This window comes from Arachis stenosperma, chromosome 5, assembly GCF_014773155.1.
Source record: "Arachis stenosperma cultivar V10309 chromosome 5, arast.V10309.gnm1.PFL2, whole genome shotgun sequence".
Classification (NCBI taxonomy): Eukaryota; Viridiplantae; Streptophyta; class Magnoliopsida; order Fabales; family Fabaceae; genus Arachis; species Arachis stenosperma.
The window spans coordinates 137,595,693-137,667,781 of record NC_080381.1 but is presented as its reverse complement, the minus strand read 5'-3'; the positions used below and the strand labels follow the sequence as shown (position 1 = coordinate 137,667,781).

Sequence of the window (72,089 nt, the reverse complement as noted above, 5' to 3'; positions counted from 1 at the left end):
AGAGGGTTAGGATACAATATTCTACTATCCGCAAGCATAGGTGGGGGTGGGTAATTGAGAAGTTTAAAGATGGCAGGGCAGGGACAGGTAGGCAAAAACCCGCCCCACTGCCAACCCTATATGTGATGGATTAATTTTTCACCTATGCAGTTAGGAAATACCGTAGAAGAAAACAGTAGTTATTTTTAAAGTAGAATACTTTCTCATTGATAGCAATATTTAATTATGGAGATTTGTTTTTGTTGAAATTTACATGTGATGATTTTATTTGTTAGTATTATATTCATTATTGAAGTAAAAATAATATGATCAATATTGTTACCTGTTAAAATTTCACATTTTATGACATGATTTTCAAGTTTACAAACTTATAGACTTATATCATTACAAAAGTTATTAAGTTGGTTAATATCCTTTGATAACATTAATGAAACACTATCGTTGAGTATTCGTTTGTGGGAAGAGAAACCAATAACACTTTTTATTATTCAATATATATTTTATTCTATTGTAAAATGAATTATTATTTGCTAAATTGGTAAATACATTTTCTTCTAATTTCTTATACTATTTTATTTGGTAATGTTCTCGTACAGTGCATGGGATAATTAATAAAACTATATAAATTTTTTATTAAAAAATTAAATAAAAATATATATAATAATTATTACTATAAATATTTTATAAAGTTATAATTAAAATCATAGGTTAACGATTTTTAATGTTGAAAATATTAAAAATAATTACTCCTGTTTTAAAAAAATATCATTCATCCCCTCTCTATCTTCATCGCAAGTCCCTATTTAATTATCCTCTTAGAAAATGCAGATACCCACAGTTATCTATAGATATTCTTTGAATTTTTTTTAAATTAATAAAAAAATATAATAATATAATAATCATAAAATAATCAATTTAATATAATTTAATATAACTCATAATATATTTATTATAAAAAATAACCTTTCAAGATTAAAAACACAAGAAGTGTTAATAGCAAATGAAAATTCAAAATTATATGTAAACAAATCAAAATAATGTATTTAATGTGATTTGCAAGAAAAAATTTTGTTATTCAAGTATAATATACGTTTTATTATTTTGTACAGAATAATATTAGTTTTAGTTTATATATTATTATTATTGGGTATTAAAAATAAACAGTATTTGTACTATTAGTATTTTTTTAATCTTTTTCAATTCTAACCGAGATTAAGTCTAAAAGCTTACTCACTTCATTAGAAACAAATATAGTCTAATAAATTTCCATCTGATAGTGTTATATATACATTGGAATAATTATAGGAGAATTAACTTTATCAAATTAATGGTACAGTGTTTAGTCACTACAAAAATATTTTTTCACAAAATTATCAATCAATTATGTATGACTTTTGATGAAAATAATATATTCAACATGAATATTATTTATTAGGTAAAACATAACAAACTGATAAAGAAAAAATTATTACAATGGGTATATTTATTTTAACTAATATTCTTCTATTCAATACTATAAAAAATACACTGGTCACCCTAATTACTATAACCTAACTTATATTGGCAATAGTAGAATGCTTAAATTGAGTCATTTCTAGGCTATGGTATTCGTCAAACAAACAATCAATTAAACATTTATATGTACATTCTCATTTTGAGTACATTTATATATAAAAAAATTAAACATAAAGAAAAAAAAAAGAAGAGTTGAAATAGTAAGAGCAACCAAAATAATGATTCTTAGAGCAACTCTAATAGAATTAAATTTAGGTATCAATTTTGACCTGTACAGTAAATAAACTAATTTAAACTTTAAACTTTCATTGGATACAATTTTTAAAATGATTCTGGTATTAATAAAGAGATACCATATTACTTTAAAAAAAAAGAAGAATGAAATATTACCACTTGTTTAAGCACATCCATTAAATAAATACTAATAGTGTTACTCTAACGTTGTTTTATTGTAACGTTGTAATAAAGACTAATTAAAATTTACTTAAATAAATTAAATGTAGTTATTTATGCTCCGTATTTTACTACTTTATTTTTCATCATCTTATCAATTTGGTAGAAAAATAGATCCAAATCAATTTAACTTAATTTTTTTAATTATTTATAAAATTTTAATTTTTCTCTCAATCTAAATATGATATATAATTATTAATTTTGTAATTTTATAATTTTATTTTAGTTAAATCCTTAGAATTTAATTAAATTTATTTAAAATAATAAAAAATAATTTAAAATTTAAATTAAAATAAAACCAAGCATTGGAGTGACAAATTTTACATTAAGTTTTAAATCAAGTCTTATAATATATAATTCACAAATATTTATGTGGCATCTTGGGGATCTAAAATAACATAAAATTAATATCAAACATTAGAGATACTCTTATAAATTTATTTGGCCATTTGTATATAAAAGACCAGAAGATTATGACTATCTAATAAAATTAATTTGTATTATTATATTTAATTTGAATAAATAAAAAATTATCTTATTTTAATTTGGTCCTTAATTCACATGATTCGATTTTGACTTAATACTTCAATAGATATGATTTGATTTAATTTAATATGATTATTAATTAAAAATATCTCAGTTAGCTATTTTGTTCGTATATTTATTATTTTAATGATTAATAAATTACTCAAATTAATTAATATACATAATTAATATAATTATTTTGATTTAATAAATTAAAAGAAATAAATTAAAAAATACTATCAAAATATTAAAAGAAATAAATTAAAAAATACTACCAAAATAAATTAATATAAATTATAATAAATTGTATAATATTTAAAGATCTAATTAAAATAATTAGTTGATATAATTAATTTATCATAGTAAATTATATTTAATGAGTTAAAAAAAGAAATTAAAAAATATTCTAAAAAATATGCCACATCAGTTCCATCATTAAATACAGACATTTGATTTTTATATAATATAATAGATATAATAGATAATAGATTAGTAAAAGCAAATAGAAGTATGACTTTAATTAGTATTCGATAAAATATTCATTTAGAATTAAAAAAAAAGTAAAAGTATGATATTATTAAAATAATAAATTTTTATGTTTAAAAAGTTATATTTAAATAAAAGATTTGTAAAATATAAAACTTAGAGTAACATATCTTCATGAACATTAATCGTGAATCAGTTCTGAACTAACATAAAATTATAATACAATTTAATTACAAAAAAAATTAATAATTAATATTAATATTAATATTAATCAATAATTTTTAAGCAATTTTTTAAAAATTGTTTTGCATAAAATAAAATATTTTTTGTAGTATAATTTAAATAAATTCGTTAAAAAAATTTATTAAAAAATATTCATGAGCTATTAAAAATAGACAAAAGAGTAATGTATAAAATCAGCTTTGATAGCTCATTAATATTTTTCATGTTTTTTAGTTTGGACTTATGTTGAAGTAAAAAAGTGTTTCACGTACATAATTATTATTATTATTATTATTAATTTTTGATAAAAGTCTTCCACATATGTACTACTGATATACATAGTACTACTAATAAATGATGGTCATACAAGCATGCATTGCTTTGAAAAGAGGGAAGAGTGAAAATAGAAATGGTAATTCGAATCAGCTAGATTCGAATTATGTAGTATTTCGTTTTACAAGCTAATTTGAATCAGCTTGTCTCTATTTATTCCAATATGTAATTCGAATCCATCCGATTCGAATTATGCTATGTTCACGTGCTAAGGTAATTCGAACTAGTTTGTTTCGAATTACATGCAAACCTAGTTTGATGTATCCTGATTCGAACTATATGATTTTGTGCAGTGGTGGATTTCTGAATCCATTTTTCATTTGGCTGATTTGCGTAAAAATTTAATTCTCTTTTTTGATGGGAAAAGGGGGCATAAGGCCCAAAAAAAAATATATAAACACTCATCACTCTAACAAATTCAATGCCCTTTCTATCTGCATCCAGCATATGAGTAATGAAAGGGGGTGGAGCAACAAATTGATGAAGACCCACCGGTAGGCTATGGGCATGTTTAGCAAGCTCGTCTGCACTAAAATTGGCCTCTCTCAGAATATGATCAATTTTGAACTCTCCTGGCTTGGCTTGAAGTTCTTTGATGGCACGGATGAGGGTCGTGCTTCAATGGAAGGAGGTTGAGCTATTCTAAATCAACCTAACTGCGCAGGTAGAGTCAGATTCTACCTTAATCTTGTTAAATCCAATATCAATTGTAATCTTAAGGCCCAAATAAATTGCCCACAATTCTGCTTATGTAATAGTAACCTTGCAAATGTTCATCATAAAACCAGGTAACACCAGACCATTAGAATCCGTGATAATTCCACCGCAAGCCCCTGAACTAGAAGTTTGGAGGAATGATCCATCAACATTAATTTTACTCCAACCATTTTCTGGAGGTCTCCACCCAACCAAAACTAACGATGTTGTTCTCAGAGTCATTCTACTTATCTCAGTAACTTCTAGAACTTCATCATAATTCCTAGCTACTCTTTTGATTTCGGGAATGACTTGCTGGTATGGGCTGTTTTCCTATTGAAAAATTAAACTGTTTCTCTTTCTCCAGATGACATTATATGCGGTGAGGAAGAAGGTGGGCCATGAAGTCCCACTGTCATTCCGAGAGACCTTATGCAGATTGTCCGTAAGCCATTCATGAAGAGACTGGCTAAAGAACGGGTCACGTGGATCTCTGTTTGAGCTGCTAAACCAAATACTTCGGGCAAAAGGACAGTCTCTCAGAACATAGAGCAGACTCTCATCTTGATCTGGGCATCTGGGACAACACCCATTATCAGTAAGTCCTCGGTTCCTTCTCTTGGCATTAGTTAATAGAGCGTTGTGGCTTAATAACCAAGAAAAAGTCTTTAGTCTCTGAGGCACTCTGGCTTTCCAACATAATCTATAAATCTCATCAGGATTTATGTCTTCCACATAGTAAGCCTTATAAGCTAAATTAATAGAAAAACTTCTATGTGGTTCCGGTAGCCAACTGATAGAGTCTCGACCTAGGGAGTGGTTTGGAGCTTTCAAAGTACGTATCATGTCAACAACCTCATTTGGGATGGCATGAGATAATTTTTCCAAATCCCAGCAGCCATCATCCGTAGCATAGGCCTCTAGGGTTTCGTTATCCCTATCATTGCTAATTTGACTGAGCAATAACTCACTAAGATTTTCAATACCAGGGATCCAGTGACTTTTCCAGATCTTGATGCTCTTACCATTGCCAATACGCTAAACAAGATTGCGTTGAAAGTCATCCCAAACTTTAACAATCCCTCTCCACGCGTTCGAACAATTTAATCTCTTAGCCACCTTGGGGATAGGGCTATCACCACAGCCATGCTTAGCCTTCATAACCTTTACCCAAAGTGCTTGGTCATTATGGACTAAACCCCATGCCAATTTCATGAGATAAAGGTTGTTTGTTTCTTGAGCCTTCTGCAAACCTAGACCTCCCAACTCTTTAGGCTTGCAAATAGAATCCTAATTGATGAGATGGATCTTTTTATCTCCTGCGTCTGACCCCCAAAAAAATCTCTACAAATCTTGTCAATTTGATTACAAACTTCCTTAGGCATCTTCATAGTCTGCATAGTATAACTTGGTATTATTGAGAGGACGGATTGAACAAGAGTGCTCCTTCCTGCTAACGAAAGAGTCTTCATATTCCAACTGGACAGCTTGGCGTGCATCTTGTCAATGATCGGTTGAAAGTGTTGCTTCCCACATTTTTCATGAATAAGGGGTACTCCGAGATACTTTCCTAGGTTGTTGGTTAGGGGAATGCCAAGGTCTCTGCTAAGCTCTGCTCTAATATTGTGGTTGACATTATTAGAGAAGAACACGCACGACTTGCTGAGACTGACTTTTTGACCGGAAGCTTCACAAAAAATACTCAAAGCCTCCTTGATGATTTGGACTTGATCTTTATTTGCTTGAGCAAAGAGAATGAGATCATCTGCAAAACAGAGATGAGATAATTGAGGTCAATTTCTAGATAGAGTAATAGGTTTCCAACTTTTCTTTTCCACTAAGGAGCTAATTAAATGGGAAAGCCTTTCAATACACAAGACAAAAAGGTAAGGGAATAAGGGATCTCCCTGTCTTATGCCTCTGGTTGGGATGAAAGTTTCTGAATGAGACCCATTCCAAAGCAAATTCATAGTTGGAGAGGAGATGCAATGATAAATAACATTTACAATATTATCCGGGATGCCAATGTCTTTAAGAGTCTCAATGATGAAACCCTAATTGAGTCGATCATACGCCTTCTCCAAGTATATCTTAATTGCCATAAGACCTTTTCCTCCATTTCTGGTCCTCATCATATGTATTACCTCTTGTGCGACTAAGATATTGTCTGCACTAACCCTTCCTGGGATGAAGCTTGCTTGAGTATTAGACACGATAGCCCCTAGGGTCAGCTTAATCCTTTCAGCTATCACCTTGGTAACGATCTTATAGCAAACGTTACATAGGCTAATCGGTCTGAATTGGGCAAAGTTCTCAGGTGAAGGAACTTTAGGAATGATAGAGATAAGAGTTTGGTTCACTCTAGCAATATTTTCTGGGGTCCTAAAAATCATTTGAATCCAACTTACTAGGGAATCTGCCACAGTATCCCAAGAATGCTGAAAGAACTTTGCTGGGAGTCCATCACTTCCGGGAGCCTTCTAGCTACCCATATTGAAAACTGCGTGCTTGACTTCCTCGAAAGTGATGTTCTTATTTAGGTGGACAAGGTTATCTTTTGCCACTCTAGGAAATTTACCTACAATAGAAAAGTTAGGAAACACCAAAGAATAATTATCAGGGGCATATAAAGATTTAAAAAAGGATACACCCAGGTATTTGAGTTCTTCCACATCATCAATCTATTTTCCTTCATTGTTCTTGAGCGAAGTGACATAGTTCCTTCTTCTTCTCCCATTTGCTTTTTGATGAAAGTATTTAGAGTTCTTGTCTCCAAAATTGATGATATTGCACCTAGACATCTGCATCCAATAGCTCTCTTCTTGAACAACAATTCTTTTGTATTCCCTCCAAAGGTCGTTATGGAGTTTCTCTAGAAATGGGTTATTGTTAAAAGAGAGACTTTGATTGATTCCATCAAGTCTGAGGAGGATTCTTTGCTTCTTTCTAAAGATGTAACCGAAAACCTCTTTATTATAAATCTTAGCTTTATTTGTAAAATTATTAATATTAGAGACATGATCTCCCTGCTTGATCCAACTATTTTTTACTAATCTTTGGTAGTCTTCATGAAGGAGCCAATGCGCAAGAAGCCTGAAAGGTTTATCTCTTCTTCTCGTCTCTAAGTTATTGAAGTCTAAAAGGATGGGGATATGGTCAGACTTCAACTTAGGGAGATGTTTAACGCCGGTTAATGGAAAGAGATCATTGAAACCCAAGTTGCAAAGAAACCGGTCCAGCCTTTGTTTGACTCATTTCCTCTGCCAGGTAAAGGGGGGTCCTGAAAAGCCTAGGTCTTTTAGGCCACAATTCTGAATACAATATTGGAATCTTCTTGAGTCTTGAGAAAGATTGAAACTGCCCCCTGTTTCTTCAAGGGAAATGATAGAATTAAAATCTCCGCCAACGCACCAATCCTTGGATAGTCGCCTCCCATAGGCTACTCTAGGTCCCAGTTGTGGGCTGCTGTAGACACAAGTGCAGTACCAGTTTCGATTTTCGTTGTCTTTGATATTCAGATGGATAAATTGCTTATGGATTTCTAGAGGTTCAATATTCCACTCTTTTTTGTTCCAAAGGCACCAAATGCCTCCCGCAAAACCTTTAGCTTAGCTTCTACATCAAGATTCAAAACCTAGCTTGCGGATAATCACCTCAACTTTAGATCTTGAAACATGAGTTTCAAGCAGGATACACAAATTCAAATTATACCGATAAGTTAAATCTTTAATAATAATGGGGAATTCTTTAGCAGATACCCCTCTATAATTCCAAATTAAAATATTCATGAGAAAAATTATGATAGAAACAGTTTCGAAAAAACTCCCTTAAATAAAAGGATTCACTGAGCCTCATTTGGCTTGCTGTTGATGGCTTGAACGTCCATCTCTACATTCTGGTAAGCAACTTCTCTCTTTTGGAGATCAAGTTCTTTCATGTTTTTGTCCTTCTTTGGTTTGGAGTTGGATTCGCTTGGGTCTGGAGGTTTGTTCCCTTCTTCCTTGCTGATCTCATTATTATACCCACCTCCCACGATACTAGTGATGAGCGCTTTAGTTGTATGATTTAAAGAGCCCCCTAGGGGAATTAGTTGCACATACTCAGCTTTAGCAATCTCCTTGTTTAGGTAAGAAAATTGCCTCCAATATTCATCGTGTATTTTTTCCTTGCCTTTCTGATTCTTTTGGGAAGTTTCATGGCTGCTTTGGTGTGCTTCTATAATTTTATTTTTCTCCTGATTTCTGGGGATGCTTTGGATGATCTTGGTCTTTTGACTGAACTGCTTGATTTTCTTAGCGTCGGGTGTTATTTTTTTACTTATTGCTGTATGCTTTCCTCTAATGATAGGAATGGAACTTTTTTGCCTCTGTTGATTTTTTTGTATATGGTGAGTATTTTCGCTTCTGAAATTCTGATCTACTGCTATTTTTTTGCTAGGTCCTGCTGGACATGCGTCCTTGTCATCTCCTGAATTAATAGCTTGGGTCTCATTCGAGGGTAGCTCTTCAATGGAATGATTATCTTCTTGATTTGCCTCTGCAAGGATGTGGAACCTTGAATTTAGGAAACTTTCCTTTCTTTCCTTCTCCGCAGAATTAGCTTTGGTTTTATTCCTTCTTTGATATCTCTTCACGATCATCCATGGCCCAAAGAGGTTACCATTTTGCTCCTCATTAATGCTTTCCTGATTGGTGGCCATATTTTGGGAAACTTGCTTGTTTTGGTGCCTAGCTTCAGGTGTGATTGGTGGGTCATTCGTAATAATTGTTGCAAGATTTTCTTTTCTTTCTAGATTCGATTCCTGATTTTGTGTGTCCTGATTTGTCTCTTGACCATTAGGGGATTTTCGATGGCCAAACCGGGTGCCCTCCGTCATTCCGGCAGCAGCTTCAGTGGCTGTTCTGATCGTCCTCTCATTACAATACTCCATTCTGTGCCCATACTTACCGCAGTTGAAACAGATTTGTTGTAATCCTTCATAGACAATGTTGAACTCTTTGCCAAGGGCTGTGATAGTCAGAACCATCTTCTTTCGCAAATCAATTTTCACGCATATCCTAGCAAAATTCCTTCGAGAGTGTATGGAGGTGAGTTCATCCACTTTGAGCATTGTTCCGAGAGCTTTTCCAACTTTCCAGAGAAAGAATTTATTGTATAATTCCGCAGGTAGGTTGGGGATCCTAACCCATACTGCTACTTTCTGAATATCCGTCTCTTGTGGCAAGAAGAGTTGTCTCCACCTTTGCACCAAGAGATAATGATAAGCTATCATCCAAGGACCTTCAAAGAGTGCATGTGTATAGTCATCTTGATCCGTGAACTTGACCAAGAAAAAGTTACCAGCTAGATCCATGACTCGTATCACTCCTTTTTTCATCCATCTCCTCTGTACCCATCTATCAAGAGCTTGAAGGTTAAATGTTTTTCCAAGTGGCTTAACAATCAGCGATAGTTTCCAAGGTCTACACTACTCGTCATACTCTTCTAGAGAGACATCAATGTTGGGCTTAGGATCGAAGGGAGCTTCATCGTCTATAGAAGAGTCCATGACTAAATCTTCTGAGTTATAGTCTTCTGAAACCATTTCTACAATTTCTTGTGGATTCAGTTTTCCAAAGCCATTCTCCACTACCATGTCACAGTAGGATATCTTAGGCTTCATGAATTTTTCTGAATCACCTTTGTTGTCGGTTTGATTTTTACCTTCAGTCTCCTTTTTCTGTTCTGGGGCGCCTCCTTCTTTTTTCATGTCATCCATTACCTGTTCTTCTATGTTATTTTCATTCATATTTACTTTTTTTGTACTCCTTGAGACTAAATCTTCTTCTTCCGGCGAACGTTTATCGAGATCTGGAAGGAGAGACTCAGAGTTCATTGAGAGAAAATTTAAAAATCCTACTTTTTATTTTTCCTTTTATGCATTGTTTTGTTTTGCCCTTTTATATAATAGAATAGATAGAATAGATTATTCAGACATCTGTTCTTTACTTCGTAATTTTTTTTATAATTTTATCTAGCATCAATAAAATTAACGTTAATTCATATATAGTATATAAATAAATTTAATTAAAATAAATAATAATTTATTTATTTTTTTCTGACTTTATAAATGAAAAGACTAATTCACTAAAATAACAAATTATAATTAATATAATATAATTAATCAAGTAATATAAATTATAATAAATTATATTAATTATATAAATTTTTACTAATCTAATCAAATCAATTAGTTGATATAATTAAGTCAGTGAAATAAATTGTATTGAATGAGTTAAAACAATTAAATCGAAAAATACTCTCTGAAGCATACCACGTCAGCTTCATCATTAAGTACAGACATTCGATTTTTATATAATAGAATTGATTGATGATTCAGAGGTAATTACTATTTTTATACACAATATCATAGATTTTCGGTTCAGTAAAACAAGTTAAAATAAGAAACTATATTAAGGTATATAATTTTTAATTAAGTTATACCATGGATAACAGGTTGATCATTATTAACTTTATCAACTACCTGCTAAAGAGGAGATTAAGTGATTAAGTGTAACCACTTATATGTCACACTAGTGTAAAGATTTACTTCATACATATTTTATACAGATATTTTTGTGATTAAAACTAGTAACATGTGTCATTTTTCCTTTTATTAGAGACAGTTCCAATATAAATGCAAAGACTGTAATTATAATATGGTACAACTATTTACAGATTATTAAATATTAATTACTAACTCCATTTGAAAATGGTTAAAGCAGATAAAAATTGTTAAAATTTATTATAGTCAAATCAATTTCCCGGTTGCATCACAAACTAGCAAGGAGATTTTTGTTAACAAAAAAGAAGGAAAAAAAAAAAAAGAAAAGAAACAAAAGAAAAAGGAAGGAAATCCTTACCAACAGAAGTGGCAAGTGTTGGACAGTTGCACCCAAGGTTGCGAAAACGGAACCGATCAATGAATCGGTAAGATAATTAGTTCACTGATTTAATGGTTCGATTGGGATTCGATCGGGGTTCAACCGGCTTAATTAAATATTAAATAAAATTATTAAAAATTTAATATATAATTTTAAATATTTAAATTTAATAATTTCTAAATCAAAAAATTTTAATATGAAAATAATTTTAGAGTTATACTTCAACATGAGATTAAAAAGTATTATACCTCAAAATTTGATATTAGTAATTTTTTTTAAAAATTTATTAATAAAGTTTGGATGACTAATGTATACTAGTTAAACATGGACAAAAAATTACAACTGTACAATTATAAGAATTCATAACAATGAACCAAAAATTAGAGAGATAAGCACGGTGGATACAATTTGTTCTTAATGCATAAAATAATTTTTTTCTACAATGAAACCAGAAGCATTAATAATTTTTTCCTCCCCTAATTGGTTAGCTGCTAAGCTCTAAACATGTTAAGAAACCAAACTAATGAACCTCTAATACAACAACTTTAGAAATGTAACAATATAATCGGCAACAACAGCAGATCCCAGGTAATAGAATGTGGTGGTATACTGGTGTCTTTATTGACAATTTGGAATACACCAATTTCAACTTTTAAATGGATATTTTTCTTCCCAAGCTTCTGTTCTAACTTTAACCCGTTCACCAATAAAGTGAATATATTTCCACTTGAGCCCATATCGTTTTGTAATCAATTTACTCTTTTCTTTTTGGCCAAGTTTTCTAAAGGCATTTGCCACTTGTCTGACCGTATCTTCATCAGGTTTTACCTGCAACTCCTCCATGTCTGCAATATCTAACTTACAAATATGATAGCTCCATGTCAAAGCATAGAAGAATTAACATTATAATTGCTGAACAGCTTGCATCAAGGTATAGTAAGATTGATAGTACAATAAAAATATACCTCAATCATATTTTCTGGCAAATGATGATGATCATATAATGTGACCATTCTAGAAAACAATCTCTTTGAGACAGAACGTGTGTGAGCATGTACAATCATATTCCACAATGCCATTATTGATTGAATTGGGTGAGAAATTTGCCATGGCTAAAGAAGCTGATCCGAATCCAAAATTCTGAAATACAAATTACAAATTACATACAAAATCCAAAATTCAAAATCCAACCTTTAGAATGATTAATTCATATAATTCAGAATTCAAATTAAGAACACAGACTAATAAATAAATAAATAAATAATTCAGCAACCAAAATCATGAAACAGCAACTTATTTCATCATAAACAAATCCTGAACAGATACCAAATCATGAACAGCAACTCAAACAGAATTTTTTTGATGACCTCATCATGAATCTAGATAACAAATCATGAACAGATACTAAATCATGAATCCATCTAACAAAACATGAACACAGACTTAACAAATCATGAACAGAAAAATTATAAAATCAAGCACAGATAACAAATCATGAACAAATCACAAGCTAATAAATCATAAAATCAATCACAGAAAATTAGAAGGCAGCGAGGTGGAAAGAGAAGGCGATGATTAAACAGGAGGCGAGGTGGAAGCCAGAGTATTACCGGCAGCGAGTAAGGGCGACGATGGAGGAGGCGAGCTCGGCGACGACGATAGAGGAGAGGAGCTCGACGACGACGAAGAGGGGTTGTGGGACGGCGAAGAGGGGCTGTGGGATGTGGGATGCGGTGGCGATGGCGGTGGGATGCAGTGGTGATGGTGGTGGCTATGCAACGACGAAGAGGGCCTGCTCCATCGTGTGTGGCTATGCGATAGTGGGTCTGCTCGTGGTGGCTATGGTGTCTCTTGGGAGAGTGTGAGAGCTGAGAGTTGAGACTGAGATTAGGGTTTGTGGCTTCGTGCGTTTAGCTTTTTTTTTTTCAAAACGACGCCGTTTTGAAGTTTAATATCCAAACAAAAAACTACTAAAAAATCGGACGGTTTTTTCGGTTCACCGGTTAACTGCCGATTTGACCGATTTTCTCACCAATTTTTTGTCAGGCAGTTTCTGACCTTACCCGGACCGACTAGGTGATCGGAAACCGATTTTTCTGATTGAACCGGTCGGTCCGGTTCGGTTTTCAGAACCATGGTTGCACCCATTACGCGTCTGACCTATTGATGATATGTCATTCCATTACTGTTTTATGTAGTTAAAGCAAGTAGAACTCTCAAGTTATTGATAAAAACAAGAAAGCAAAAATGTTAGTATTATACAAATTCATAAAATGGTCAAAATAAGATAGTAATAACCACAAGACTACTAATTCACTAACCTACCTTAAAATCACTGGAAATGATGTCATAGAATGTTTCTAGTGGCACAATGTCTTCAAATTGGAGAATTGGAGCTGAAGCAGCAAGTGCCCCAATAGCAATATGAGGACTTGCGTTTCTATTTGAGATGATCCTCATTAACTCCAGGCCTCTCCGTTTATCAACTTCATTTCTTAACTGGCAAACTCAAAAGAGAAAAGTTAGTTCTGAGAAGCTCTTATATATGTTTTGTAATTATAATGCAACTGAAATACAGAGATTAAAAAAAATACCTCTTCTATAGCCTTGTTCTTGAGAGTTTCAGTTAATTTGAAGGTCTTGATTTGACCCTGACAAGTGGCCAATTCCTTGCTCTTTTCTGCAACATTCTCTACTATTTGAGCTAAATAAAAAGTAAAAATTCAGCACATAGAAAAGCACTACAATAAGCTATACGACGTTGTCCAAACTTTAAGCCTAATTGTCTATTATATATTTCAGTAACCACAAAATAAAAAATTGCAAAATCACCTAGTAGTTTGAATAATAAGTGTCCAACCATAACAAAAACTGCTTATTACATACATAAGAGTATATAAGACATAATACATTAACATCCCCCTTTTTGAAAGCTAATGTACATTTATAAGTGTCAAAAATATTCGAGTGGAATCTTTACGAGTAACCCAAAACATAGAAATGGATTTGCACGTGGTGTGATGAGTTAGGTGAATTTTCCTTTGAGTGCAGAAGTAGCTCTTTGAATGGCTCTTGCAACCCTCCAGATTTCATGTTGAGTTGCTGCTAAGTGCTAACCTTTCTCTTTCACTCGTTGTCTTTGATGACCCTGTTTGAATCAGCAATCTCAGGGAACAAATCTACCGAAATTTCTATAAATTTTTTTATATATTATGGTTATTTGTTTCTGAAGTTTTAATTTATATTACTATATTGGTTTGTTTGTGGATTGTTGATAGGTTTGCGCCGAACAACAACTCATGTACTTAGGAGATGACCAACGTTATCAAGCTGATATACGACCATCTCTGGCCCAGCTACAAGAAGATCTCCTCTAAGATCAGAGAGCGATGATTTCAAAAAATGAGCGGTGATTAAATTTTTTTTTAAGTTTCAAACCTTTTAGCTGATTTATATCTTCTATTTTGATTAACTAATTTTAAAGTTTCTTTGTGCAACTATACTTTATTGTTTCATTTTATTTATTTAATTTACTTGAACATTATCTCAAATTTATCGACAAAATAATCTGACGATAATAGTGCAAAAAACAACATATTGTAACGTGTCAACATTATCGTCGAAAAAATTCACTGCTAACCAAATGATTTTTCGAGTAGGTGATCCGTTACAGAATTCGACGATAATTATCGTCAAACGAATAAAATTTACAGGCAAACATTTACCGGCAAAATTTATATTGCCCAATTTTTTTCGACGATAACTTAATTACCATAAGATTTTGTTCATTTTTTTGACAAAAAATCTGATAGTATTTAACGTTTTTCTTGTAATGTCATCTAGTTTAACATACATTGAATTTTGAAGGGACTTTTATTTAGATACAAGACATGAGAGTTTTTAAAATCGTAAACGTTGAATCTTTCACTCCAGCATCTCTCAAGAAAGTTTGTAATTAATATAGTTTTATACAGGAGTATCTTTAAATCTTGACGCTTTATAGCCTGAAGTGTTTTAGTGGAGAGGAGACATCGTAATCTAGCTTTGTCGTATACACCAGTTTAACCAAGTCCGGCATTTTCATTTCCTTATAAATTGGAGGATTCTCTTTTGTCACCAACTCTTTTATTGGTTCATACATTCTTAGACATTCATCCTGAACATGTTGTCTCAGAGAGCATGAAACCGAAACTCGTGGACCTACTTTTTGAGCCACAACTCTGTGTTTGGCGCTCATAAACTTGTCATTTGTGATTAGCTGTAATCAATAATTAAATAGGTCACTTAAACAATTTAACTATTTGTTTTGTGGAATATTATATAACATAGTAATACATGATTAGATATTTGCTTAAAATAGAAATTAAATTCAATATACAAATATAAAGATTAAAGTACGTTTCTCTAATGTTTAATTTTTTTAATTTTTAATATGAGTTTTTTTATTTATATTAAAATTATTTCTATACATTTTTTATTTTGTCTCTAACATTTTAAATAGAGTTAACGTTTAGAATAATTTTGACATAAATAAAAATATTAAAAATAAATTAAATAAAATAAATTTTTAAAAAAATTTAAAATTTATAAATGGTTAAAGATAAAAAATATACTTTATTTTTAATATAAATCACTAAAAAAAACAATGATAAAATTATAATCACCTGCATCATGTCACCAAGGATAATGATAAAAGCATCAGGAAAGGGAGTGATATCAAACCATTGGTTTTCATGAAAGACTTGAAGTCCACCAACTTGATCTTGTAGAAGAATAGTTACAAAGCCCATATCCGTATGAGCACTTAACCCCCAAGTGAGTTCAGGCTGAGGGCAAGTAGGGTAATAATTTCCAACCATGAAAATCCCTTCACCACAATCTATGTCCTTGAGGTAATTGCCTTCTAGGCCTAATGCCTCCGAAAGCAATTCTAACAACGTCAGTGCCAGTTTCTTGACATGATCTAAGTACTCAATTATTACATCTCTGCAAACAAATTAATCTCGCATATCATTGGAAACAAATAATTTTAACATTTTTTTTTGTGTTTTTATTTTTTAAAATTTATTTTCTCTCTTATTTTTATTTTTTCTTATACAAAATTTTAAATAATAAAAATATAAAAAATGAAATAGAAAGGTAATTAACTTCTTCTAAACAAAAATCAAATCCATCACCTTATTTAAAGAAAAGAAATAGCTATTACCTAAATTAATTAAATTAATAGGTGAAAATTTAAGTATAGTTATTTTTATAGGAGTGATGTTAGATAACTAATGATTTTTTTTAAACAACATGACCACCAATCAAATAAAAACACACTACACCTCTAAATTATCCATTTAAATTTTAATATTAGAATAACCATCCGTACACTAGTAAAATGAACATTCCATATATATTGTTCACATTGTTTAATATTTTCATTGTCTACATGTACTTTTTCTTTTTATAGAACATTAATAATTGAAAGCATATCAAATTTTTTAATAATTTTTTATTATTAACTATTTTTTGAAAGTTTTCACAATATCTTCCTAACTTGATAAGTCAAGATTGGTTCGTGTTAAATCGGAGGTTCATTTAAAGATTTGCGACCAATCATTAGTTACTACATATTTAAACCTCTTAACACTTGTTTAAACGAACTAGTAAATTAATTACTTAACTAATTCGAATTAGTTCTTGACTACACACGCGAGTCTTTATCAAACTAATTAAACCAAGCTTAGAGTTATATACCTGCAAATAGAAGGGAGTTGGTGAGGGTCAAGGGGCCCTGGCGCCAATAAACAATAGAGGGTGTCCCTCCAATTAACCTCTGAAGTTGTATAAAAATTGAAGTTGGTGTTGTAGAACACTCTCTTTGTAATATCACGTGAATAGAATTTTTTCTTCACCTCAGCATCTTGCTCATGAAATTTACGCATCCCATCAAGCATTTCATCCAAAATACTCTGTGGAATTTTATGGTTGACCACTTGAAAGAACCCCCATTTCTCACCTGCATCTTTGACTTTCTGAACGATCTCATGGCGTGAATTACCTTCTTCGTGTAGTGATCCCAAATCAATAACTGGAATACTAACATTGGTAGCAGAGGAAGAAGAGGAAGAAGAAGAAACGTTGACTTTATGGTTATCATGAAAGAATATCTTTGGTAACTTAGTCAAACCAAAATCAACAAGACCCTTCACACCAGCTTTTGTTTCATCAAGAAGCTTTAATTCCTTGTTCCTATCATAACTTCCATCTTCATGATCTGCTTCCATCATGTTTCACTCAAGTTTTTAATAAAAATTATCTATTCAGTTAAGAACTTAATTAATGGTATGTAGAAACCTCGCGTGTAATGTTATTTTCTCTGCCTTGCTTGCTTTAATGGTAATTATTATCAGAACTCCGAAGTCAACTTGGATAATTAAGACATATTATCAAATATTTAAAGTTCGTAAAAAATTGAATATTTTATTGCAACCAAAAATAGTTTTCGTTTATAGTTTATGAATCCGGGTTGGGGCGGGTGGCTACATGATTAGATGCACAAGTAATATAAAAATGCACAAGTTGAGCCAACCAGCAATTTGAAATAATATAATATATATAATGGTTTATGTGTGAAATCAATTTGTATGAAGCATCATCTAATTGAATGGAAGAAGAGCTTCTTGATTGCTATGCATTTTTGAAGAAGTGACAAACTTAACACACTAGTTTGTAACAAAAATACTATTGTATATTTAAATGGGAGCCACTCAAATAAAGATGTTTAAAACTTATTTCTTTGAAAATGGTTTCTAATAATTAAAATTTAATACACATAATCGATTAAACTATATTATTTTTATCAAAATTAGATCAGACTAATTAATTTGGCCAAAAAAATAGTGAATCAAATATTAAACTGATTTAAATTAATATTTTTTTATAGAAAATGACTAAAATACTCCTATTATATATATATATATATATATATATATATATATATAGGAGTATTTTAGTCATTTTTTATAATAGGAATATTATATTTATTTTTTATTAAAAAATATAATTTAGATCGGTTCAAAATTTAATTTATTGATTTTTCGGTTAAACTAATTTGTCTGGTCTAATTTTAATAAAAATAACACAGTTTAATCGGTTATATGTGCTAAATTTTAATTATTAAAAAATATCTTTAAAAAAATAAGTTTGATATCTTTATGTGGTTCTCTATTAAAATTAGTCATTAAAATCAGTCACCAATATATATATATATATATATATATATATATATATAGTTTAATTTATTTTTAATATGTATTTATATTTTAACATATATTTTATACTAATAGTTGATTTTAATGTATATGTACCATAGTAGAATTTATAAATAGGTTAAGAAAAATGGACAGCCTTTCATTGCGTGAAACTATATATGTACACCGAATTTTTTTAATATAAAATTAATAATTAAAATTTTTTAAATAATTTAATATATTTGACTAAATTATTATTTAAAAATTTTAATTATTAATTAAAATTAAAGACAATAGTATATAAATTTTTAATATTTTTCTGTGTTTAATTTTAATCTTTTGGATTGTTGAGTTAAAAAAATAAATAACATATTAACGATAATAAACATGTTGATTTGGGTTAATAACCTAATTAGATTTATGATGAAGTGGTCTAAATGTACAAGCCCAAATAATTATTGTTGCAGCCCAAACAGATAAGACTAAAAGTTTGTAAGGGTGATGAATGAATGAAATCAAACCAAGTCCAATGCCAATCAAGCATAAGAGAAGCAATTCTACGCCTTGCTAAGTTCACTTCGGGTAATGCATTAAAGAATAAAGGGAGTTTTATCTTTTTCATTCTAACACAAAGAGGAAGAAATGTCAAATCAAGTTAATCAAAAACATACTAAATACGTTCAAAAGTTAAAGATAATTTATTTTCATTTGTATGCAAGTTAATTATTTCATATTTTTTTCTTTCTTTTGCACCACATTATTTTAGACAAAATGAAAAAAATGGTGGCTGAATTTTTTTTGCTGTGAATCAATAGCTAACATCACTTCTTGGAGCCAAAGCACAATTTTAAGGGTGTATGTGAATTTGGAAACCTCACTAGCAAATAATTTGCTGTTGCCATCATCTCTTTGGTTGAGTCCAAATTAGATTTTAAATTCCTAATTTTGTGGTTTGAATTAAAAAAAAGGTGTAGAGGTTACAGATAGTTCAAGGACCAAGGAATTGACTTTGCGGAAAAAACCCTAGCCATGGATCAAACAAGATACCAAAAGGAAATTGATTTTCATTTGAGCTCAAAGAGAAAGAATCGAGATAGAGCAAAGTGTGTAACTTCACAAACTAAGTTTGAAGTCTTAGAAACATTGTACTTACACTAAAGGAGCACTCCGCCAAGATGAAGAACAAATTTTTGAGTTCAGAAATTGGATTTGACGCATAGACTCAAGGCTGTAAATCATCATCTCCTTCATGGTTTACTGTTTGTATTTCTGTTTCAATGTTATATATTTTTTTTTGTATTCATTCAAAGATAAAAGGTAAGAAAGAAAGGTATTGAGAAAAATTCATTGAGTGAAAAAGGTTGAGAAAAACACTTTGAAAGAAAAGCCAAGAGTGATTTCAGATTTCTTTTTGTTGTAATTTCTGTTTTGTGTCATGTACTTAAAAAGTATCTCTTACTAAGTTGGGTAAGCACTTAGTGTGTTAAGTCTAGATAGTTACATAACCAAGTCAAGTTTATATTAAAGTTTGAGTGTTCCAGATAGGATTACGTTGAGTTATAGGGAATCGGTGTATGTAATACTTGAAAAAATAGTAAAAATTTCACGAAAGTTGTGGTGAAGACTAGATAGGTTGCATTATATTTGGCAACTGAACCAAGATATATATGGCTATGTCATCTTTTTCTTTCCTCTATTTCTATTTTCACGATTTATAAGACAAAATAAAATTGTCTCCTGCATAATCATTTTCGCAGACCAATCAGCAACTAAGTTAAAAATTTTGGTTTGAAGCTTTATTAAAAAAGTTTTAAAGAAGGCCTTAAATTCAACCTCTCCTCTTTCTCTTGGCCATCAAACACCTTAATGATAATACGAAAAGAGAATGTACACGAACAACGTTTTTTTTTTTGAACAACTTAAATAATAATATATTAAAAAGAATTAATTTTAATTTTAAAATTAAATCTTAAATTAATTAGGTTTAATTATAATTTCGAATATTTTTTATTTTTGCTGTAACCGCTCTCTCGCAATCTTGTGCCATCACTGCTGTATCGCGTGCTCCCTGCAGCTGTTGTATCGCGTGCCTCTGCAGTTACTGTCTCGTTACTTATTTCTTATCAATTAAGTCGGATGTTCATTTTACTATATATATGAATGGTTCTTTTCATTCTAAAGTGAATGTTTATTTGGATATACCATTAGTATTTTACTTGATTTTCTTGATTCTGCATGCACATACATGTTTCGTAAGATGTTCATTTTATTATATATACAGATTGTTCTTTTCATTAAGATGTGAATGTTTATTTAGGTCATACCATCTGGATGAACGAAGCAAAGCAGCACGTGATGGAAGTGGCGAAGACACAACGCAGCGACGTGAAAGCAAGGGCAGAGGTGCAGCGTTGAAACAGTGGCGGAACAAGACATTTGGCTCAGCAATGATGCGACGTTACGGAAGAAAAAAGAAGGCGCACAACGGCAGCATCACTTGCAGGAAAAATAGAGGCGGCGCGACGCATGGAAGAAGGTGCATCGGCTGCGTTAGTTGTGAGAGGCACAAGGACGATGCAATGCATGGAGAAGAAAGTATAGAAGTAGTGCGGTGTGTTGTTTCTTTAGACGGTGACAACGAAAGTAAGGTGTATTGGTGACAGCGCGATAAAAAAAGAAGAATGAAACAGCTTTAGTAAAAAGAGAAAAAGATAGACCATGTAAGACTAAAATCGTAATGGATAAATAAAATGAAATATTTTTTATTTTAATGGATCTAAAATACAATCAATTGTTTATATTATTTATACCCCATGATCTATTCATTAGAACTCATATTAAAACCACTAGTTTGGTTGAACCTATTTTTTAAAGTAAAGTTATATGAAAATATCTCTATATAGATAATAATTAAGAACTTAAGATATTAATATGTATTATTTTTAAAAAAATTAACTAAATATGTTAAATTATTTAATATTTTTTTAATAGTTATCTAAACAAAATGTTAAAGTGATTTATCACCTTTATCATATAGGAGACGACATCATAACTATTTTTTGAAACTGGTGTGATACGCATCTGTGTTATTGGAAATAAAAATAAAAAATAATATTATTAAAGAATAAAATATGTTATTAAAATGAGAAATTATAGTTACCATATTTTTTGGTATATTACTAAGTGTATGGTATAAAATTTAATTTTTAATGAATATTAAAAATAAAAAAACATACACAAAAATAATACAATAATAATAGTATTTTTTAATGAAATTTTTCGTAGAGATTGAACTGAAAAAATAAAAAGAAATTGAAAGCCTTGTTTATTGGGCGAAAATAGATGATCCTCAGTGGGTTTCAGATATGAGTTTCCATGCTTTTAAGGCTTTCACCATTATTAATTTGAAAATAATAATATAAAATTGTGTGTGAAACACAGAGGAATGAAACTTCAAACTTGTATATATATATATTGGTAAATTCTAGCCTATCCTTCCTATAATTTACCTTCTGTGACATATTATTTTTTAATTGGTTGCTATGTTAACTATGGTTAAACTATTGATAATTAAATTATAGCCCAAATAGGTGATTATGTAATTTACTAAAATATTAAAAATTCAGAAAAACCTCAGGAGGGCAGTTCCAGAACTGTTTTGCTAGAAAAGGAGAGTTGAGGGAAGGGCGAAAGCGAGTCGGCTGCTTGAGGGTGAGAACGACGGCGAGCGTACGGCTTCTTCGACGGTGAGAACAAAGGTTGGGGACTGGGGGCACTAGTGAGTAAAGCCCGCCTTCTTGGTGTTATCATCGTTCTGCTTCTTCGTAGCCATTGAAGCTCAAGTTATGAACTCTGAATGGGGATGATTGATAAAAATATAACTTTATTTTTGAATGTTTATAGAAATTATATATTTATCCCTCTTATAAAAAATATTTAATTACAAAACTACCCTACTTTAGTTAACATATTAACTCTTATTGAGTTAAATTAACTCAAACTAAAACTAAGCATCCAATTAAAACATACTACGTCACGAGGGGTAATTTACAAGTTGAAATAGAAGGGATTGAGTAGAACTCACCATATATATTTTGGACAATTCAACTTTCGCACATTTCATATTTATTGCTCTTTCTCTCCTAAAAAAAATTGCTATATCTAAAATTTAAATTTAATATATATTTCTTAAAATATTAAATACTTAAGAGTTAGTGTTCTACTAACTCATCATTAATTTTTTAATTAAAAATTTGGAAGTTTAAATCTCACCTTAAATATGAAAATATCTCGTGTGATAAACTGCCAATCCTAAAAAATAAGATAATACTAAGAAGACAAAAAAAAAACAGCTTGAATTTATCTTATTTAATATTTATTAATTGTTGCAACAATTAATGAATGCTAAATAAGACAAGTTATAGCTATTTTTGGCTGATTTTCTTTGGTTATCAAATATTTTCGTAAAAAATATTTATCATGTAGTAACCCTCAGTTATAAAAATATAAATATAAATAAGTTATAATTTATTTTATAAAATTAGAATTCTTTATTTTTAGAAAAAAAATATTTTATTATCAGTAATTGAACTAATTTTATAACTATTTGAATTCAATCAAATTCATATTATTATATATATAAATATTTTATGATGAAATATTTTACATAATTAAAACTATAATTCCAGTAATTTATAAATAATGAAACTTATATGTATATTTTAATTTGAATAATTGATATTTTAATTATTTAAAAATAGAGTTTAGATCATAATATTATTATCGAGTTTGATACTTAATTATATGAATAAATATCGATACTCTTTGATGAACTTAGCTTTGCTAATATTTCACCAAATATCTTTTATCCTTAAATTACTAATATCATTTATATTAATAACTCATATACTTTCAGCTTTATATATATTATTGCTATAATTGTATTATTATTATTACTATTACGTTTATTATTATTATTACAACATAATTATCATTACTATTGTTAGTATTATTATTATTACTAATCATAAAGCATGGAAATAAAATGCGGCTTCAATTATGGATTACGTTGCATATATATATATATATATATATATATATATTATTACATTAATCATATTATTATTATTATTATTATTATTATTATTATTATTATTAGGCATGTACGCAAGGCGGCAGCCATTTAGCTAATGGAAAGCCTTTCTATACATATACATATATGTAATAAATAGTTATGAGAATTGTTAGCTTTATTATATCATTAGCTAGCTTTATATATAATAGTATCATATGAAAGAATAAGTAACATTTACTTTATTACCATTATTATATTTACGCCGCCATACATATAATATATACATACAGAAAACGAAGGAATGAGAGACGAGAGAGAAGAGTGACCGAGAGAGAGAGAGGCATAAGAACGTAAACCTCTTCTAACCTTTCGGTTTCGATTTCTTACAATCCGTAATTCCAATAAAAAATTTAATCCGGTAAGAGTATTCGTAACCTTCTCCTCTACATGTTGGCACCATTTTTTATTAGTGGAAGTTGACAGTGACGTAACTCCTCTTTCCTTTGGGTTTGGCTAACGGGAGTTTTATGAGGCATAGACGATTCTGGACATTTTCTTCTTCGATAGCTCAGTCAAAAAGCTTCTCCGGAGCTTTGAATATTTTGATTCCATACGAAGGTATGGTTTTGGTTTCTCGTAGTTAATATTTAATGTCACGTGAAAACTTAGGCTAGAAGACCTTAAGATAGGAATGAACTGAGTGAATAATTGATGGTTTGTGTATATGGTATAAAATGTGAGGTTTAGCTGTTGTCAATAATTTGCTGTTGAAGTTGGTCGGTTTGGAAAAATATTTAATATTGGTATTTGTTTGATTATGAAATAATTTGTTACTGAAAATGATTTGAGTGACTGAGAGGTGTTTGGTTTGATAGTTGGGACCCTTGAAGGGTGGCAGAAATTTGAGTCTTAGAGGAGATAATGCCAAAATTTCTTTAAGAATTGGAGTTTGATTTGAGGTGGTATTTTAAAAAGAAAGAGATTATTATGTGGCTTGTGTATTTGAGACTATTTGTTGACCCTCTGTCGCAAGATGTGACCGGGCACTTTAACTCCCCGGATTCCCCATGGGCATGCATATAAATATGAATATTGAATATTATTGAGCTTGGAGTTTAACTCCATGGAATACTATATTATTGAGCTTGGAGTTTAACTCCATGGAATACTATACTATTGAGCTTGGAGTGTGACTCCATGGAATATTATATTTGAGCTTGGGGATGCGCGCACAGAGGGACTGTCCAATGGTTAACTACCAGGACTTGTCGGGTTGGCTGTATAACCGACAGATGAGACTCATCAGCCATAGGACAGGCATACATCATATGCATTTGTTTGTTTGCTTGAGTGTGCATTGTTTTGGTTTGCTTAACTGTTTAATTCTGCTTATCCGCTACTTATTCTACATGCTGTAAATGCTTCTCTATCTGTGTTTTCCTTACTTGAACTATATGTGTATGTTTTGTGAGATATCCCTCTTGACGAAGGTGTGAGGAGAGAGAGTTGTTCCACCAGTGATTCGGAGGATTGGAGGCGACAGAAAGTGAAGTATTAAGTTAAAGTTAGATTCAGAACTAGAATACGTTAGATAACTTACCTAACTTTTGGTTTAGTTTATTTAATTTAAGAATGATTTTGAGTGTCGGAGTTCTAGGAATGCCTCTGGCTTTTCTGAGACCTTTTATATTAACTATGCGGGCACCTTTACCATACTGAGAACCTCTGGTTCTCATCCCATACTATGTTGTTGTTTTTCAGATGCAGGTCGAGAGACACCTCGTTGAGCGTCTGGATATCCTCCTTTCAAGCAAAAAACTACCTTTTTGACTGTCATATCTTGATTTTGGGCTATGTATACATGTTTATAGAATCTCCACATGTACATTTTGTGTTTTGTCCCTCCTAGAGGTCAACTTGGAGATACAGGGGTTTATTTTGTGGTTTGAGTTTTATTTTGGGTTGTATATATATATATAATCATATACTCTGGCCGGCCTTAGCTTCGTAGGTCGAGTCTGGAGCTTGCTATCTAAGTTTTGGAACCTTGATATATATATATGTTTTCAGCTCCCTTTTGATTTTTTTTCCTGTCCGTTTTACAAATATCCATACGAGTGTGACACGATTTCATGTTAATCGTTTTTTATTAGCTTATCTTTCAAGGCTCCTAGATATGACTTCATTCAACTATATCTATGTACATATCCTTTTCTTTTAGAAGTCGTAATACATTGCTACCTCTGCCTTACGACTTAAGCGTAAGGCTCTGTGTGGTAGGGTGTTACATATTACACCTTAAACTGTTTTTAGGGTTGCCATCAAATCTTAACCACTTTCTAATATTGGATTATGTATGTTTTAATAATCAAATAAAGTTGGCTTTCATGTACCTATAATTGATTGCACTCATACCTTGTCCAAGAATTGATATAAGATATTATAATTAAGAACTCCGCTAGGCAATCAAGGCAAAATAACATTACATGCATGCGTTTCCTACTAAACACTGAAGTCTTGAAATAGCAACTTTTTTTTATGGAGTGGAACAGCTGGCACTGATGAATCTGGTTATGATAGGTACAAGGAGTTAAGGCTTCTTGATGAGACAAAAGAAGGTGTGAAGGGTCTTGCTGATGCTGGTTTGACTAAGATTCCAAGGATCTTCATTCACGACAACCTTAACACTTGTTCCTCTCATCATGTCAATGCTAATATTCCAGTCATTGACTTGGGATCACTGCATGAACAAGGTAACTCATCATCAAGGCATGAGATCGTTGAGAAAGTGAAAGATGCGTGTGAGAAATGGGGTTTCTTTTAAGTGGCCAACCATGACATTCCAAAGAGTGTGTTGGATGAAATGCTTGATGGAGTGCGTAGATTTCATGAGCAGGATTCATAAGCAAAGAAAGAATTCTATTCACGTGATATGTCAAAAAGAGTGTATTTCCTGACCAAATTTTGATCCTCGCCAACTTCCCTCTGTTTGCAGGTACTTGTACTACTTTCGAGTGAGTAACAATAAAATTTTATGGTTTAAATTTAGCTAGATTTTACGAATTTGATAACATTGTGCAGAATTTCAGTTTCATGCAGTGTAAAAGAGTTTTATATAATTATCTAATTATATATTATTGCATCAGTAAAAATAATTTTAAATTCAATACTTAAAAAATGGTCTAAACGTACGAATTTGATAGGTAAACTTCACCTGTATTACTTTTCTTATTTTAATAAACTTTCACTTCTAACTTTCTTTAGTTTTCTCTCGCTTATCCTCTTCCCTTTATATGATTTCTAGTATTAGTAACTTTTGGAATATTGATCAAGGGTTACTAACTTTCTCTCTTACTAATGTCAAATCAATTTATTACTTGCAGAGATATAATGATGGAATACTCAAACAGAGTCAAGAGACTAGGCCTAACTCTGTTTGAATTGTTTTCTGAAGCATTAGAACTCAAACCCAGTTACCTTAAGGACATAGATTGTGCAGAAGGGATTTTCCTGCTTGCCCATTATTTCCCATCTTACCCTCTGCCAGAACTGACTTTAGGGGCAAGTGGCCATTGGGATACTAGCTTCCTCACAGTTCTTCTTCAAGACCAAGTTGGTGGCCTCCAAGTCTTCCATGAAAACCAATGGCTGGTGCTTTGATCATCAATGTGGGTGATATGATGCAAGTAAGTTCAATTCATCAATTATCTAAATTAAAGGAGATGTATACTTAATTAATATTAATGACATTAATTATGTAAGTAACAACTTTATGTATGTTTGGTCATCATTCTTAACAGCTAATCACAAATGATAAGTTTGTGAGCTCTAGACATAGAGTTCTGGCTCCAAAAGTAGGTCCGCGAGTTTCGGTAGCATGCTTTTTCAGGCAAGATCATCCTCCTGGGACTTTCAAGGTTTATGGACCAATAAAGGAGTTGTTGAGAGAAGAAAACTCTCCAATCTATAAGGATATAACCGTAATGACTTGATTACATACCAAGACTCCATAGGGCTAAATGGTGTCAAGGCACTAGAACACTTCAAGTTGTAAAGTATGCATGAAGAATTTGAAGAGAAACTGGCTGAAAGTCATGCAAGTTTGTTTTATTTGGAGTGTATGTGTTGAAGAAGTGATGAGAGATTCTGAATTAGCATGTGTCTTATATGAATGAATGTCAAATAATTTGGTTTTCTATCTAATAATAATAAGTTCATGTATGTCCAAATGCCATAGCTTGGGTATTTATGTAGTATATGAAATAAAAACCCTAAGCCTCGTGTTGGTTAAGTAATTTGTATGTATCAATTAAAAGTCACAAAGTTTAGTTTTTGTTGAATGACAATCATGTTAACTATTAGGTTGCGTTTGTTTCTTGGAACTGAGATCGAAAGATTAATTATAAGTATTATGTTTGATGATTTAAAAATTTCGAAACACAAAGTTTTAGTTCCTTCAATACCTCTAAAAAGTGGAGATACAGAAAGATTGAAATTTTAAGGGACAAAAATTAAAACTTTTCAAATTCTAAATCTACCTTATAATTTTTATATTTATCTTAAAATCAAATATGATATTGAAGCATAACTCAGTTAAATATATTTTATATCATATATAATTCAGTTTGTGTCACTTAATTTTTGTCTTTCAATTTTAGTCTCCCTTTTAAATACAACCTTAATACTGTTTGTTTGTGGCTATATGTTGTGCTTCTAATAAAGCTCTTAAATGCATATATTTTGAAATATTTGTATGAGTTTAATTAAGATTATACATAATTTTTTGACGACTTTTAAAATCATATCGAAATTGTCTTTGATATATAATTTTGAAAAAAAACTGTTAATGAAAGATCTACCAATGTATGTGTGTCTTAGACAATTTTTAACACCGTAAACAAGTAGTATAAGATGGAACTTTCTGCTTTTTGGTTAGGCATTATATTGTGGCAAATCTCAAAAGAATCAATTTCCACTATGACTGCTATATTCGTCTTCACTTGCTCTTGTTACGCAAAATAATATTTTAGCATGCAATGAAATGTTATCGATAACTTGGCTTGTCATGTGGCTAACGTGCCATATATACGACAAGTCGACAATGATGCTACGTATGGTACAAATGATGGACCACTTTCTTTATTTAAGATAAATTTCCTTATATGAACAATTTTTGTCACAAATACCTGAATTATTTAACCAATACTCAACTTTTATTTCATACTAGATATGTATTACATCAAAAGCATTTCAACATGAATTTATTAGAGATAAAAAAAAAAAAAAACAAATTCAAACTCAAATACAGTAATTTGGAATCTCTCATCACTTTAACACACTCCAAACCAGATTTGCATAACTTGCATCAGCCAATTGTATTTTCTACTCAAATTCTTCATAGTTTACAACTTGAAATGTTCTAGTGCTGAAACACCGTTTAGCCCTATGGAATCTTGGTATGTAATCAAGTCATTTACTGTGATATTTTTGTAGATTGGAGGATTCTCTTCAGTCAACAACTCTTTTATTGGTCCATACACCTTAAAAGTCTCGGGTGGATGATCTTGTCTGAAGAAACATGCTACTGAAATTCGTGGACCTATTTTAGGAGCCAAAACTCTATGTTTAGAGCTCACAAATTTATTATTTGTGATTAGCTGCAAAAAATAACAAGATGTAAAATTTGACGTTAGATAATGTCATTTAGCCCTCTTTTTTAATAGGTACATTAGTTTTGAAGTAATGTAATAAAATTCCACACATGACTTAATATGCAAAGATAGAGTTTTGCTATCTATTCTAATTTTATATTTCATAATTATTCTTCCAATATATATGAAGCATTAGTTATAAAAGCAAATTCATTTATTAATATATTATGATTTATAAACATAAAAATTACACCAATTTTTTATTTACTGTTCATTTTAGTCAACTAAAAAAAATTACCATCATTTGTAAATATTTATGAAACAATTTGTTTTTCTTTATCAATATAAATTATTTTTAAATGACTATTCACAAAAGATATTTTCGTATAAAAATAATAGTATGATTTGATATATTTAATTAAATTATTTAATATAATATTTATTTAAATTAAATTTTAATTATTATATTTACATAAAACTTCATGTGAGTAGTTATTTTTTTTATTCAATTAATTGATTTCTTAATTTCTATACTTTAACCATAAAAATCACACTTATTTACCGTTAAAAAAAAAGACTAAGGGACTAGTATTTTTATTAAAATTTAGTTAGCACTACTTAATCAGTAAAAAAAAGTGAATAATTTTATATTATTATATGTAATCTCACACCATCGAAAACATTAATAATAACTAATTGATGATTATAAATCACAAAAATTGGCTAGTTTTAAACACTTTTCAAAAAAAATACCAATTAAAAAAAAAAACGGTTAGAAGGATACATGTATTCTCCTAATAAGATAATTGATGAGGTTATTACCTGCATCATATCACCCACATTGATGATCAAAGCACCAGGGACAGGTTTGATATCAATCCACTGGTTTTCATGAAAGATTTGAAGGCCACCAACTTGATCTTGAAGAAGAACCGTAAGGAAGCTAGTATCCCAGTGGCCACTTGACCCTAAGGTGAGTTCTGGCTGAGGGCAAGATGGGAAATAATGGGCAAGCATGAAAAGCCCTTCTGCACAATCTATATCCTTAAAGTAACTAGGCTTAAGGCCTAATGCTTCGGATAGCAACTCAAACAGAGTTAGTCCCAATCTCTTCACATTGTTTGAGTACTCCATCGTTATATCTCTACAAGTAATAAATTTATTTCATATTAATCATTGATATGAAAATCTATTTTACCTTCAAAATATTATAAAAATTTCTATAAAACAACATTTTTCATTAAAATATATAGGTGTATTAAAATAGATTAAATTTATTGGACTAGTTCATTTACCTATTTAAATGAGCACAGTTTATCTCTAAAATTAATCATATTTAAATTTTGGGTTAAACATACTAGTCTACGAATTAAATAGGCAGGCCGTTTAAATTTTTTACACTTAAAAAAAATTAACATTTTTAGGTAATATTTCTTTTGATCTGACCAAAAAATGCTATTCATCAACTAAGAAAAACTATTGTTTAAGATCTTTAACTTAAAAATAATTTTTTGTCAAAATATTTTTCAAAAGATAAAATATAAAAATAAAAAAGTGAGTCCTTTTTAATCTATTGGACTGACCATAAACAATCCAGACTAAAAAATTATAACTCGTGAATAAAACAAGTTTAAAAGAACTAGTCCGTTTAATTCGCAAATTTAGATGGATCGAGTCTAAATGGACTAGGCTAGCCCGTTTATCGGCCCAAAAAATACATGAAAAAAATCATGACTAAATTAAATTAAAAATAATTAGACAAAACTAAAAGTAAAAAATCTTACTAAAACTATAAAATATATAATATAATATAAAATAAATACTCTAACAAAAATATTTTTGTATGAAAATAAAACTAAAAACCGTTAAATAACTTTATATAAAGATATTTTTTTACAGTAAAGAAAAGCTTATTACCAATTAACCAGAGAGTTATAGAAATACCTGCAAACAGAGGGAAGTTGGTTGGGATCAAAAGGGGCAGGGGATAATGCACAATGAAGAGTGTCCCTCCAATTAGCTGATGGAGCTGTATACAAATCAAAGTTGGTCAAAAAATACACTCTTTTTGATATATCACGTGAATAGAATTCTTTCTTTGCCTCAGAATCCTGCTCATGAAATCTACGCACTCCATCAAGCATTTCATCTAACACACTTTTTGGAATGTCATGATTGACCACTTGAAAGAACCCCCATTTTTCACATGCATCTTTCACTTTCTCAATGATATGATGCCTTGATGATGAGTTACCTTGTTCATGCAGTGATCCCAAGTCAATGACTGGAATATTAGCACTGACATGATGAGAGGAACAAGTGGTAAGGTTGTCGTGAATGAAGATCTTTGGAAGTTTAGTCAAACCAGCATCAACAAGACCCTTCACACCTTCTTTTGTTTCATCAAGAAGCTTTAACTCCTTGAACCTATCATATCCTCCATCTTCCTGGTTATTAGTGACCACCATGTTAATTAATTCCTCTCCCTTCCCAATAAGCTATGTCGTCCTATGATGGTATGGAATGATGCTATATATTCTCTCTCTAGATTACTTCTATAACACCGCCAATTTTTTGGATAGATAAAAGGAATGTTAGAAATGATAGGAGAGAGTAATAGAAAAAGATTTGTGTGTATTTAAATTATGATTTTATGAGTTGTAGTCATTAATTAGTTATCAATAGTATATTTAATGGTGTGAGATTTCATCTAATAGTGGAGAATCACTTATTTTTGTTTTGTTGGCTAAGTGCGGCCAGATTTTAATGCCCCCTAGACTTTTTCTTTAAGATATATGTAATATGATTTAATATATACTGATATTTATAGGTGTTGAGAAAATTAAAATAATAAAAACGTAATATTCTATAATAAATATTAAAATATGATAAATAATTCTAATGAAGATTAATTAATTCTGTATTTTTTATAAGGAATAAATTTGAGTAATAATGATTATGAGTTAATTATCAATTCGTACCGAAAAAGATTCACATGCTAACAACAAAATTCTTTAAAGATATTATTGATAAAATATGAAAATAACTTTTAAATAATTTAAAAATACGATAAAAATAATTAATAAATATTATATTTTTTATAAATATAAAAATATTTTTTATTTGGTAAAAAATTTATTCAATTGATCTAAATTTTTATAGCAACATTTAAATAAATATTTAGAAGGTATACAAAAAATTTAAAACAAAATTTCATCTCTAGATTTTTTTTAAAATGAAGTCACTTACAATAAAAAATTTTTTAAAAATATTTACTTCACATAAAATTACCAAAATTTAAGAATAAAAATATTTTTTAATAATATTTAAAAAATTATATCAAAATTTTATATTTAATTTTTTAAATATATTTAATATTTATTTTTTATCGTATTTTTAAATATTTTAAAAATTTATTTATCGTTAGAATTTTAAAAAATTATTTTTACCAACTATATAAATTTTGAGTCACTATTTTTAATAGTTTACTCTAAATGAATATTTAAAGATGAGTAAACGGAGAAAACAAAAGAAAGGGCAGAGAAAGAGAAAGAGGACGGTGCCTCATGCATGATGAATGGTCGCAATGTGCGCCGGGTCTTCTATTTAACATGTTTTCGTTTCAGTACAGTAAGAATATAAAAAAAAACCATATTTTTCTTTTCTTAATTTATTTCTCATTATTTCTAAGTCTATATAGTATATACTTTTCTTTTTTTATAAAAATGTTAAGAAATAAAAAATATATAAACATTATTTGAGACTACCCTTCTTCGAGACGTGGGAGCGTATGATTTGATATTGGCCATGTCATGTGGAACGGGGTTTTGAAGAAAATTAAAGTTTCAAGTTATGTGATTTAATTGATTTAAAGTTGACTATTTAATTGGTTAGTCTAAATAATATTTTAAAAAAATTGGCCTCCGTATTTTGGGGGGTTAAAGTCGAATTATATTTTGTGTCATCTAATTATTAGTAAATATTTTAAAAATATAACTTTTGACGAAAAGCATTAAAATATTATATTTTTAATGTTTCAAATAATTTTTTTCTATATTAGATAATATAATCATGTTATCTGTATAATCAAGGAATAGGGACATGAAAAAAAGAACTATGAATCTAGACTACTACAATTAATGTCGATACTCGATAGAGTCACTTCTAAGTGTCAGCCATTATTGTTTTAAAAGAATAATAATATTAAATAATAAAAAAATCTTATATATCCAAATTCCAAAGGAACCAAGGGTCTTTTTGGGCATTCATTGACCATATATATAAAAGAAGTTAGGATCAATGTCAAAATAGGCTAGCTGAAGCTAAAGTTTTGCATACAAATCATGTGACTCGATATATCAAATAAAATAATAGTGTAACATTAGTACTGAAATTCTACTCACATAATTGACATGAAGAGTATTTCTAACAGAGTATTAATTTTGATAATTTTTTAAAATAAATTAATTTAAAATTAAAATCTGTATTAGAATTAATTTATAAAATAAAATTAATATTATTTTAAAAATACAATATCATCTTAATAAAAAATAAAAAAATTGTTATTTGTTTAATTATTTTAATAAAATAATTATAAATAATATAAAATTCGAAATAAATTAAGATTAAGTATTAAAAAAATAAATTTTATTTTTAATTTCAAATCACTATTTATGACATATAGTTTCACAAATATTTTTATAAAATTTAAAATAAAATTAAAATTAAAACTAGTATTAAAGATACTCTAAAATATGTGATGTAAATCAATTGCAATCATACAGCTCCTATTTCTCATTATTGAGCATATATGAATATTTTTTTTATTGGGATATATCAATATAAATGTACAGCTAGAATGCATTATTGTTACACGACAATCTTTATCATGCCTTAATCAATGTGATTAATGCACACAACCCATTCATTCGTACCCCTTTTTTTTTTTTTTTTTTGCCAGGATTCGTACCCTTAAATATGGTGAAACAATGTGGCCTTTAATTGGCGAATCTTAGACGATCCAAACTCGAAATAGAATATGTTTTAAATATGGTATCATGTAGTAATTATGAGCAAGATTAAGGTGAATGCAGTAAGTTAGCAATTCATATGATTAATTAGTGCATGAAAAGATAGATAAGATTTTTTTTACACATAAAAAAAATTATAATATTTTACATTAATTATAATTTATTAATACATTGGAAATTCATGTAAAATAAGACTTATAATATTAACACTATTTATAATTTTAGCATTTTAATTAATGATAAATCTGAATTTAGTTGTGCAAGTACTATAAAGAAGAAATACAAATAGAACAGAGACAATTGCCTAAATGAGTATACTACTACTAGGATTCTCATCACTTTACAGAGTAAAATAATGCTTTCATTTTTTTTTTGGTGACTAAATAATGCTTTCATTTAACTCTCAAGGTTAATTTTATAGTACATCCAAATTATATTAATCTCTCAAATTCCAAATCAAATAAAATAATACAAAAAAAAATGAACACAAACGCATCTAAAATTAGGCATAAATTAAGTAATAAGTCACAAATGTACCCAAACAAGAAAAAAAAAGTAGCCTGTTACATAACTTAATAGTTTTCTATATCATGAAGACATGATCACAACTTCACAGATTTCAGAGTTCTTATTTCGTACTCAATTTGAGGAAATGCTGAAACTCTCAATTGTGTGTATGTATTATTATTATAGCTTGAAGTGCTCTAGTGCAGAGACACCATTTAGTCCTTTTTCATAATAGTGCGTAACAAACTCCTTCACTGTGATATCTTTGTACATTGCAGGATTTTCTTCTGTCACCAACTCCCTTATTGGTTCATATACTTTTGAAGTCTCAGGTTCAAGATGCTGTCTAAAAAGGCATGCAACCGAAACTCGTGGACCTATTTTTTGAGCCAGAACTCTGTGCTTGGAGCTCACAAACTTATTGTTTGTGATCAGCTGTTAAAAATGTTAGAGACATTAATTCACATTGCCATAAAGTAGTGTGTAAAACAATTATACTATGGGGAGTGCTATTATCTTGAACAATATGAACAACCACCAATCAAATACAAGTACACTACATCCTAATTAAATTTATTCTTTTAATCCTATTAATTCACATTGTTCAAGAATGTTATTAGTTACCTATACTTTTCCTTATACTATATCTACACAAAAAATTAATTACTTAAATTAATCACTCGTACAGAATATACGTTAAAATATAAAATATATATTGAAAATAAATTAAATAATATATACATTTATATACAAAAATATATAGTGACTAATTTAGGTATTGATTTTTTTATATGCTTATATGTAAAAATATCTATAAAAAATAATCACCACCTGCATCATATCACCAAGGTTAATAATGAGAGCATTAGAAACAGGAGTGATATCAACCCATTGGTTTTCATAGAAGATTTGAAGTCCACCAACTTGATCTTGTAGGAGAAGGGTGAGGAAGCCAGAATCCCAATGGCCACTTGTTCCCAGAGTGAGTTCAGGCTCAGGACAAGGAGGGTAATAATGATTAAGCATGAAAAGCCCTTCTGCACAATCTTTGTCTTTAAGATAATTGGGATTAAGGCCTAATGCTTCAGAAAGCAATTCAAATAAAACTAGTCCCAATTTCTTAACATACTCTGTGTACTTACTTATGATATCTCTGAAAGGGAATTAGATTTTACAATCATGAAAAACAAACATTAGTTAGTAATGTAAATCATGAATAGCCAGAAGAGACAAAATTCTAATAAGATTATGGACTTATGGAGCAATTATGCCAATTAAGTTGTGGTGACCAAATGAACTGATAAGTCACTACTCACGACTCACTAAAGAAATTGTTTGCACAGCTCTTCTGGCTTTAATTTATACACTAAACTTACTAATAAATAATACAATTCATATCATGGGCTAAAATTTGAATGGAACCAACTAACTACTATAGCATAGTGGAGTTCTGTTCTATTGTTTCTACTTTCTAAAAATAGAAAATAGAAAGTAGAAACCATATGTACCTGCAGATTGAAGGAAGTTGGTGAGGATCAAGAGGCCTTGGAGCCATTACACAAGAGAATGTATCCCTCCAATTAACCGCAGGAGTTGTGTACAAATCAAAGTTGGTGTTGTACAACACCCTCTTTGAATCATCACGTGAATAGAATTCTCTCTTCACCTCCGAATCCTGCTCATGAAATCTGCGCACCCCATCAAGCATTTCATCCAGAACACACTGTGGAATGTCATGGTTGACCACTTGAAAGAACCCCCATTTCTCACACGCATCTTTCACTTTCTCAATGATCTCATGCCGTGAGCTACCTTGTTCATGCAGTGATCCCAAGTCAATGACTGGAATACTAACATCATTATTGGTAGCAGAGGATGAAGATGTGTTAAGGTTGTCATGAATGAAGATCCTTGGAATCTTAGACAAACCAGCATCAACAAGGCCCTTCACACCTGCTTTTGATTCATCAAGAAGCTTAAGCTCCCTTTGCCTGTCATAACTTCCTTCTTCATTAGTAATCACCATGTTCTAGAATGATAAAATAATGTTGATGTGTGACTTATGATAAATAATGTAATTTGGACAGCACATTGGGGTGTCCAAAAACTCTATACTACGGATTTGGTTATCCATAAAAAACTAAAAACACGTGGTCTGTTTCTTTTTTCCTCAGCCTTATCTCTTTAATGTGATTCTCTGCTTCTCAAGAGGTTTTCTTTTCATTTACCACTAGTGAGAAATTACCAACCTTTTTTTAACCCCGGAATTTAGTACTATTTTAAATTAAACTCATCGACTTTATGAACTTAAGTTGCCATAAGGAAAAACAAAGATGAAAATATTGTAAAACTATAATCAAATTAAAAGTTGTAATTTAAATATAAAATTATTATTTTTCAGACATATATACGTAATGCAAAATGATTGTTTAGTATGACATCTAGTTAGTGATGGAGCTTGCACATGGCAGCAGCCTACATCACGTGAGACTAACAACCTTGCACAGCATCAGCACGTGCAATATGCCAACATGGAAAAATTTTAAGGTTAGTTGATGCGATCTTAGATAACCAGAGAGACATAAAAGCTTAACAGATTATAGTTTTCAGAGTTCTATATCATGAAACAACTTAACAGATTTCAGAGTTGTTATTTCATACATAATAGCTTGAAGTGTTCTAGTGCAGAGACACCATTTAGTCCTATGGCATACATGTGTGTAACCAACTCCTTCACTGTGATATCTTTATACATTGCAGGATTCTCTTCTGTCACCAACTCCTTTATTGGTCCATACACTCTTGAAATCTCAGGTTGAAGATGCTGTCTAAAAAAACTTGCAACCGAAACTCGCGGACCTGTTTTTCGAGCCAAAACTCTGTGCTTGGAGCTCACAAACTTATGGTTTGTGATCAGCTGTTAAAAATGATGTTGAAGCATTAAATCACATAGCCACAGAGCAGTGTGTACAAATATCTATAAAAAAGTTGATAAAATAATCACTACCTGCATCATATCACCAAGGTTAATAATGAGAGCACCAGGAACGGGAGTGATATCAATCCACTGGTTTTCATAGAAGATTTGAAGTCCACCAACTTGGTCTTGTAATAGAACAGTGAGGAAGCTAGAATCCCAATGGCCACTTGTTCCCAGAGTGAGTTCAGGCTCAGGACAAGGAGGGTAATAATGATTAAGCATGAAAAGCCCTTCTGCACAATCTATGTCCTTAAGGTAATTGGGATTAAGGCCCAATGCTTCTGAAAGCAATTCAAATAGAACTAATCCCAATTTCTTAACATACTCTGCGTACTTAATTATTATATCTCTGCAAGGAAATTAGATTTTACAATCATGAATAGCTAGAAAACACAAAATTATTATAAGATTATGGAGCAATTATTTCAATTAAGTTGTGGTGACCAAATTTACTATAAGACACTACATAAATTGTCTTATCAAGTTATGAATAGAAGACTTCAATAGGATCAATCTCACCAAATATTATTACTGTTCACTTAAAAGTCGCAGCAGCTCTTTTTGGCTTATTTTATACACTAAACTTACTAATAAGTAATAACTAATAAAATTCATATCATGAACTAAAATTAACTGTTAATGTATAGTTCAGCTTATGAGTCTTTTAAGTTCTTGAAAATAAGTTCTTGAATGTGTACGGTCTGTAATAAGTTATAATTTATAAAAAACCTAAGTAGTTATAGCAGTTAGGTTGGCTTAGCTTTGCTTAGTACAAGTGTATATATATAACTCTGCAGTGTAATAACTCTTTATACACTTACAAAAGATCTGAATGATAATTCACTTTCTACAAAGATTAGCTCTCACTCTTTCCTTTGATTCTTCTCTATCTCTTAAGGTTTACATTAACTAACTACTAGTATGTTGTTGGAACCACTAGCATGATGGAGTTCTGTACTGTTCTTTCTACAAATAGAAAGAAGAAAGTAGAAACCATATGTACCTGCAGATTGAAGGGAGTTGGAGAGGATCAAGAGGCCTTGGAGCCAATACACAAGTGAGTGTATCCCTCCAATTAACTGCAGGTGTTGTGTACAAATCAAAGTTGGTGTTATAATACACCATCCTCGAAATATCACGTGAATAGATCTCTCTCTTCACCTCAGGATCCTGCTCATGAAATCTGCGCGCCCCATCAATCATTTCATCCAAAACACACTCTGGAATGTCATGGTTGACCACTTGAAAGAACCCCCACTTCTCACAAGCATCTTTCACCTTCTCAATAATCTCTTGCCGTGAGCTACCTTGTTCATGCAGTGATCCCAAGTCAATGACTGGTATAGTAACATTGTTATTGGTAATAGAGGAAGATGTGTTAAGGTTTTCATGAATGAAGATCCTTGGAATCTTGGACAAACCAGCATCAACAAGGCCCTTCACACCTGCTTTGGATTCATCAAGAAGCTTAAGATCCCTTTGCCTGTCATAACAAGAGCCGTGTTCTACTTGATTTTCTTCTGCATCAGTAGCCATCATGTTCTTCAATTCCACTCCCTTTCTGAGTAATGATAAAACAGTGTAATTTGGACAGCACATTGGGGTGTCCAAATACTCTATACTACGTGGTATCCATAAAAACATGTGGTTAGTTTCTTTTTTCCTCAACCTTATCTCTCTTCTCTAGAAGTCTTTTTTGACGCCTGAATTTAGTACGATTTTAAATTAAACTTATCGAGTTTATGAACTTAAGTTGCCATAAGGAAAAAAAAGGTGAAAATATGTAAAAACTATAATCAAATTAATTAACAGTCGTAAATTAAATATAGAAAAATTAGATATCTATTTAAATATAAAATTATTATTTTTCAGACAGATATACGTAATGCAAAATGATTGTCCGTGCAGTATGAACAATTGAAGTTTCTATACACAACTTTTTTCCAATGTCATAAAAAATTTCAACAACCACTATCATTTAATTGTTTCAAAAATATTCTTGAATTAAAATATGCTTTGTTAACGTTCATTACAACATAAAGTTGCATGCCACAGCCACGTGTCGCACTTCTTATTATAGCTTGAAGTGTTCTAGTGCACGGACACCATTTAGCCCAACGGTATATCTGTGTGTAATCAACTCCTTCACTGTGATATCTTTGAACATTGCAGGGTTCTCCTCTGTAACCAACTCCCTTATTGGTCCATACACTTTTGAAGTCTCAGGTTGTAAATGCTGTCTAAAAAAGCATGCAACCAAAACTCGCGGGCCTGTTTTTTGAGCCAAAACTCTGTGCTTCGAGCTCACAAACTTACTATTTGTGATCAGCTGTGAAAAATGATGTTTGACACATGAATTCACATAGCCACAAAGCAGTGTGTAAAATTATCTATAAAAAATTGATACCTGCATCAAATCACCAAGGTTAATAATGAGAGCACCAGGAATGGGAGTGATGTCAATCCATTGGCTTTCATACAAGACTTGAAGTCCACCAACTTGGTCTTGTAGTAGAACAGTGAGGAAGCTGGAATCATAATGCCCACTTGTTCCCAGAGTGAGTTCAGGCTCAGGACAAGGAGGGTAATAATGATTAAGCATGTAAAGCCCTTCTGCACAATCTCTGTCTTTGAGGTAATTGGGATTAAGGCTTAATGCTTCAGAAAGCAATTCAAATAGAACTAATCCCAATTTCTTAACATACCCTGCGTACTTAATTATTATATCTCTGCAAGGAAATTAGATTTTACAATCATGAATAGCTAGAAATTAAAACACAAAATTCTAGTCATCCGATTATGCAGCAATTATGTCAATTAAGTTGTGATGACCAAATATTAGTACTGTTCACTTATAAGTAGCACCAGCTCTTTTGGGATATCATGAACTAATTAAAATTTCAATGTAACTGACTAAGTACTAGCATGTTGTTGGAACCATATACCTGCAGATTGAAGGGAGTTGGAGAGGATGAAGAGGCCTTGGAGCCAATACACAAGAGAGTGTATCCCTCCAATTAACCGCAGGACTTGTGTACAAATCCATGTTGGTGTTGTAATACACCATTCTCGAAATATCACGTGAATAGAATTCTCTCTTCACCTCAGGATCCTGCTCATGAAATCTGCGCACCCCATCAAGCATTTCATCCAAAACACATTGTGGAATGTCATGGTTGACTACTTGAAAGAACCCCCACTTCTCACAAGCATCTTTCACCTTCTCAATAATCTCAAGCCGTGAGCTAACTTGCTCATGCATTGATCCCAAGTTAATGACTGGAATAGTAACATTGTCATTGGTAGCAGAGGAAGATGTGTTAAGATTTTCATGAATGAAGATCCTTGGAAGCTTAGACAAACCGCCATCAACAAGGCCCTTCACACCTGCTTTGGAGTCATCAAGAAGCTTAAGCTCCCTTTGCCTGTCATAACCAGATTCGTGCTCTACTTTACTTCCTTCTTCATTAGTAGTCACCATGTTATGATACAAATTGCTGGTTGATATTGTGTAATTTGGACGGCACATTGCGGTGTCCAAATACTCTTTTAAGTGTTATGACTGTTATCCATAAAAACACGTGCTCAGTTTCTTTTTCCTCTACCTACCTTATCTCTCTAATGTGGTTCTCTGCTTCTCAACAAGTTTTCTTTTCATTTACCACTAATGAGAATTTACCAACCTTTTCTTTTTACCCTGGAAATTCGTACTATTTTAAATTTATTATTTTTCAGACATTTTGTGATGGAGGTTGCCCATAGCAAATTCCAAATTGGCAACCGCTTAGATCACGTGAGAGGTGAGACTAATAACAACCTTGGACAGTATTAGCACGTGCGATATGCCAATATAAAAAAAAATCTTGTTACTTGATGCAGAGGCCAGAGAGAGATAAAGGTCAATCTTAACACTCATCACCGTCACAGTGTCACAAACACAATGATTGTCACCGGGGCCGGAAATCCCGCAATCAACGATCGCTTGAGACAATTGAAGGCTTTTGATGAATCCAAAGCCGGAGTCAAAGGCCTCGTTGACTCCGGCATCACCAAACTTCCACAAATCTTCATTCGCCCCCCGGAAGAGCTAACCGCCGGCGATCCATCTCCGGGAGAACCGACACCTACACAGTTCAGTATTCCAGTCATCGACCTCAAGGATATCTCCGGAGACCGCGCCGGAGTAGTGGCGGCGGTAAGACATGCGGCGGAGACCGTGGGGTTTTTCCAGGTGGTGAATCACGGGATCCCCGTGAAGCTTCTGGAAGAGACGCTGACGGCGGCGCGTGAGTTTCATGAGCTGGCACAGGAGGTGAAAGCAAAGTACTACACAAGGGAGATGATGAAGAAAGTGAAGTATCTTAGCAACTTTGATTTGTATCAATCAAAGTATGCTAATTGGAGAGACACACTGTTCTGTCTTATGGGCCCTGAACCCCTTGATCCTCAAGAACTGCCTCCCCCATGCAGGTAGGTAGTTACTGGTTAATCCTATATCCTATGGATTTAATTAGTAATTAATTCACCAAAAGTATGTAAACTAACTGTTAGTTAGTTAACCTTAAGAAATTTAGTATTTAGGTTTATAATTTAAATTTTGTAAATAAAATCATTTAAAAAGATTGGCTATTGGTTGAAAAAAAAAAGTAGTTATAACATGACTCTTAGTTCAGAGTACATAACTACCTAGTTTAATTTGCAGGGAAGTGACAATGGAATATTCAAGGCAAGTGATGATTTTGGGGAAGGTGCTATTTGAATTGCTATCAGAAGCACTTGGACTTAAAGCTGAGCATCTTGAAAGCTTGGATTGTGCAAAAGGGCACTCAATTTTGTACCATTATTACCCACCATGTCCTGAGCCAGAACTCACCATGGGAACTACCAGACATACTGATCCGGATTTCCTAACTCTTCTGCTTCAAGATCACATTGGTGGCCTCCAAGTTTTGACCCAAAATGGCTGGATTGATGTGCCTCCTCTTCATGGAGCTATAGTAGTCAACATTGGAGATCTGCTTCAAGTAAGTCCAACTCTTTTAAATTGAGTTGAAAATGCATGATTAGACTAGTACTACTAGATTTGAATTTATATGTTGCTATAATATGATACATACTACAGCTAATGTCCAACGACAAATTCAAGAGTGTGGAGCACCGTGTGCTTGCAAATCATGTAGGGCCAAGAGTATCAGTGGCATGCTTTTTCACTGTTCATCGTCACCAAACAAGAATGTATGGACCCATCAAGGAACTCTTGTCTGAGGATAACCCTCCAGTGTATAAGGATACATCACTCAAAGATTTCATGGCTTACTATCATAGCAAGGGCCTGCATGACCATGGCAATTCTGCTCTTTCCCATTTTAAGTTAATGGGTTAGTTAATATTATGGCATGGAATTCGACTTAGATCGATACTTTATACTCATAAATAGCTCCTAACTTGGGACATAAATAAAATGATGTTAGTTAAACTTTGATATACAAAGGAGAATTTGGGTTAAATATTGTAGTTGAAAGATGAGTTGTCGTGACTAAAATTATGAAAATTTTCTACTACTACTAGAATATAAGAATAATGACTATTGTGTGTAACTTCTTCTTCTTCCTTTTTTTTTTTTTTTGGTTTGAGAAAATAATGAATTTAAAAAACAAATCTTGTTGACAAGGATATCAATAATTCAAATGAATTTGAAGCCTCTTCAATGAATATTTCTAGATACTCGAAAAAATTCTATACTTAATACCATTTATAAGTTTAGTATAAGAAATGTTTATATATGTTTAATTTAGGTAAAACACTTATATAAACCGAAGTCATCCTAATATTAGATGAATCACCCAAAGTAGAAAATGTTACGTAGATGTCCCTATGCATATTACTATATATATAGAAGAGTTATGCTATGTATGTTACTATATATATAGAAGAGTTATGTTATGTGTATACCAAAATTCGCCACTAATATAAAATATATATTAGAATACAAATACACATTGAAAATAAATTAAACTACACATGTATTTATACACAAATACATTGGTGATTGATTTTAATAGCTAATTTTATTGTACAAATAGCATTTTTCTATATGAAATTAGTCAAATTCAATTTACAAATTATAGTAGTAAATCAAATGAGGGTGTATCGAATTAGTATGGTGTAGGATGATTCGAAAAAATGTGATTCAATTTACTAAAAGATGTACACAGTTTGAATTCACCCATAATATATAAATCGATACAACCCATATCGATTTAGCATATGATTTAGCATATGGTTTTGGCTCATGATAATCAGATAAAGACACAAGAAACATCTTTTTCTAAGACACATTATTTCTACCAATTAATGCTCGACACGTAGCATTGATCAAACCAAAACACAGTTCATCTTTACTAGTTCTTTTTCTTTTTTATTTGTGGTCATAAACGGTTTTATTTGGGTTTTTCCTCTCGCTGTTCCTCCCCTCTTACCGCTGCGGTCTCTCACTCTCACGACCTCATCGCAAAGTCGCCGTCTCCGCCTGAGGGTCAAGGTAGAATCGTGACCTTCCCTCGTCGCAGCTTGAACGTCGCCGCCTCCAACCCGGTCTTCATCACCATTGCAGCAGCATTTTCGCCGGTCTTCGTTGCAGCTCGTCTATCAGCCTCTTCGTCGTTCACCGCTCTTCCTTCCGGTAAGTCTTCTGTGATTTTATTTAGTGTATGTCTTCTGACCTTGATGGAGTGTGGTAATTGAAGACAAAGGAATGCTGATGAAGAAGATTGGAACCATTATTATAGCAAGAATGTTGTTGAGGGTGCTTATTAGTTTTAGTGGTTAATGATGATGATGATGAGATGATTGTGGGTGTTGTTGCTGAAGAAGCTCTATTACTTGTGTTGTTGTTTTCAAACAAAGTTAATGATGATTAAACAAAATGGCTCCGTGTGTGCCTCTTGTACCATTGTTGAATTTGAAGTACAAAATTAATGAACTTCTTAGTAAACAACTAATCGTGTGCCATTGTTGAATTTGAATTTATCGTTGTCATGCATATTTGTATCTTGAAGTTTTGTATATGCAATGTAGTTATTAAAGAAGAACATGCAACAATTCATATGATTTGGTGTTGCCTTGCCCTTGACTCATTTTAATATTTTTATTTTGATTATGTTATATATATTTTTTAATTGGTTCTTTTAAAAAGAGTAAAGTATTATTTTTGTCTCCAACGTTTGGGTTAAGTTCTATTTGTGTTCCTAACATTTAAATCGTCCTATTTGTATCCCTAACGTTTATAAAAGTGATTCAATGTTATCCTACTATCAATTATAGTAACAAATCAGATTATATTTTTCAATTATTCTTACTTGGATGTATTCATTCTCAATTAGGTCTCACTTGGATGTGTTCGATTTTAATATTATACCCACTATTTGTGTTTAGATTCAATTATGTCCCTAGGAAAGTGAATTATGTAAATGTTGTAGGAATTAGTTTCAACTTTTGATGAGCTATTTTTCGGAGTGGATCATCGATTCTATCCCAGACATTTGTATTCTAACTCCAAAAAGAGATTTTCAAAACTCAAACTAAAGCGCTCGTGATGTGTAATTGATGGCAGAATAACATTGAATCACTTTTACAAACGTTGGGGATAGAAATAGAACGATTTAAAAGTTAGGAACACAAATAAAATTTACCCCAAACGTTGGAGACAAAAACGATACTTTACTCTTTTAAAAAATACTAGTACTAATGTTGTTGTTATAATTGATAAAGAGAAGAGAACATATATTATCCTAATTCTTAATACAATTTATTCTGAGTTTCTATTTGATGATGAGCATTGTTGGAACCTCAGAACAAAATGGAGTTTTTATAGTTCTTTACTTCTTCTCCAACTAAATGACAAGCTAACACCATGAACGAGAATCATGTATCATTTTGAATTGAACTAATAATGTTACGTGCTTCATATGAAGCTGTTTTTATATTTCGCAAATGAATCAATCAATATACTAGAGTTTTGATTAAAACTAATGAAAATTGATGGGAAAAGTTCAAATGTATTTGACAAATATCATACTTTGATTACATGTATGAATTTAATATTTGCTATAAGAGGATAAGCTTCCTCAAGATAATACATTACGAATTTAGATTCTCTAAATTTTAAATTTCACTTTAGAGAGTAAAATGTGATCTCTCACCATTTATTTTATAGGGTTTAGGGAAAATATGAGAAAGAAACTATTCAAGAGTGAAAAATCACAATTTACTCTCTAAAGTAAAAATTCAAATTTTAGAGGATCTAAACTCATACATTACAGATAACTTCTACTACAACCAACAATGAATCAACGCCTATAGTACAGTTGATATTAAATATTTGGCCTATGTTTTGCCAATTTTTTCAATCTTTTGTTTTTAATTTATTAAAATACATAGAATGGTGGAATCATGATGGATCTAAATGCCGGTTAATCTCCAATTGAGAGCAGTCAAGTGAGCTTTTCGCTCTATTCAAAGCTGCTTGCCTGTGTTGCTGCAATCGACGTGAGGGATCTTCAATCTATTTAGAGCTGCTGCCACCTTCACTTTTGCGGGGAGATTTTGTTGACAAATCTTTTCATTTGAGTCAAAGGCACAAGCTACAATGATGAAGGAACACAGTACAAAATACATTAACTGTAAAGTCATGCTGTAAAAGTTTAAAGGAGTTAGGTGATTATTTGAGCAAAGACAGCAATAAATTCAAGGTTCAGTCATGATAATTAATAAAAAATTCAACTCTGATGATTTTTAGCAACAAAAAAAAAATTAACTCAGTGATTATTCAACCACAAATGCAAGATTCAATCACTAACAAATTCAACTCAGTAATGACTTTCAGCAATAAAAATATTTAGCTAAGTAATTATTTGAGTAAAATAGCAACAAATTCAAGATTTAGTGACTATAATCAATAACAAATTCAACCAATTCAAGCATCGAGACAGGCCCCATATATTGCATTTATTGAATGCACTCCTATGCTCTGTTGCCTCGTACTGTCCCTTATTGTATTCAGAATAACAAAAGCAGACCACATTATTTAAGATAAAGGCAATTGATTTCTTAAAAATGCTAACATAATGTTAAAATTAATTGTGTACCAAAATAATAAACCATTTGATGGTAATCAGTGGCTAAGAAAATGGGGGTTGAATCTTAGCCCATTTTTTCGCTGAGAACGCTTTTTGCCTTTTAAGAGTGCTTCAGGAGATTTTTCTTCTTTTCGTCTCGTAACTAGTCAAGAGACATTTTCTTTTTGTCTCGTGACCAATCAAGAGATATTTTTCAATTTTGTCTCCTTCGCAACATGACCAGAAATGGAATAGAAGAGAGAGAGAATCATACCAAGAAGTATCCTGGTTCAGCTGCTAAGTGCAATGCAGCCTATATCCAGTCTCCATCACAACAATGATGAAATTTTACTATAATCATACAGATTACAAACACCAATTCTCCCTAGGAACTACCCTTCCTATCCGAGACAAGTCCATAATCTATCCCCAATCCTGAACTTGACTTGGTCACCTGCCAAGTTTTCAACTGCTAAGTGCTAACCCAACTTGCAAGGGGATTCTCACAGAATCATGATACACAACACAGATGTAGAAAGGACCTCTAAGACATCTATGACTTTTTCTTTAGTTTTGTACCCTCTGCATTTTTTTGCTCACTGGCTTTTTCTTACAAACCTCACTCTGTTTGCCTTTTTCACCATGAGACTCAAGACAGACAAACTAAAGAAAATACAAAACGAAACACATTGAAGGAGAAGAACTTCTGTTAGCTTGGGTAGCTATGAGAATTCTGTGCTTTCTCTCCTTATTTCAAGACTTGGCCATTCACCCTTATTATAGAAGGGGAAGCTTCCAAAGTTGAAACCGGTCCAACCGAGCTAACTTCTTCTTTTTCAACACAAAATCGGTTCGGATAGAGAGAGGAGAGAGGAAACCGAAAGTAAAAGCCAACATGCAATTACCTCTCTCTCATCCCTTCTCATCAAGCTTCATCAATTTGAGCCTTCCATCTTGACTTGGTCCCCAAGAAGGATTTCTGACCCTTGATGAACCCTTGATCCTTGACAGCTCCATCTGCTCCACTTTTGCTTCTTCCCCCACGTAGCTACAGTAGCTACCTTCTGTGATAGATGAACAAAAAGTAGAAACGAGCCATACCCCAGGGATCTTCTTCTCTGACCGAATTAGATTGCTACCATTTTTAGGCATGGTGATCTTGAGGCTTCTTCACCACTTCTTACCATTAGTGGTAAAGATCTCAGCCACGCCATACTGTAGATCTTCCTTTTGCCAGGGCCATCACCCTAGCCTTCTGCTTCTTCCTAGCTCCTCTCATGGTTTCTTTGATAACTTACTTCTTCTTCTTTCCTGTGACATGACCGAAGAAGAGAGAAAAAAGATAGAAGAGAAAAGAAAACTTTGGAAGTAATGAGTAAAATCAATTAAAATCAATTAAAACCAACTTTCCATAGTCTTTGCCTAGTAACGTGTAAAACATTAAAGGCCATCAAATCAATTTGAAACTTTGTCTTTCCTGTTTCCAAGGCATGCAATAAATTCAAGTTAATTAAAATTTGAATTCCATAACTCATTGAAAGAGAGTAACCGTGGAAAGCAGCACTAATTTCTTTCTCTTTTCTTCAATTTCGGACCAAGGCTTTGTTGATCTTTCAAGAAAAGGTTTTGGGCTTCTTATTGGTATTCCTGGCCCAATTAACATAAGAACCATTCAGCCACATTGTTTAGAACATTTTTGTACCAAGAGCTAAATGTTTTGTCAATATTTTGGGCTCCAAATTTCTTTATACCCAATGACCAAAACCTGCAAGCAACATAGAAATTATTAATTAAACAATTTTGAAGCAAAAATCAATTTAATAACTTTTAATTATTATTTTAATAATATTTGATCATCATATTAATTTAGAATAATCACACCTATGTTGTACTTAGTATATTATTAAAGGAGCCACTCACATAAAGAAACATCTTTTTTTAAAGATATTTTCTAGTACTTAACATTCAATACATATAAATGATTAAATTATGTTATTTTTGTTGAAATTGAATCAGACAAATTGAGTTGACCAAAAAATCGATGAATTAAATCTTGAACAGAGTCTAAATTAATATTTTTTTATAAAAAATTACTACAATACCCTTATTATAGAAAATGATAAAATATATATATATATATATATATATATATATATATATATATATATATATAATATGAGCATTTTAGTCATTTTCGATGATAGGGTATTATAGTCATTTTTTTAAAAAGATATTAATTTAGATCGATATAAAATTTGATTCATCGATTTTTTAGCCAAATTAGTTTGTCCGATCTAATTATGACAGAAATAATATGCTTTAATCGATTACATATGTAAAATTTTAATTATTAAAAAATATCTTAAAAAAAGACGTTTAGGTGTCTTTATTAGAGTAGCTCTCTATCATTAATTAAGATAAACATGTGGTCAAATCGATTTTTTTTATTAATATACTGGTTGGTCTGGTTCAAATGACAAAAAATCGATTCAACATATACATGGGTCCGCTTGTTTTTTTTTTTTTTTTTTTTTTGGTCGAGGGTCCGCTGGTTTAAAAAATGAGAAAAGAATTAAATAATGAAGTGAGATTTTTAACAGTGATGCATGTCCAAAAATAGTAGTCTTTGTTCTAATACACAAATTACAATGGCCCAAAAAAAAAAGATTGCAGTGGCCCATAAAAATATCCAGTTATGTAATTAATTATTTACCTTATTAATTTATTATGCCCGAAACAATAAATTTAGATTAATACACTAAATTAGTCTGTAAAAAATGTTTTAGACAAACAAATCATTATAAATAAATTTTACATTAAATTCTGACAAAAAAGTAGATGATGACATGATAGGTTAATATCACATGTCACAAGATAATTAGTTAATGTGTCATGTCAGTAATACATGACATACCACGTGTGCTACGTGTTATCTGACATGTTATAAATTTATTTAGTCAAAAATAGTCGCTGAATATATATATATATAAAAATCATTTTCATCCTTAAAATTTTAAAATTAATCAAATTAGTCTTTATATAAATCTCTATTATTTTTCCTTCATAATATTAAATTCTTAATATTTTTAATACTATTAATTTTAGGCTTAATTATTTCATTGTCCCTATAATTTTATCAAAATTTTAATTAGGCCTATATACTTTTTTTTTTATTTTCAATTAGGTTCCTACACTACTTTTAATTTTATAATTAGGCCATTTTCATATCAAAAATATTAAAATTAACAGAATATTTTTTTCAAAATATATGTGGTCAAATATCTAGTTAGGTTTTTAAGAGTGAAATCTCAAAATAGTCCTTGAACTTATACTCGAGCCTCAAAGTGATCATTGAAATCAATAATTACTCAAATTCGTCTTCGAAATTGTCCTCTTAGGACTCATAGTAATCCCTAAATTAATTTCCGTCCATCCTTACCATTGGAAAGGACTGAAACGACGTCGTTTTGTAGTTATTAAAAAAAAACCCGATCACCTCATCTGCTGGCTTCATTTCAGATTCACTGAGAAGCGCAATCAACATTTGCTTGACCTGTTAGAAATAACGCAAAAAAAAAAACAATGAAGCTAGGATCACTAAAATTAATCGGGCGTAAGTGGAGACGTTGATGGACACTACAACAAAATCATATTTTAGTGGCGAATATCACTTATTAAGTGTTCGTAAAGCACACTTCTGTAGGGCTAGTTGTTTTTTGATATCATAAAAAAAGAGTGAAAATCTAAGTAAATTGTCACATAATAGGATTGCACTATATGCTACCTCTTGGCGTTCTATAAAGCCTGTGCTGTTGATGATTTGATTTTTGATGGTTTAAAATTTCACTAATAAAATCTCGTTGTAAAGTATAGTCTCTAAACCAACAATAATCCTTTCATACAAAAATTTTGTTTGTCACAAGCACAAACTCCTAAAATCTATAAACCGAAGTATTTAAACTTCGGGTCATCTCTCAAAGGACTTGCAGGGTAGTGTTCTTGTTATTGATTATAGACTTGTTTATTTTGGGATTTTAGATAAGAAATATGAATAGTAGACGGTAATGAAATTTTATTAACAAAATGGTCTTGGCAAGGTTTGATTGTCAAGGTTTTTCATCATTATCACTAGCCACAAGTATGGTAGTTGCAAGGATTAATCCCACTTAGTCATCCTTAAATCAATTAATAAAGGAAAGTCAAGTGAGTTATATCAATCTTAGTCCACAAATCCTAACTTTTCACTAATTGGATTAATGAAGGCTAGAGTCAATGGCTATCAACTATCAATCAATTGGACACTAGTAACTCAAGAAATCCTAAGTTACCTTCTCAAGCCAAGAGTATAAAATTCTATTCTAATATCCTCCCAAGCATTTTATCGAACACTTGGAAGGTACAAAAGAGAAGTATGACAAATCACAACAAGCATGAATTCTAACTACAATTGAATGCAAAGAATTAACAACAACAATCAAGGAAATCACAATTATCATGAATTACCTCAAATTGCATTATTGAAGGAAAACAAAGGAACAACAATCTATCCACAACAAAGTGGAGAATTACAATTATTAAAGCATATAACTAGAAAGAGGAAGAGGAGAAGAGTAAGAATTGATAAAGGGAAAGTGAATTAAAGCATGAATTAAACCTAGATCTAAGAGGAGAGATTAACCTAAACCTAATCCTAATTCTAGAGAGAAGAGAGAGCTTCCCTCTATAGAAACTAATCTCCAAAACTAAAACTAACTCCCAGTGATAAATAATGCCCATTGTGTCTTCCCCTTCAATCCTTGATCCTTTTAATCCTTTCTATCAGAATTCTGGCGCCAAAATGGGTCCAGAAACTCTCCAAAATCGCCAGGCATGAGTTGCTTTAATGAAATCACGTGCGGACTGCGACGCGTGAGCGCACGGTGCGCGTGCGCGTCCTTAGCTGATTTCGCAATGTGCGCACGAGCGCCTTGTGCGCGTGCGCGTGCATGGCCGGATTCACTTCTTTGACTTTTTATGCTTCTCTCCACTTGTATGCTTCCTTCCTTGCTCCTTTGATCCATGCCTAGCCTATTTCAATCCTGGAATTACTAACAAACGCATCAAGGCATCTTATGGAATTAAGGAGGAATTAGAATTCATCAAAATGAGGCTTAAAAAGCATGTTTTTACACTTAAGCACAAATACGGGAGAGATTACAAAATCGTGCTAATTCCTTGGCTAAATATGACAAAAGGTTGATAAAATGCTCTAAATTCAATACAAGATAAATCCTAAAAACGGAGTTTATCAGCTGTCCAAATCATAGAGCCTACATGAACAATGTCTTCATTAACCTATTTGCATTGCAAATCATCGATTTAACAAAGTACATTTGTGATGCTAGATAGGCATTCACTCATGCATGCAAGAAACCTTAAAAATGAAGCCCTTATTCATAAACCAGACCCATGTGGTCATGTTGTGTTTGTATAGTACCTGATTGGCAAAGATATTCTCCTTTTTCCTATTTTTGAAGATTGTCAATTGAAATTCTTCCTGCAAAGAAAGAACACTGTAATCAAAGAACAGATTGTGAAATGAATGTGAAGAACAAATAGAAATAAAAAATATTGGTAATTGTATAAGCAATTCATCATGATACTGTGTGAGATTCTATTTAGGAAAATGAAAAAGACAAAAAATAATATAGTATATTGTTGATCATTCATATCAAGAAATAAAAAAGCACACCAAATATCTCATAATAAAATGAACATCACAAAATAGATGTCATAAATACAACTATGTTTGAGACTAGGAGAAAAACACATTTGCTATATGGTACCTTGTTTATTAGTCCATCATAAACAACCAAACTGATTATGCTCTTAAATAGCTCAAAAAGTGCTTCAACCTCACTAACAGTGACTGTGAAACCAAAATTTGTTATAAATTTAAACTACTAAATTGGCACGAGGGCTTGAGAAATAGAGATAGAGTCAATTCCATAACAAATATAAAACAACACGATTTTGTTACCGGTAAAGCATATGAACCAACCAATTGGAATTAAAATTTGGAGAGGGGAAAACTAACACTTTTCCTACTAAAGTGGTGACAGGATAGATTGTAAATAACTTGATGCCATAGAAAACACATGCAACTATTCTTAATCTTTTCAACCTAGCAAGTATAAGAGGCTAAAAATATTTTATATGGGTTGTGGAAGGGGAAGGAGAACGGAGAAAGGAAAGGAAAGGGGAACTGGAGAAGGGGAGTGTGGTTTTTTTTTTTTTTTAATAAATATAAAACGACATTGTTTAAGTCATTTCCAATGGCAAGGATGGAAGGAAATTAATTTAGGGATTACTATGAGTTTCGAAGGACAATTTTGAGGATAAATTTGAGTAATTAACTAATTATTAATTTTAGAGATCACTTTGAGACTCGAGTGCAAGTTCAAGAATTACTTTGAGATTTAACTCGGTTTTTAATTATGAATACCTTCAGATTGCAAAGAAATATTCAGATAATTCTAACATTTTTTACACTAAAAATGACTTAATTATAAAATTAAAAGTACTATAGGAACCCAATTGAAAGTAAAAAAATATAAAGACTTAATTAAAAATTTAATAAAATTATAGGGATCAACAGAATAATTAAACATTAATTTTAATATCAATTTTTAGATTTTAATAAATAAAATTCTCTTTGTATAAAATAATAGAAACAAGAAGTAAATACTAAATTGATACCCGAAAGATTCAGACACTGACAAAATGTTACCTGAAAGATGTTATTGACAAAAAGATCCCTAAAAGAATATTCATTTTCGACAAAAGTGACTAGACATCAATTGAATTACTTGAAATTAAAGTTAAATGTTAAGGTGTCAGTTAACAATTATCATAATTACAAAAGTTACCCATACTTTTAATTTTTATAATTTAAAAAACACCTCAATTTTAATTTTTCTAAAAACCTAATCCCTTTTTTCTGAGACTCTCATTCCTTCCTTTTCCTCATCATCATTCACCCATGTTTTCTTCTTCTTCCCAAATAAACTCCTCCTTATTTCCGTTCACTACTGCCTCTACCTTCCTCCTCGACAGCAAGGTCCCGTCCTGTGACAACCAATTAGTTCGGCGAGGCATTCTCTGGCCTGGGAATGTAGGTTGGCTTACCGCAGATCCATAAACCTGAGTTTATCTTAAGCAACCGAATTTCGTGAAGATGATGCAGGATATTCAGAAGAGTCTGAACAATATCTTTATCTGAAAGATATATGGGTAATGCAAGCCATTGGTGTTTTGCTCTATGTAAAGATCCAGACACAGGATAATGACGAAAATATGGCGGAACTGGCTCCTTTATTTTCGTCTCAGTCACCACAGGCCCATGCGCAGGAAAAGAGGTGAGCTGCTACTGCTGTTGAAGAGATTTCAAAGTCGTTGGAGCTAGAGGTGGCAGATTTGACAAAAGAGGAAGTTGGTAATACTGCTTACCAGAAGTAGTTTGAGGTCGCGGTTGAATATTACTGGAAAGCTATGGAGTTGGTTGGAGGAAGGAGGAGGAGAAAGGTAGAGGCGGAGAAGGAAAAGACGAGAGTCTGAAAAAAAGGGATTAGGAATTTAGGATTTTTAGAAAAATTGAAACGAGGATGTTTTTAAAATTATAAAAATTAAAAGTATAGATAGCTTTTGTAATGATGATAATTGCTAATTGACACCTTAACATTTAACCTTAACTCTATGGAATTCAATTGACGGTTGATCACTTTTGTCAAAATTATTATTTTTTTTTAGGGATTTTTTTGTCGATAACATCTTTCAGGTACTATTTTACCTGCGTTTGAATCTTTTGGGTACCGAATTGATATTTTCTTCTAGAAACAATTAATTTATTATGTCACATGACATTTAACGTGATACGTCATTATCTAACTAACAAAAAAACGAATTTAACCTATATTTTGTTTTTCAAAAACTAATATTACTAATTTAAAAAATCAATAATTTTTCAAAGACAAATTTAAATTTTAACTCATTATTATATTATGTTATAATAATAGATAGTATTCTGGTACCAAAAATCTAACATGACTTTTTAAATATTGCTCAAATTTTGGTGAGTCAATTTTAGTAGAAATAGATAATTAATTTTTCTGTGAACTAGAATTTGTCCATTTAATGTTAATGGACATACTTACATAAGTAATAAGATTTACGTGAACAATGTTTTAGGAAAGTGTCTGTGTACCAAATTCTTTGTCCAATTCTTATTATTAATTTTTGTACGACTGAATGCTATGTATAATATTGAATTTTATTGTTTATGAGTGTCAGATTTAGAAAAAAAAAATTTTATTTAATTTTTTAATTTATTATTATTTCTTAATTATTTTGTATAATAATAATAATAATAATAATAATAATAATATATTTTTATTTTTATCGAAATTAATTTTTTAAAGCACAAGTTATATAATTTTTTATATTTTTTATGAATGTAGTAGTATTCTTATTTATTTGATTATTTGGTAATTGTCTTTACTTAAATTTTTTTTTTTAATTTTACAGTGTGATTGTCTTTTGTCGTAAATTATATTCACTAATTTGAATTTTAATTTTATGGATGTAAAAGTTCAATAAAAGATAATAAATTCTATTTTAATAAAAGACAATTAGATCCACTTATATCTAATAATCAGCCTAATAAAATGTCAGATGATCTAATTTTCTTAAAAATAAATCGATTTTTTTATCGAACGATTGTTAATAAAAAAATTTATAGGTGAATTCAAACTTCATTCTCACTTTCTTACATCAGCCAAATTCCATTAGTTTGAGTTGACAAGCTAAATTGATAGGTTTGATTTATTTTGACTTTTTAAAGAAAAGAAAAACATAAGAAGAAATGCTAAATTCAAAAATCTAAGTTTAATAGTAAAAGTAACTAAAGAGTTCATATAGAATAAAAAATATATAAAGAAAACAAAAAATATTTTTAATAGTAATTCTAACTCCTAATCCTAACAACTCTCGCATTAGGGCTGCACACGGATCAGATCGGATATGGCTTAAAATTCTATCCGATCTGCACTGCACTCATCGGATCGAATCGGATACGATATCCGCATTTTTTCAGGCCAGATCCGATCTGATCCGCATACTTGCGGATCGGATCGGATCAGATATCGGTATATTTGCATAATTAAAAAAACTATTTTAAGATTCTATTTAGCTATTTTTACAAAAAAAATCCATAAAATTCATTTTTCACCTGTTTAAGCCTATTTATTCCTAAAATATTATCAATAAAAGTTCTATTGAATAACAAAAAAAATAATAGCACAAGATTTAAGTTCGATTATTCTAAGTTGAAGTACAACATGTTGATCTACTAATAATAATAATAATAATGATCTACTACTACAACAACAATAATTATAATAATAACAATTATAATAATAATAACAACAATAATAATAAAAAAACCTAATTTAATCTTTAAAAAATTATTTTGAAAATGTTATTTGATTATTAGTTTACTAATTGACTTTTAATCAAATATTTTAATTTAAAATTGAAGATAATATAATTAATTTTCTTTGTTTATAAAATTAAAGTATTAAATTCTTATTCTTTTATAACTGTTAAACTCTATAATTTAAATATAGAAAATTATTCAATAATTATAAAATTAAATAAATTTTTTAATTTAATTGTCAAAACTTGATCTAATTACTTTTAATAAAATAATTTCTAAAAATAAAATCTTTAATGAATAAATAAATTGTAATTAACTCATAATAATTTTTTTTTTGAAAATTATGGATCTTACATCCTACCCACCTTATAAAAATTTTCGTTCTCGAAAATTGATACAAAATGAAATAAAAAAAAGATTTCATATTACTTCACTCTTGAATGCATTTAAAGAAAAAGCAAAAAGTTCTTAGTATATATATATATATACATATAGTTTCAAATACCAAGATTTTTATATGGTATAAAGGTATTTAATAAGAAAACTATTTTCACAACAACCATACTCAATCCAAGGAAACTATAAATTCCAGAATCCAGTCAATAATTAAGAACTCTCGGTTTTCTCAAACAGTCTTAACCTCGTCAAACACTTTACAAATTTTAATGGTCACAAACCCAACATCAACAAAATTCTTTCATATGAAACAAAGTTCCACAACTCTCTGCAACGTCATACATTTACAAATTTTCACCCTTTGCGTTCACCAAACGTGTCCTAAAGGACTAATGTGTCGTTTACTAAGTTTAACGGTCGCACAAGATACCAAAACTAATCTCGAGTATACTCAAGGGATAATAGACCATAGAAAAGAAAGAAAAGTAATAAAGACCGTGTTCGCAGGAATTTGAAAGAGTTGTTGAAATCACGAGTAGACAATGATGAACAAGTAATAAAGAATGCTGGAAAGAGAATCAACTGACAGCTTTAAGGGTAATTCTTTGAATGGAAGGAATTCGATAGGACCAATAAAATGAAAAACAATGTAGTGTTTTGGAAACGAATTCAAGCTGAGTCAAATAAATATGAAGTTTACAAAAGAAGAATATCTAAAACTAAAGACAAAATTCATAGAACCCAAGTGTATGATTTAAAGATAGTCTCGAATACATTATTCATAAAGAATAAAAACTTAAAGAAAAATAATTTCATGTTCTGAAAGAGAAAATGAGTAACAAACATCCTTCAAAAGATTAATAAAAACGTAAATATGGCATTATTTCAATATAAGTTCAAGCGAAAATAGATTACATAAAGTTTGTAAATGGAAAGATTAATTTGGCTAAGAGAAAAATTGTATTTTCTCTTCTTTTTCAAGCATGCATGAATACTACGATCTTGTTGGAAGAAAACCTGAGATAAAGTTTTGCTCATAAAAGAAAAAAAAAGGATGCATTGCAATTGAACAGGTTTAAATCACATACAGAAATTTTATTTTATTTTATTTTGAATATCAGGTAAAGGAGTATAGACTGAATTGAAAGCGATTTTATTAAAACTTCAATGGACATTCATATCGCACCAAAACAAGTTCAAATTATATCAAAGAGAGACACCGCTCAAGTAAAGAAGTACAAAGTCAAGGACAATTTTACATAATAATAAATCAAAACTTGTTTAAAAATATTTAAAACAAAACTTCAATAATATACTTGAAGTCACAACTTTATAAAGATGTTCAATAGTATTAAGATGCCTAAAAAGGAAACTAATTCATTTCAAGAAAGAAACTTAAATTAAAGGATTTCAATTAGGATTCATAAAGCATGTCACTCATAGAAACGAAGAGCTTAAGAAGGAACTCAACAATTTAAAATAAAATTGATTCAAAACTTGAATTTCTTCAGAAGAACTCAACTTTTTTTTTCCAAAATGGTTCAAAACAAAATTCTGAAAGTATACTTGGAATAACCACCTCGCAAGAATCATTTAAGAAAATTACGAGGCGCTTAAAAAAAATCAGCCCATGGAAGAAAGGATCTTTAAATCAAGAGAATTCAAACAAAAACTCACTAGGCATGGATTATCAAACGAGTTTTCAATTGGTTCAAAGGAATACAAAACGCACCAGGGAGACAACTCAATCAATAGAAAATTCTCAAAAAGAACCTTTGACTAAAGAAAGACAAATAAAAGGACAAATAGTGTATTAGATGGAAACGAATTCAAGTTGACTCGAATGAACATGAGATTCACAAGAAACAGAAAACTAAGACTAATGGTGACGTTTATAAAAATAAAAGAATAATTAAAAATAGAATCAAGTATGACATCCATGAAATGAAAAGTTTTAGAGGTAATTGGTCCTTTCCTAAAAGGAAAGAGAAGTCCAATACTCTCCAAAAGAACAACAGTTACATAAATAATGTATTATGTTAAACCAAATTTAAATTAAATAGTTTAGGTGAAGTTTATCAAATGAAAGTCAACTAAAATAAGGGCAAAAATCCTTTCTTTTTTTAAAAAAAAATTGTAAAATACCTAAGTATATAATCAAATAAAGATATGCATAAAAACTATAGTAAAGCTATTACAAAAATCAAGTTGTATTTAGAGTAGGTATAATTCTGTAAACCAATAAAAGAACATGCGAGGTATTGAGAGTAAATATTTTTTTATTTTATTTATTTATTTATTTTTTTTAAAACTGCATTAAAAATTTTCAAAACTTCATATAAAGAAAGTTATATCGAATCAAAAACAATTTTATAAGGGCTTCAAGAATAATAGTTGTAAATATAAAGAGAAAATTATATTACAACTTCTTTAAAAAGAACTCGAAATAGGAGTTTAAAGGAATACACTGCATCACAACAAGTTCAAAATTGTACTAAAGAATACATGGATCAAGAAAAGAATTTAAACAAAGAAAGACAAGCACACCAAGGACGTTAAGCAGACTTATGCAGTTAGAATCAAACGAGGAAGCACATGAACATAAGAATAGGGTTGGGAAAACATCAATTCACTTTTGCAAAAGAAATAGCAATTGAGGATTCCAAGGTAAACTTGTGAAAGAACAAGTCACATGATATTCAGAGTTCAAGACACCTAACCGAGTAACTTCGAGAAATAGTTTCTAACGTTCTCAAAACCCGCGACTCACGTTATCTATGACTTGCATATCGTCTATGATAACCCATTAGTGCTTCCATACACATAATTCACTGATATTAAGCCGGCCAAACTTAATACCAAGAATTATGCAATGCAAGACTAATGGCGTTAATCAATAGACCGTCATGTGCATAAAGCTCTAATTCTCATTATTTGAACGAGACCTATTACATGACAAACGCTCAGAGTATGCAACTGAAGCATAACCGGTCTATTCCTCAGGCTATACAGAAAAGACCGCTCTGATACCATAATGTAACACCCTCACTATCAGAAGTCACGCTTCCGGCTGCGCTACTCTGATAGCAAGAAGTATTACGACTACTTTACATAATAAATATTAAAATATGAGCCTGTGACTCAACACCGTATCGCTAATCACTTTATAAACCGGAAATAAATATTTCATCTAAAATAAACAAGCAGGCATAGATTCATATATAAGACTTTTTACATAATATATATATATATATATATATATATATATATATATAAAACATACAACTCCTATCCCTCTTACAAAATTGTAATAACAAAGACGAGGGAAGAAAATAATCTAATTAATACAATAACATATAAACCAAACGCAGTATAACTCTTCTTAGTGCTTCTTCATCCGGTTCCTGAAAAGGTAAAGCTGTAGGGGGGTGAGAACCTAACCACACGGTCTCACCACGGAGTTTCAAAGTTGTCATAAGAAGATATTTAATAGGAAAACTGTTTTCAAGCTCAGTGATTATCATTGCCTTATGAATCTTTTAAAAACCGACAGGTAATCATTCAAAACCTTTTCAAAGAAACACTGTTTAATCTTTCAAAAATCCGAAACCTTTCATTTCTTATAAGAAAATCTCAATCATAAACCAACCACGCAATCAAACAACACAATCATTAATTCAGCACCAAAGTTCATTCTCAAATGTAGCACGCCAGAACAAACACAGACAAGGCAGACAAGGAAAGCACAAGTAGGCAGCAGTTACAGCAAATAGTTCAAGTAGCAGTTAAGAACAGTTTAGCAATTAGGCAAACCAAAACAAGTTCAAACTCAAGCAAAGCATACAAATGCATATGATGCATGCCTGTCCTATGGCTGATGAGGCTCATCTGTCGGTTATCCAGCCAACCCGACAAGTCTGAATTGTCCTTAGACTGTCCCCCGACGTGCATCCCCAAGAGTCTATGCATAGCTTTTTCTCAAATAATCAATATTGCTCAATGGGGGGTAACATTCCCGGGAATTTATATAGTGCCCGGTCACACTTACATCGTAAGGTCAACAGAGTATCGAGTTTTCAACCTGGTACACGTGGTGGCAAGCCACGACATTTAATCTAGGGAACCTCGTATCTCAGATATTTCAAATTCATAAGCCATGTGAATAATTCAAAGTTCACATCTCAACATTCTCAACATCATAATCATTCATCAATCCAAATCTCATTTCCAAGTTCATTTCAAAGCCACATTTCAAATAAAATCTTCATCATCATCTTTTTCATTCTGTTTATTAACAATCTCAATTCTAAAACATAATTCTTTCTTTGATAGACAAATCAATCTTAAAACGTATAATGCTTAAAAATAAATCTTTTTAATTAATTACTTTAAATAAAACTTCCAATTTTATAAAATTTCGACAGCATCTCCTCTAAAACTCGGACACTGCCACCCTTTTCAGGTCCCATCCAAACATTTCTCAACCATTTCCAAATCTCAAATATTTTCCAGAATTGAACCAGTTACAATGTCAAATTATTTTCAAATCAACCAATTCTAACAATAAAACTCTTTAAAATCGAATCAGCTCAAATATTAAATCATTCATAAAATCAGACCAACTCACAATCAAACTGCTCCTAGAATCAATTTATTTTCATATCTCAAATTATTTCCAAAATCGTTTCATTTATATTACTAAGTAAACGCTAAAACTAAGAAAATCCCCCTTTCTTAATAATCAAGGAAATAACATTTCAACCGATTTTTATCAACACCCATACACCACTCACGCAATCAAAGCACCTAATAATCCAGTCCAACAAACCATCACATCCACAAGACAAATATAATCACAGAAGTATATCTTTTTGCATCAATATCTATTTATCACAACTCTGTAATGTAAAATAGATTTTAAGAAAAACCTACCTCAATTATTCCCAATCCGCATAATTAAACGCGTTGAATCCCTTTTTCCCCCGGCTCATCACGGCGGCAGCCATAATCGCGGTTCCAAACCACTTTTGTAGCAACCATAGTTACTCTAATCGCAACAAGAAATAATCGAAACTCAATCAAATAGCAAATAGCATTTCAAAACCCCAGCCATATAACAGAACAGCGACTAAAAGAGTTTCGAAGCAAGATCGACTTACTGTACCAGCAAGGAACTAAAGTACAGCGCAGCCGCAGCTTCAGCGGTTAACTCCGGCAAGCTCCAACGACAGCAGCTTCAGCCCGCAGCGGAAAAACTCACTACAACATTATCAAACATATATGACTCAAGCGAAGACCCTTACGGTAACAAATTTTGACGGATAAGGAAGATAAACCAGAACAGGGCTAGAGCTTACCAAGAAAACAGAAGCTTTAGTGGCGGTTTCTGACGGCAACAGCGGCAGAGATGGCTCGACGGCGGCGAAGGTGGCTTCCTTCCCTTTCATCCCGTTCTGGTCACACTTTCCTCTTCTCCTCTGGTCAAATCTGCGTCGACGGCGGCTCGACAGTAGCGAGGAACGGCGACGAGAAGACCTCAACGGCGACGGCAACGACGCGGGCTCCACAGACGGCAACGCCTCCTTCTCCTCGCGCGGCTCTCTTCCTCGGTTCTGAGCTTCCTCGCGATGGTGACGAACGGCGCGGTGGTGGCTCGAGCAGCAGGACGCGGTGGCGGCGTGCAGCTGCAACGCTGGTCTCCCTTTCCTCTGGCGCCGCTGTTCCTTCCTCTTCTCCCTTTCTCTTTCTCAAGCCCTCTCTTCCCTCTTCTGCTCTCTCTCTCAGATCTCATGGTATATAATCAAAGGCAACTACTAAGCCCTTCCACAATAAAAGCTTTCTTCATCTTCATCGCAAGCACCAACAGCAACACCCAACGGTTAATTTTTTTATATATTGAAAAAATTTGGGTGTAATACTTAATCATTGAATTTTATGGTGTTTTTCGAAATTGTGGGAACAGTACAATACGCCCCCCTTGTATTGTATATTTTAAATTAAAATATACAATACAAGGGGGGCGTATTGTCAATACAAGGGGGGCGTATTGTACTGTTCTCACAATTTCGAAAAACACCATAAAATCCAATGATTAAGTATTACACCAAAATTATACCAATATGTAAGAAAAAAAATCACACCCAACCCAATTTAGCGCGTGTGGGTGACTGAATGGAATTCCCCTGCTACTAATACTAATATTACTAATAATAATAATAATAATGTTGATCTACTAATAATAATAATAATGATCTACTACTACAACAACAATAATTATAACAATAACAATTATAATAATAATAACAATAATAATAATAATAAACCTAATTTAATCTTTTAAAAATTATTTTGAAAATGTTATTTGATTATTAGTTTACTAATTGACTTTTAATCAAATATTTTAATTTAAAATTAAAGATAATATAATTAATTTTCTTTGTTTATAAAATTAAAGTATTAAATTCTTATTCTTTTATAACTGTTAAATTCTATAATTTAAATATAGAAAATTATTTAATAATTATAAAATTAAGTAAAATTTTAAATTTAATTGTCAAAACTTGATCTAATTACTTTTAATAAAATAATTTCTAAAAATAAAATCTTTAATGAATAAATAAATTGTAATTAACTCAATCATTTTTTTTTTGAAAATTATGGATCTTACACATAGCAAGACGGAATATATGGAATGTACGTTCAGTCTGAGAAGGAAAAACTCTAATATGGAGGTAAAGATTGGAGAAAACATCCTACAAAAAGTTAAAAGTTTTAAGTATCTTGGGTGCATCATACAGGATAATGGAGAGATTGAACAGGATGTAAATCATAAGATCCAAGCAGGTTGGTCAAAATGGTGGAGTACATCTGGTTTTATATGCGACAAAAAAGTGCCTTTAAAACTTAAAGGTAAATTCTATCGCACCGCTATAAGACCGGCTATGCTTTATGGTACGGAGTGTTAGGCGGCTAAAGGGGAGCACGAACAGAAGCTGAGTGTGGCAAATATGAAGATGTTGAGATGGATGAGTGGTCATACACGATTGGATAAAATAAGGAACGAAGATATAAGGGAGAGAGTTGGAGTAGCACCCATTGTGAAAAAGATGGTCGAATCGCGTCTCAGGTAGTTTGGACATGTGGGAAGAAGACCGATAGAACATCCAGTCAGGAGGGTAGATGAGATGGAAGATGGACATGAGGCGAAAGGCAAAGGAAAATCTAAGAAGACCATTCATGAGGTGGTCAAACGAGATCTACATATAAATGGTCTCTCTATAGACATGATACATAACAGAGCACAATAGTATCGTTTGATTCATGTAGTCGATCCTACTTAGTGGGATAAAACTTTGTTGTTGTTGTTGTTTGTATTTTTTACTGCAAGTTAGTCTATATTTCATTGTATTTCTTTTTGTTGTAAAATACAGCGTAAGTTATTCATCAGTGAAGATACGTGGCTTGATTGGAGTCGTCTTTAATTATATCGCTCTCACATATCTCCTTATAGTTAAAGTATAAAAGTTAAGAAATCAATTAATTAAATAAAAAAAATAACTAGTCACATAAAGTTTTATGTAAATATAATAATTAAAATTTAATTTAAATAAATATTGTTTTAGAAAATTTAATTAAATATATTAAATCATACTATTGTTTTTGTATGAAAATATCTTTTAATAGTCATTTAATAATAATTTATATTGACAAAGAAAAACAAATTGTGGTGAAGAGCAGAGGCAGGTGTCCACAAAAAAAAGTACCAGGGAGAATCTAGTGTGACCCATTAAACATATGCGACGTCAATGTCAAAACAAAAATAAAAATTAGAACACACATTGAATTGGGCCAGAACGTTTCACTGTTCTAAAATTAACATTTGCGATGCAAAACAGCAGAATAAACAGAACAAACGTTTTCCCTGGTAAAGACTAAAGAATGTATGTGTTTGTTGTTGGTTTTGTGTGGGTTGGTTTTTCAGCCCACATTGTGACCAAAAAAAGTTTTCCCCTCGTTTGAATGTATTCTCTGTTTCTGGTCGGGTCGGGTCAATGGCCCTATCCATGTCCGAAATTTTTTTTAATGTTTTCCCTTATTCTTAAGTACATGTCAGGGTCCAGCTTCTGTCTCTTGCGTTGTAGCACTCCCTGTCTGCCTCATATAGGTTGGCGATTTCAGGGACCAAAGGACAATAACGCTATGTTTGGTTGGAAGGAAAGAAATACAGAGGAAAGAAATAGAAAGGAAAGAAAGGAAAGGAAAGAAATTGAGTGATTTTTATTTTTTTTAGATGTGTTTGGATGAAAGGAAAATAAGAAGGAAAGAAATGGTATAAAAAGATAATTTTATCCTTATATTATAAAATATATTAAAAAAAGTAAAGGGGTAATATTGAAAGTAGAGAGAGATAAATAGTTTTCTCTCCATTTTCTCTCCATTGTTGGAGGGAAAGAAAATTGGTGGGTCCCACCAATATTTTTACATTCATTTTCCTTCCTCTCCCATTTCTCTCCTCAACCAAACAAAAGAAAATAACTATTTTCCTTCCAATTTCTTTCCCTTCCTTTTCTTTCCTCCCATTTTCACCTCAAACAAACACACCATAAAGGTTTGGGTGAATCAACATCCTGGCTATAGAATGGAGCTGCTTAAATACAATATACATGAGACAATTGTATCAGTCATACTGTTATCTACTTCGTAATCCCAATCTTCATGCAAATTAGCCACTATATTTGTAGCAGAAAGATAATTAAGATTTCAGTTTTAATTCATAGCCAGTGAAAGAATTTACATCATCTTGTCATGTTCTTGATAGAACATCAACAAGAAAAAGGAAATACTATGATAAGTGATAGAATTAAGAGGGCTGCTTTGATCATGTGAAATTATTATGAGACATACATGGTGAATGGCCAGCTCATGCATCGACTCTTTGAATGCCTGGAAAATGGTCAGATTAGGGTTCCACCGCTCCAATACATTGAGACGCATGCTTCCGTTGTTAACAATATTTGGGTGAAAGATCTTTGTCTTGAATGAAATCTGTACAATATGTTGGAATAAATTAATTTCAATAATCCAGATCATCCATATTAAATCACCAAAAAATATAACATAATGCAGAAGCGTACATTTACTCATAAAAGTCAGAAACTAATGGAAGAATTTGGATCTTGTGGTTCTTTCGATCTTCCTCAACCAAAGCCTTCTGTATTCCTAGGTGGCTGAACTGCAACTCTTTTGATGGGGAAAGAGCAACAAAGGCGGCTTTGGTCTATTGAGGACCGAAACCCTGAAGGTCTATTTATATTTGAGCATGGCACCCATTAAACCCTAAAGCCCAAATAAAATAGTATCTAAAGCCCAAAAGATAATATATCTAAAATCCAAAAAGATAATTATCTAAGAAACAAAATATAATATCCGGTTTCATTCTCATTTAATTCCAAATCAAAAGTAATAATGACTTATTCAATTAGCATTTATAACAATAAATGAGATCATCATTATATAAGTCATTTAATTTGAAACAGCATCATTTGTGATTATAATTGATATATGTATTGCCCACAAATAAGTTAGGAAATTAAATAATTTCCTAACAATCTCCCACTTGGGCTCTACATATATTCTTTCTTGACATAATCACATTTTATAAACTTTATGCGCGCATCTGAATGCTATTTCTTTCATTACTTTAACAATCTGGTCCGTCTCATACATTAGATATGGAACTACCGCAGCTTTTATCACATTAAATGCCGTGACTAAACCACGCCAATCACCATCCTAATATACTTAACGACATAGATCAAATTTAGATGAGTAATATGGAAATTACATGCCAAGTGATCTCATGCATGTCTATTTCCAGTTGGTCCAACTTTATTGAGATCAAACACAATATAAATATTGCAAAATGAACATTTCACATAACATGAAATAAACCATAAACTTAATTCTGTAGAAAAATAATTCAATATCTGTCATAGAACATATAGCATAAAATAAACTCCCAATAAATCAAGGCATCACAAATATTGACTCCCATCCGAGTAGTGTGCTCATGAAAGACTTTAGGGATCAATCCTTTGGTTAATGAGTCTGCTAGCATATACTCTGTTCCTATATGTTCTATGGAAATCTGTTTTTCTTAACCTTTCTCCTTGACAACTAAGAACTTGATAACTGTATGCTTCGATTTTGTCAAGCTCTTATTGTTATTGGAGTATAGTACTGCTGACTTATTGTCACAAAATATCTTTAATGGCCTTTCAATGTCATCTACTATATAAAGCTCATTGACAAAGTTTCGCAACCATATGCCATGAAATCGGAATCAGAGTACCTAATGATCTCCAAATTTTCTGATCTCCGATAAATAAGCATGTAATCATTTGTTCTCTTTAAACAACGCATTACGCGTTTTAACAACTATCCAATGATCCATGCCTGGATTGCTCAAGTATCTACCCAACACTCCCACTATAAATGATATATCAGGACGTGTGCAGACTTGAGCATACATTAAGCTCCCTAGTGCTGATGTATAAGGTTTATCATGCATTGTTGTCCTCTCAAGATCATTTTAGGGCATTGCTTGAGACTGAACTTGTCTCCTTTAGCTACGGGTGTGTCCTTTGGTCTATAACTTTCCATGCCATATCTACTTAAAATCTTTTTGATATAGTTCTGTTGTGATAATCCAAGAATACCTTGAGAACGATCTCTTAGTATCTTGATTCCTAATACAAAAGAGGCATCACTAAGATCTTTCATTTCGAATTTGTTCGATAGAAATTTCTTAGTTTCATGCAATAAGCCTATATCGTTACTAGCAAGTAGAATGTCATCAACATATAAGACCAAAATATGCATTTACTCCCACTGAACTTGCAGTATACACACTCATCTATGATATTTACCTCAAAACCATGAGGTAATAACTTGATGAACTTGTGATACCATTAACGGGAAACGTGTTTGAGATCATAGATGAATTTTCTCCATTCTCTATTGGATCTCCTTAATGACACTTCTTGAGATTGTTGAGCTTGCTATATGGGTTGGGATTAAGGAGGATTCTCATCATTTTTCTGTACTATAGCAGTATCTTGAGCAACAATAATATTCTCATTGTTCTCTTGTACTGTAACTGGATCTACAGTAGGATTCTCATTGTGCTCTTGTACTATAACTGTATCTTGAACAACAACAGACACAAGGACCTTATCATTGTCAGTTACAGAATCCTCATCAAAAGCAACATTCCTAATATTTCTTTCCCCCCAAACTCAACATCCTCAAGAAATCTCGCATTTTCCGTTTCAAAATAGACCTTATTGTAGGATTGTAAAACTTGTACCCTCGTGAGCGCTCAGCATAACCAACAAAGTAGCAACTAATTGTCTTTGAGTCTGATTTTCTTTCATGCAACCTATAAGGTCGCGCCTCAGCTGGACATCCCCAAATATGCAAATGCTTTATACTGGGCATTTTCCTAGTCCAAATTTCATATGGAGTTTTGTTAACTGCTTTGCTTGGCACCCTATTAAGGATGTACACTACGGTCTTTAAGGCTTCTTCCTAGAGTGATTCAGACAAGGAAGAATGACTAATCATACTTCTCACCATGTCCTTAAGAGTTCGGTTCCTTCGCTCTGCAACACCATTCATGCTAGGTTTGCCCGGCATGGTGTATTGTAGAACAATACCACACTCCTCTAGGAAAAGAGCAAAAGGCCCGGGACGTTGCTCACCTAAACCATCATATCTTCCGTAGTATTCACCACCACGATCAGATTTGACAGCTTTAATTTTCTTTCCAAGTTGAATTTCAACTTCAGCTTTGAAAGACTTGAAAACATCCAAGACTTGGGACTTTTCATGTAACGAGAGTAATCATCTATGAACATAATAAAGTACTGTTGTCCATTCCAAGAGACAGTAGAGAATGGGCCACATATATCGGTATGTATCAGTTATAAGACATATTTAGCTCTCTCGGCACCTAATTTCCTTTCGTTTGTCCTTTTCCCCTTTATGCACTCAATGCAGACTTTAAAGTCCGCCAAATTTAGGGGTCCGAGCATTTCATCCGACACGAGCCTCTGAATTCTCTGTTTAGAGATGTGGCCTAGGCGTTTGTGCCATAATGATGTTGAATTCTCATTTAGTTTTTGTTTTGTACCCGTTTGCAGTATTTCATTATTATAGGAATTTAAGTTAAGCTTATATAGATTATCCACCAAATGACCAAAGCAAATATTATTCGAATTATAAAAGAGACTGACTTTATTGTCTCCGAACGAACAAAAGTAACCTGATTTGTCCAAACGAGAGACAGAAACTAAATTTCGTCTAAATGACGGTACATAAAATGTCTCTAATAAATCCAAGTAAAATCCACTCGTGGAACATAATCTAAAGGTTCATATAGCTTTGACTGCAACTATATTGCCGTCTGCCACGTAGATGTATCTTTCAGCATCACTTGGTGGTCGGCTCCACAGGCAACCCTGCATAGTAACACTTACATGAGTAGTAGCAGCGGAATCTACCCACCAAGTATCAACATGTGCATAACTTAAACTAGTCTCAGAACAAACAAAAGTAAGAATTATACCCTTATTTACATGCCAAGTAGCATATTTGGTACAATCTTTCTTCATGTGTCCCGCCTTCTTACAGAAGAAACAGGTTAAAATTTGATCCTGTTTCTTAGCCTTTTTTCTGCTGAGAAGGCATATCCGCAGTAGTATCACGCTTTCTTTTATACTGAGAAGATGAAGCCATGTGAGCACTTTCAGTCTTATCTTACTGTAGCCTCTCTTCTTCTTGCACACAGTGAGATATAAACTCATTCAAGGACCAAGTGTCCTTCAGAATGTTATCACTCACTTTGAATTGCCCAAAGTGTGCAGGAAGGAAAATCAAAATGAAATGCACGAGTAAATCTTCAGACAACTCTAACTTTAGTGCTTTCAATTTTGAAGTAAGATGAGACATTTCCATAATGTACTCCCCTATGTTTCCTTTACCTTTATACCTCATGGAGACAAGTTTGCTTAAAAGACTACTTGCCTCCGCCTTTTCATTCTTAGTAAAGAATTTTTCAACATCCTTTAGAAACTATTTGGCATCTTTATCCTCAGTAATTGAGCTCCAAAACGCCTCAGGAATTGAGCATTTCATGATCATAATGCTCATTCAATTGGATTTCTCCCACTTCTCTATTTTAACCTCATTAAGGTTTTCTGGAGTGGAAGTGGGTTTCTCCTCTTGAAGAGCTATATCTAGATCCATACAACTGAGGACAATCTCCATGGTATCCTTCCAAACTTTAAATTTTGAACCATTCAGCATAGGAATACTGCTAGTTTGTGAAGAAACATTGGTAGCTAAAGCCATAGTTTCTGGATTAGAACAAAAAAACATGCAGTAAATATTAGTTAAATAATGGAAAAAATCCATATTGAGATATTTAGAACAACATTAATTTTCAATCTTTGGATAGAAAAATTAACTGTAAGTGATACTCTCATTGCAGTAATCAAATATTGTCAAAATTCCTGTCACACATTAAGCCTTTCTTTGGACCGACTTAATGCGCACATGGAGACTTAAACTTCGCAACCTATTTATTACCGCATATATTTTCTATTAATTGGCCAAATAATAACCTTCCTTTGGGCCGATTATTGACCGCATAATTAATAGAAAATAAACAAAAGTGCGCAATGCTTATTATTTGGCCAAACAATAAACTTCCTTTGGGCCGATTATTGTTCGCATAAATAATAAGTATTACTTTATTCTTAATTAGTTACCCAAACATGTATTTACCATCAATATGTGTATGTAATTCGGCCAAATATAGACCTTCCTTTGGGCCGACCAATATTCGCATGAATTACATATCACCATATTCCTAATGTTTTAAATAAATCAATTTTTACAAAAAAGGCTACTTTGGCAGCATAATGTTCAATCAATATATTCCAAAACCAAATCTTTATAAAATAGATGGGTATACTAATTTAAATTGTTACTAGTTTCTTTATGTAACAATTAAATAATATTTTCTATTACTCAAATATTATTAATGTATATTCATAACTTGGCCAAATATAGATTTTTCTTTAGGTAGATCAATATTCGCATAAGTAACATATACATAATAATCCTTATATCCCAAAAAATAACCAATTAATTTTATTTATCAAAATAATTTTATAAGTATCATCTCAAAAGGAAAAGAAATAACGGGACATAGGACGTATCTATCACAAACACACAGCAACGTGTATAGCCGAAAAACAACATGATAATATCTCTGAATTTACATACATGATACTATAATAGCACAAGTATATATACAGAGAGAGAACTAACCCATAATGGCATATATACACATATATATATATATATATATATATATATATATATATATATATATATAATGCAGGCACATCTCTCTATATATAATAGGAGAGCAGTACCTGGTTTATTAGTCGACAAATGTTCAGTCTCCATCATCGACACGTGACGCAGGGAAAAGATAGGGGCATCAAAGTAAATAAACATTGTTTAGCTGTCAAATTTAAAACTGTGTGTAGATATAAATCTCTCTATATATAATAGGAGAGCAGTACCTGATTTATTAGTCGACAAGTGTCCAGTCTCCATCATCGACACGTGGCGCAGGGATAAGATAGGGGCATCAAAGTAAATAAACATTGTTTAGCTGTCAAATCTGTGTGTAGATATAAATTGTGTGACAAAACCCTAAACTGAACATTTGTTAGCGGCCACCATATTTCAAAATTCAAAACCCATTCTCCTCCCTCATCAGATCTCTCTCCATCTATCTCTCCGCCTGCCGGTACCGAAGCTGTTCACCGTCACCGGAGCAAACACAGAAACTGCCCGCGATGCAAATAGAGGAACCATCGGTAGACTTTTCCTCTGTTCGCGGAAACTGAAGCTCGATCCCTTTGCAGCTACTCAGCATAGATGACTGTCGTTGGCGGTGTTGCAATCTTGCAGAGGTAATTTATTTTTTTTAAGAGTTAGAATAGTTACACAAATCGTTGTGTTTATGCAAAATCAATGAAACTGAAAAAATGTTTCTTTGGCACGGTTAATGAACTTAGAGTGGATCTCTATGTAATGTTCAGATATGGCGTCGGAGCGCATCTTGAAGGAACTCAAAGATTTGCATAAGGGCCCTCCTACGACCGGTGAAGAAGTTCAAGAAGGTAATATTTGATTCGCTTTTATTGATTAATTGGTAGATTTGGGGTTTAGGGTTGATATTCTAACTTGCTACTGTCAGTTAAGAGGCACCAGCTCATCAGCAAGATAGTGATGCTGGAAAGCTAATCAAAGGATATTCACTGTCCGAGAAAAAAAGAGAAGAATGATGGTAGAGATCTTGCCGTTAAAGGTGCTATCGACTGTGAGGCAG

At 31.6% G+C, this 72,089-nt stretch overlaps 6 protein-coding genes and 1 pseudogene across 7 annotated transcripts; 2 read left to right on the top strand and 5 right to left on the bottom strand.

Moving 5' to 3' along the window:
• Window positions 1-14,971: 14,971 nt before the first annotated feature.
• On the bottom strand, window positions 14,972-17,520 carry LOC130982081 (deacetoxyvindoline 4-hydroxylase-like). Its single transcript, XM_057905938.1, has 3 exons — window positions 16,896-17,520; window positions 15,818-16,139; window positions 14,972-15,411 (listed from the first exon to the last, which is right to left on the bottom strand). Exons 1-3 carry the CDS (start codon window positions 17,426-17,428, stop codon window positions 15,151-15,153), a joined length of 1,116 nt encoding a protein of 371 aa, XP_057761921.1. The 5' UTR covers window positions 17,429-17,520; the 3' UTR covers window positions 14,972-15,150.
• Window positions 17,521-19,420: 1,900 nt separating this feature from the next.
• Window positions 19,421-27,519, top strand: LOC130981501 (1-aminocyclopropane-1-carboxylate oxidase homolog 3-like; annotated as a pseudogene).
• A 1,280-nt stretch (window positions 27,520-28,799) lies between these two features.
• LOC130981500 (1-aminocyclopropane-1-carboxylate oxidase homolog 1-like) lies at window positions 28,800-31,584 on the bottom strand. The gene is made up of 3 exons (XM_057905092.1): window positions 31,061-31,584; window positions 29,939-30,260; window positions 28,800-29,122 (listed from the first exon to the last, which is right to left on the bottom strand). Exons 1-3 carry the CDS (start codon window positions 31,582-31,584, stop codon window positions 28,868-28,870), a joined length of 1,101 nt encoding a protein of 366 aa, XP_057761075.1. The 3' UTR covers window positions 28,800-28,867.
• Window positions 31,585-34,627: 3,043 nt separating this feature from the next.
• LOC130982724 (1-aminocyclopropane-1-carboxylate oxidase homolog 12-like) lies at window positions 34,628-36,362 on the bottom strand. The gene is made up of 2 exons (XM_057906796.1): window positions 35,485-36,362; window positions 34,628-35,088 (listed from the first exon to the last, which is right to left on the bottom strand). The coding sequence occupies exons 1-2, from the start codon at window positions 35,677-35,679 to the stop codon at window positions 34,834-34,836; spliced, it is 450 nt and encodes a 149-aa protein (XP_057762779.1). The 5' UTR covers window positions 35,680-36,362; the 3' UTR covers window positions 34,628-34,833.
• A 10-nt stretch (window positions 36,363-36,372) lies between these two features.
• On the bottom strand, window positions 36,373-39,507 carry LOC130982721 (1-aminocyclopropane-1-carboxylate oxidase homolog 12-like). Of its 2 annotated transcripts, none has more exons than XM_057906792.1 (4): window positions 38,637-39,507; window positions 37,661-37,982; window positions 37,315-37,570; window positions 36,373-36,644 (listed from the first exon to the last, which is right to left on the bottom strand). In XM_057906792.1, exons 1-4 carry the CDS (start codon window positions 39,275-39,277, stop codon window positions 36,601-36,603), a joined length of 1,263 nt encoding a protein of 420 aa, XP_057762775.1. In that variant the 5' UTR covers window positions 39,278-39,507; the 3' UTR covers window positions 36,373-36,600. The 2 variants fall into 2 exon arrangements, with proteins under 2 accessions (XP_057762775.1, XP_057762776.1); XM_057906793.1 differs by having other exon boundaries at window positions 36,540-36,682.
• A 187-nt stretch (window positions 39,508-39,694) lies between these two features.
• On the bottom strand, window positions 39,695-41,182 carry LOC130982722 (1-aminocyclopropane-1-carboxylate oxidase homolog 1-like). The gene is made up of 3 exons (XM_057906794.1): window positions 40,579-41,182; window positions 40,041-40,362; window positions 39,695-39,962 (listed from the first exon to the last, which is right to left on the bottom strand). The coding sequence occupies exons 1-3, from the start codon at window positions 41,160-41,162 to the stop codon at window positions 39,708-39,710; spliced, it is 1,161 nt and encodes a 386-aa protein (XP_057762777.1). The 5' UTR covers window positions 41,163-41,182; the 3' UTR covers window positions 39,695-39,707.
• Window positions 41,183-41,501: 319 nt separating this feature from the next.
• Window positions 41,502-43,230, top strand: LOC130982723 (1-aminocyclopropane-1-carboxylate oxidase homolog 1-like). Its single transcript, XM_057906795.1, has 3 exons — window positions 41,502-42,103; window positions 42,336-42,657; window positions 42,756-43,230. Exons 1-3 carry the CDS (start codon window positions 41,574-41,576, stop codon window positions 43,014-43,016), a joined length of 1,113 nt encoding a protein of 370 aa, XP_057762778.1. The 5' UTR covers window positions 41,502-41,573; the 3' UTR covers window positions 43,017-43,230.
• The last annotated feature ends 28,859 nt before the right edge of the window (window positions 43,231-72,089 follow it).

What these genes read in the sequence shown, in the direction of transcription:
- LOC130982081 (XM_057905938.1), bottom strand. Translation starts at nt 17,428, where the DNA reads ATGATGGAAGCAGATCATGAAGATGGAAGTTATGATAGGAACAAGGAA. An exon ending in CAACTCCCTTCTATTTGCAG is followed by an intron (nt 16,140 to 16,895) that starts GTATATAACTCT and finishes ATTTGTTTGCAG; the next exon opens with AGATGTAATAATTGAGTACT. An exon ending in TCCTTGGTGACATGATGCAG is followed by an intron (nt 15,412 to 15,817) that starts GTGATTATAATT and finishes TATTGATTACAG; the next exon opens with CTAATCACAAATGACAAGTT.
- LOC130981500 (XM_057905092.1), bottom strand. Translation starts at nt 31,584, where the DNA reads ATGGTGGTCACTAATAACCAGGAAGATGGAGGATATGATAGGTTCAAG. An exon ending in CAACTTCCCTCTGTTTGCAG is followed by an intron (nt 30,261 to 31,060) that starts GTATTTCTATAA and finishes TATTACTTGTAG; the next exon opens with AGATATAACGATGGAGTACT. An exon ending in ATGTGGGTGATATGATGCAG is followed by an intron (nt 29,123 to 29,938) that starts GTAATAACCTCA and finishes TATTTTTTGCAG; the next exon opens with CTAATCACAAATAATAAATT.
- LOC130982724 (XM_057906796.1), bottom strand. Translation starts at nt 35,679, where the DNA reads ATGCTTAATCATTATTACCCTCCTTGTCCTGAGCCTGAACTCACTCTG. An exon ending in ACCTTGGTGATATGATGCAG is followed by an intron (nt 35,089 to 35,484) that starts GTGGTGATTATT and finishes CATTTTTAACAG; the next exon opens with CTGATCACAAACAATAAGTT.
- LOC130982721 (XM_057906792.1), bottom strand. Translation starts at nt 39,277, where the DNA reads ATGTTTTTATGGATACCACGTAGTATAGAGTATTTGGACACCCCAATG. An exon ending in CAACTCCCTTCAATCTGCAG is followed by an intron (nt 37,983 to 38,636) that starts GTACATATGGTT and finishes ATTTCCTTGCAG; the next exon opens with AGATATAATAATTAAGTACG. An exon ending in ACCTTGGTGATATGATGCAG is followed by an intron (nt 37,571 to 37,660) that starts GTAGTGATTATT and finishes CATTTTTAACAG; the next exon opens with CTGATCACAAACCATAAGTT.
- LOC130982722 (XM_057906794.1), bottom strand. Translation starts at nt 41,162, where the DNA reads ATGTGCCGTCCAAATTACACAATATCAACCAGCAATTTGTATCATAAC. An exon ending in CAACTCCCTTCAATCTGCAG is followed by an intron (nt 40,363 to 40,578) that starts GTATATGGTTCC and finishes ATTTCCTTGCAG; the next exon opens with AGATATAATAATTAAGTACG. An exon ending in ACCTTGGTGATTTGATGCAG is followed by an intron (nt 39,963 to 40,040) that starts GTATCAATTTTT and finishes CATTTTTCACAG; the next exon opens with CTGATCACAAATAGTAAGTT.
- LOC130982723 (XM_057906795.1), top strand. Translation starts at nt 41,574, where the DNA reads ATGATTGTCACCGGGGCCGGAAATCCCGCAATCAACGATCGCTTGAGA. An exon ending in GAACTGCCTCCCCCATGCAG is followed by an intron (nt 42,104 to 42,335) that starts GTAGGTAGTTAC and finishes TTTAATTTGCAG; the next exon opens with GGAAGTGACAATGGAATATT. An exon ending in ACATTGGAGATCTGCTTCAA is followed by an intron (nt 42,658 to 42,755) that starts GTAAGTCCAACT and finishes TACATACTACAG; the next exon opens with CTAATGTCCAACGACAAATT.